At 38.1% G+C, this 72089-nt stretch overlaps 1 protein-coding gene across 1 annotated transcript; it reads right to left on the reverse strand.

Moving 5' to 3' along the window:
• Window positions 1-20789: 20789 nt before the first annotated feature.
• On the reverse strand, window positions 20790-56394 carry LOC143581783 (signal peptide peptidase-like 3). The gene is made up of 15 exons (XM_077064481.1): window positions 56115-56394; window positions 28471-28571; window positions 28191-28352; window positions 28004-28115; window positions 24531-24647; window positions 24237-24394; window positions 23306-23470; window positions 23183-23217; window positions 22933-23089; window positions 22810-22863; window positions 22649-22741; window positions 22288-22430; window positions 21995-22065; window positions 21106-21189; window positions 20790-21022 (listed from the first exon to the last, which is right to left on the reverse strand). Exons 1-15 carry the CDS (start codon window positions 56392-56394, stop codon window positions 20919-20921), a joined length of 1836 nt encoding a protein of 611 aa, XP_076920596.1. The 3' UTR covers window positions 20790-20918.
• Window positions 56395-72089: the final 15695 nt, after the last annotated feature.

The raw sequence follows: 72089 nt of genomic DNA on the forward strand, positions 1-72089 counted from the left end.
ATGGGCAGGAGTGGATACAAAAGATGTGAGATGGACCACTGCTGCTATCTTAAGAAATTTGCTAGTTCTTATATCATTCTACTGTTGTATGTAGATGATATATTGATTGCCGGTTCAGACATGTCAGAGATTTATAAGTTGAAGCGACAAATGTCTGAAGAATTTGAAATGAAATATTTAGGTCCAGCCAAGCAAATTCTTGGCATGAGCATCACTAGAAACAAGAAGGACAGTTCTCTAACTTTATCTTAGGAGAAATACACCGGGAAGATTTTAGAGAAGTTCAACATGAGCGATGAGAACACCGTTACTCGAAGTACACCTATGGGTACTCATATTAAACTTTCTAAGAATCAGTCTCCTAGTACTGATGGAGAAAAGGTAGGGATGGCAAAGATTCCTTATGCATCTGCAGTGGATTGTGCACCAACGTACTCAGATAAGCGCAAGTAAGGTCCTTTCCAGTTGGGATTGTGCACCAACGTACTCGGATAATGAGGCCCTTTTCCACTCATAACAACAAATGTCTTGAGCGCAAAGGGAGGCGTATGATTATAATTAATGAGGAAACCATGAGCACGTAATTTGTGAGCAAGTAAGCAAATAAACACACAAGTCCATATAACGAATTGTAGTTTGCAAATAATGAATAAACGAAATTGTAATGTTGATAGGATATATATATATATATATATATATATATATATATATATATATATATATATATATATATATATATATATATATATATGCTACCCCCAAAATGTGTGAAAGCGTTAAAAAAGGGGTGTGAGAAACTCACCTTTGAGATTAAAGCTAAACTTGGAATGACAACCGAAAGCACGTTAAAAAAAAAGATCGATCGAACCTCATGAACTATAAATAAACAAAATATAATAATTAAAGACTAAATAACGAGAATGTAAAGTTTCAATAACACTAAATCAAATGAATAAAATTATAAGATAAAAACAAGGAAAAGATTAAAAAGGAAGATGAAATACAAAATCAGTTTTGGACAGGAAACTGTTCTATTTTGTTTAAGGTATTTAAAATATCAAACAATTTTATTTTATAGCAAAACTTTCCAGTCTACTAAATTAGAATGTGTTGAACAACTTTCATTTAGAAAGGTTTTACAAATTCGTAACCTAAATATGCCAAAACATCTGTTTAAGTCAGAGGGTACGAATCTGCGCACTGTATTTTAATATTGATTGCGAATTCATACGAATGAATTAAAATGCGTAAAAAACGTTTTTAGAACCGTATTTCAATGAAGTATATCATAGAGTCTGGTATTGAACTTTTTCAGTTTTTTTATGAACAAGATATTCATATTTCTTTAACATCTATATCTAATGTCAAATGAAAAATTGCTAGAAGCAATATTTTAACGATTTCGAAAAGGATTTTGATGAAATAAAATTATGAACTTTTTTGGATATGATTATATAAAATTTATGAGCATATATCATCAAAAATACTTGGGTCCTTTAAATAAACAAATAAAGATTCAAAACAGACAAATAAAGATGTAAGAACGTTTCAAGTGTGACCATTGTGTAATCGATCATCTCCTTGTGTTCTTTGTCTCATCCACCCTAAACACCATGGTGTATGGATTATGTGGATTCATAGACATGATTGTATTATGGTCATGTGACCATTTGATTAACTAGTATGAACAAGAATTAGAATAAATAGAAATAAGATGAAGAAGACTTGATAATTTAAATCCTACCTTTGAAATAGATAAATAATCTCTTGAACTTGTCAAAGAGTTGTGTAAAGAATGAAAGGGGTGGGAGTGAGTTCTTATTTGTACTAAAATGAGGAGGTTACTTTTAAAAATATTTTAGTGAACAAAATTGATTATGAGAGTGCTTTGGAGAAGGAGGTTTGACTAAAACTTAAATGGTGTAAGAAGATATTTTTCATCTTTTAAAAAATAAATAACTTTAGGTAAAAATAAATGTGACGTAAATAAATTATAAGGATGTACTTTGATTATACATCAATAATGTTAATTATGTGATATTTGAATAAAGAAAAATCATGAGTGTTATAATTTTTATTTATATATATGTATATATATATATATATATATTAGTAGTGATTAATATTATTAAATAAATTTAGGAAAGAAAAACTATCACATACGAAATATGTAACATATGAGTATATGTATAATTAACCAAATCACATCGTAAAATTAAAATGGTTCAGGTTTTCTGGTTTAAAAATTAACGAATGTTACAAGGGTTGAATGGGTTGGCCACCCACTCAACTTTAGTGGCCCCTTTTATATTATTTCTAGTAACTTGTGGAGAAAGATATAAATCCTAGTTAGCCTCCCTATATAAACAATGTTGTATCTTGTAAGTTTTTAGCACCTCAATAAAAGAAGAGACCATGTTCGTTGCCCGTGGACGTAGGTTTCACATCGTGACCGAACCACGTAAATCCTGTGTTCATCTTTACTATTCACTGCATATTATATTGTTTGTGGTGTGTTTGTTTTCGTGATAACCCATTGCCGTCAATCATTATTATATAGTGGAGTTGGGATTTGTGTTTGAATTATTATCACACAATTTATTTGTGTGAGATCATTATGTCGTCACAACAAAGAAATCAAAGCCACCATATTATAATTGATATATAGTATTTGTGTGATAACAAGTACTACCGTCACCACCATCATTTTGCAAGCCAGTCAACAACCAATATTTTGAACGTTGATCAGAAGGAAGCAGCCGGATCAGTTTAGATGGTGTAACCAGGTTCTGATTTTTATTTGGTTCTAGTTTGGTTGTTTTGGGTTAATTTATTTTGGGTTCAATATTACTTCTCGTTGTCTCCGTTGCACGTATAATTCGTTTTAGAAATCAATTAGAAATACCGTTAAGTTCTTAAGGCCCGAGTCGTTAAGTTTTTAAGGCCCGAGCTTGTACTTCATCACTTAACTAATCAATTTTTCTTTAATTTGTGCAAGAACAGTCCACACCAATCAATGATGTATGGTATATGGAAAGTGGATGTTCCAGGAACATGACATGTGACAAGAGGTCACTGGTGAATTATGAAGAGAAGATTGAAGGACCTGTTGCATTTGGCAGTGATGAGAATGGAGAGAAGATTGTGGGGAAAGGCATTCTAACAAATGGCAAAGTGTCATTTGATAATGTGTTTTATATAGAAGGATTGCAATATAACCTTTTGAGCATCTCACAAATGTGTGATAAAGGTTATAAGGTTGGTTTGATGATTCCTACTGTTTCATCCTCAAAACTGAATTTGTAATCCCTCCTGATATGATTATGATGATGGCTCCTAGAAATGGAAATATGTATGAATTGAGAATGAAAGATGCTATCTCTTGGGGTGGAACTTGTTTTGTATCCAAGGTCACTGAAAATGAAACAAAATTGTGGCACAAAAAGCTTTGTCATGTTAACTTAAAGAACATGAACAAACTTGTCAAGGGTGAACATGTAATTGGTTTAGTAACAAGGGAGTTCAAGCTAGATGACAAATGCATATCATATCAAAAGGGTAAGCAGCATAAATCATCACACAAAGCAAAACTTGTCAACTCAATTGAACAAGTACTGGAAATGCTTCACATGGATCTGTTTGGTCCTGTAAGTGTTCCTAGTATAGGAAAGAAAAGATATTGCTTGGTGATCATTGATGATTTTTCAAGATATACTTGGGTTTATTTTCTGAATTCCAAGGATGAAGCTGCTGAGTTGATTAAGGATTGAGAACCAACCAGATGTAAGGGTGAAGGTCACGAGAAGTGACAATGGTACTGAGTTCAAGAATTGTGTGATGGCTGATTTCTGTCTTGCAAAAGGAATTCTTCAACAATTCAGTGCACCTCGAAATCCTGAACAAAGTGGGGTTGCAAAAAGAAGGAACATAACACTCATTGAAGCTGCAAGAACCATATTAGTAGATGATTATCTACCTGTCACTTTTTGGGCAGAGGCTATCAATACTGCTTGCTATGTTCAGAACATGGTACTTCTCAACAAAAGTCATAACAAAACTCCCCATGAGATTTTGTTTTAAAAGAAAACCCTATATCAAGTTTCTCATGCCCTTTGGATGCAAGTGCTCATTGTTGAATATCAAAGACTACTTGAACAAGTTTCAATCAAAATCTTTATATTGTTTCTTTGTTGGATACTCCACACACTCAAAAGCCAACAGAGTATATGTGAAAGATCATTTGAGTGTGATTGAATATTCTGATGTTATTTTCAATGAAAACCAATTTAACAAAGTAGATGGACCATCCTAGCTGTTTGATCTTGAGAAGTTAATCAAGTCTTTTAAGATTTATCCTGAAGACTTTGATGAAAATCTGTATAGATCAACTGTCCGAGAAGAAAATTCTGAAAAGAAGATTGATTTGGACAAATTGTGGTCCAAGATTGTTGAGAAAAATGTTGAATACTCCTTTACTAAGACCACTTCTGAAATTGAATCAAAGAATGAGCAAAATGAAAATCCTGAGCAACCACATGTTCAAGAAAGTCCTATCTTGGAAAATGTGCAAATTGACAATCAAAATGAACAATATCATGTTAGCAACAATGAAGAGCAGAATGATGATCAAGATAATCAAGATCAAGATGAAAGACAACCAGAATTTGAATCTCTGTTTCAAAGTATGAGTATTGGAAATGACATTGCTTCAACATCACAACAAAATGGTGATGAAGATGCACAACTGAACAATGAAACATATTATTTGGTCATTGAGGAACCTAATATCAATGATACAAATCTTGATTCAAATATGTCTCTATAACAAGTTATGCAAACTTCCTATGTTGAAAGAAATCATCCACCTGAAAACATTGTTGGAGATATTCATAAATGAGTTACCAGAAGTGCATCTGAATTTGCAAACATCTGTTTGTACTCCTGCTTCCTATCCCAAATTAAACCCAAGAACATTGTTCAAGCTCTAAAGGACAATAGTTGGGTGGAAGACATGCAAGAGGAGTTGGCTCAATTCAGAAATCTGCAAGTGTGGGAACTTGTAGATAAGCCAAGAGGTAAGTATGCTATTCGTACCAAGTGGGTTTTCATAAACAAAAGGGATGAGAGAGGGATTGTAATGAAAAATTAAGCAAGACTAGTTGCACTAGGATGCTTACAAGAAGAAGGTATTGACTTTAAGGAAGTATTTGCACCAGTGGCAAGGCTAAAAGCTATCAGAATCTTTCTGGCTTATGCTGCTTCAGAGAATATAAGAGTGTTTCAACTGGATGTTAATCTGCTTTTCTAAATGGAAAAATTGAAGAGGAGGTGTATGTTACTCAACCTCTAGGTTTTGAGGATCCTAAGTTTCCAAATAGAGTCTATAAGCTGAACAAAGCTCTGTATGGATTAAATCAAGCTCCAAGAGCTTGGTATGATGAGTTATCAAATCACCTACATGTTAATAGCTTGCAAAGTGGAGCAATTGACAAAACCCTCTTCAACAAGAAAAGAGGAAAAATTTTACTCCTACTTAAAGTGTATGTTGATGATATCATCTTTGGATCTACTAATGATCAAATGTGTTTGGAGATTGAGGAAGTAATGAAGTCATAATATGCATGAGCTCTATGGGAGAAATGAATTTTCGTCTTGGATTGCAAGTTCAGCAAAAGAAGGATGGAATATTCATTTGTCAATCAAAGTATGTGCAAGACATCTTGAACAAGTTCAAATGTCAAGATTTAAAAACTGCTTCTACTCCAATGGACACACATGAGAAAACGATAGCTGATGAAAAGGGGGGGCCTGTTGATGAACATGAGTATAGAGCAAAGATTGGTTCACTAATGTACCTGACTACTTCAAGTCCAGACATTATGTTTGCTTTCTGTGTGTGTGCAAGATTCCAATCCAGTCCAAAAGTCTCACATGACTGATGTCAAGAGGATTTTTAGATATTTGAAAGGAAGACCCGATTTAGGGATATGGTACCCAAAGAACCATCCCTTTGATCTAATTTCCTACATTGATAGTGACTATGATGGCTGCAAGATGAGTAGAAAGTCTACATCTGGTGGATGTCATTTTCTGGGAGACAGGCTGGTGTCATGGCAATGCAAGAAGCAAACCACTCGACTACGGTTTGAATTACTTGAGCACTCATATATTTATTGACAATACTGTTGTTTTGTTCAGAGTTAAGAACCCAGTCCAACACTCCAAGGCCAAGCACATTGAAATTAAACATCATTTCATTAGAGATTGTAATAAAAAAGGTCTAATTGAAATAAGAAGAGTTGACACTAGTGACAACTTGGCTGACTTGTTCACCAAGCCACTAGACAGGACTAAATTTCACTTCCTTTTGAAAGCTTTAGAGATGATCAACTCTGATGAGGTATGATTGATGATGTGTGCTTCCTGTGCTAATTGACTATCTTAATAAAGGTCTTGTTGAGTGAATTTTACTTGATGTGTGGACATGGGTCCATGTTTAACTAATATGTGATTTGAATGAACATTTGTGTGACTTAGGTGCTTATGATGCTTAGGTTGTTTAAATTCAGTGAATATATGTGATATCAGGATAAGTGTGTCTGAATGTGTTTTGAAATGATAAATCTGTGTGCTTATCTGATATTTCAGAATATGTGGATAATCTGATATGATGATGTGTTTAGACAGAATAGGGTTTGCATAATTAGTCTTGAATGTACATTAAGTTGAATCTAATTGTGTTAATGCATGTCATTCATATTATGATTGTTCTTGAATATGTTACTTTCTGTTGGTGTGTCAAAATATGTATTTGTGTTAAAATTGCATGCTCTTATGAATACCTTTCAAGAAAATTTTTTCACAAAACATTTTTGACAAAACAGAGCAAATTAATGGTGTTGAGATATGATAAGATCATTCAGTCAAAGTTTTATAGAAGCTTAAAAGGTTGTCAATGAAAATTGATCCAACCTTTAGGAAATGATAGTAGATTGGTTATTTATTCAAATCATATGGATTTAATAGGCTAAAAAGACTATTAATGCAGTCATTAATGTGTATGGTTGCTTTCCATGATGTGTAAAAATTGAGGTGATATAAACATAGTGAAAATGTTAATCTTAATGTGGAGATACATTGTTGAATATGCATGTTTCAAGGTAAATCTCTCCGAATGATAGGCAGAAAAGTGACTACCCATTCATACACGAGCCTATTGGTATTTGGTCACAAAAATTTGAAACATTTTATACATATGACAAAGAAAAAATGTGAGCAAAATTTTTTATCAACCAAAAGTTGAAATGTTCACAAATTTTGAAAGAAAATGCAAACATGGGTTAACTATAGAACTACAGAGGTGGGGCATCACTATAAGTCCTAAACACCTTGAGTGGATGGCTAGTAAGTCCGTATTGCGTGGCATGTAAGTCCAACGTTCAACCTTAATATGTTTGAAAGCTTTGAAAAGAAAAATTATGAAAATTTATATGTTTAGTCATAAAAAATATTTTGACCAAATATCAGGGGGTTAAAGTCAAACTTGGGTGATCTGGGGAAAGCCAAATAAGCTTTGAGAAGATATATGGAACATCATAGCACAATAAGTGTTATCCATTTTTGTATTATGCAAATTAATTGAACCTTAATCATATCACCAATATGTAATGAAATTCATGCTAAGTCTAGACCTGCTATTAACCTGCCTGATTGTCATAATAATGCCAAGAATGAAGTATTGAGAGGTGACTTAATCAATATGATCCCATGTTGAGATCTTTTCAGAAAAGAGTTGGAAAGAAATAACTGAAATTTGATCTCTTTATGCACCATTTGCTCTTAAACTTTGAACTTTAAATGATAAAACTGTTTGAAATATGGTTTAAGTCAAAAAGAGTTGCATTTTAACCTTAAATATGTCTTAATATGTTAATTCTAGCAAGCTTTGATGTTTTTGAACTTTCCAGCAAACTTAGATGTTTTTATTGGATGTTTAACTCATTCGAGCAAGCTTGATGCGTTTCTGTACTTAAACGAATTATTCATGTATTATCGGGTACACTTTGATGATTTTATACTTTCGAGTAAACTTGGATGTTCAGAAAGTTGTTTTTTATCTAGCACACTTGATGATTATGTGATACATATATGAATATGCTTTACATGTCTGTTTCGAGTAAACTTGGATGTTTTATTTGAAATTTGTATTTGTATAGCATATTTCGTAGTTTTGGAGTTAAAAGAAAATGCAAGCGTTTTACAAGTAAACTTTGTTTACCGAGCAAACTTCATGCTTAGAGCACACTTGTCAAATGGTGACTCATTCCAAGTGTTCTCCCAGCATACTTGCTCATTTCAGAAAATCCCCAGCAAACTTTATTTTTCGGTTACACTTTGTGATTAGAGCACACTTGTATATCAAAGGATAACAAGTCCTCTCTAGCACACTTTTCACTCTTGAAGTATTTTCGGGCATACTTTGATTTAAAGAATACTTGATTGAATATTTGTTAACTTTTTGCTTTTATAAGTATAAACTAGCAAGGTTTGTGAAATTCAGATATTCGAGCAAGGTTGACAATTAGAAATATCTCTAAGCTAATATTTTTGGATTCTTTATTGATTGCTAGCAAGGTTGCCTATTTGATAAATTATACTTGATTATTTACCTTGTGATTTATTTCTCGAGCAATCTTGTATATTCAAGTAAGCTTCCTTCATCTTATCCACTTAGTTTTATTTTTAATTACTTTAAATATCTGAACAAACTCTGGGACGAGCAAGCTTTGCAAATGAACTTTACCTAGAAAGCTTTGGAAATGAACTTTATCTAGCAAGCTTTGTAAATAAACTTTAACGAGCAAGCTTTATGCTAAAATATTTAAAAATGAATTTTTGGCAATATTCATAAGCAAAACGAAAATATGCATTTAAAACCCACTTTCAAAAGGGTATATAAGAGGGACTTAGAGAAATTTTTACATTTCACACTTCTCTCTCTTTCCACTATTTCATTATTGCCAGTTCGCTCGTTCCCAGAATCTTAATCGTTTAATTAAATTCCTAACCTAAAATTGTCAGCCAACTAATTCCGACTTGGTAAGCTTCAATTGATAGTTTTCCGACACTAATTGTACGGAATTAGGTCTTTAATTTCATCTTAACTAACATCTCTATTTTCTGTGTAGGTTATCAATTTGTCTAGGAACAAGTTCTAGAAGAAAATTTTTCCTTTCTTTTTCAAATTATGACTTATTTCATGACAAAGTTATGAACTTTATAACTAATCTTTACTTTGAAAGTGTTTTTGTTTGTGTTTGTACAATTATGGAGTACCCTTTCGAAAAGAAGCACAATATGTGTGCATTAATCCAAGTCACAAATGATAAAAGACCGGTTGAACTAATGATCCGGTTGATGCAACGATTAAATCTCCGTTTTTCTCATATGGAAAGCCCAGTCATCTACAAAAATCACCAACTTGATTTATGGAAATCCGCTGAACTCTTTGATGACGAACTCGGTAGGCGTATTGAGGCTACCGTTGCAAGGCAAGATTTAATTATCACTGAGCAACTTATCAGGGCTATCTTGGAATTGAACGATGCTATTGAAGCCCTTATTCATTTCTCAACCAACCGTTTGCTGAGAATATTCCAAGAAACCATGGGATATCAAGGGGATGTCCATGAGGGGAAGTTTAAAAAGGGCATGTTCCCTAATCTATACAGATTTTTGATTCATCATATTGTACAAGGTTTTACACCCAGGAGAGGATCTTGGACCCTGATGAGCAGGGATATTGCAAACGCCACCGTGGCTGTTATCTACAACCAATAAATCAACTTTTCAAGATTAATATTTGAAGGTTTGGTTACCAACTTGAGGAAAGATTCTTGGTTTATCCAAGATTATTGCAAATTATTTTCAACAGGGTGCCCTGAGCTACCAACCTTGGGAACAACTCATGCACTGCAAGATCACGTTTACAGGAGGATTGCAAGGTTGGCAGCAACCAGTAACTTTAACCCGGATGTTGATTTTGATGTACTTCCATGTTTAATTAATCATGATTTGGAAATTATGGTTGTTCCAGAATCACCTAGGGTGACTTCTGAGGAGGATGAGAGTGTGGATGAAGATGATTCGGATGGTGATGATGATGCTGATGGTGAAGTTGATGGTGATGATCATGATAACAATGATGATGGAGGTGAAGGTGATCATTTGAAGGAGATTGTTGAAGGAGATGTGGCTGAGGCTCAGGGGCATAATCCAAACCAACCCATTCCTACACCACCAATCTCACCTCAAAACCTACCCTTAACCCAAGACCAATCACCACCCCAACACCAAGACCATGAACCATTTATCCCATCCCCACCAACATCACCAATCCATACCCAAACATCAATCCAATCCCCAATCCTTACTCAAACACCTACCCAATCACCAACCCAAATCCAAAGCGAAACCCCCTAACCTTAAACCAACCTTTATCCAAACCCAAGACCAGCCTACACATGAACCATATATTCCTGAATATGTCCCAGCCCACCTCATAAACCAGCCCAACACACCATATCAATCCCCAACCCAATCCCAAACAACTGATCAACAAATTTTCCAAATTATCCACACTTACACTCCTACAATCAGTACACTAAACCCACTACCCTCAACAAGTACAAACATTCTTGAAAGCCTAACCCATGTACCCATCCAACCCCAAACCAACATTCCTGACTCATTCTCAACTACACATGTCAGTTCCCCTTCCCCTGATGCCCATTTTGGATTATTTGGCAGATACTTGGACATTTTGGTTGAAAATGTCAATATGAAAAGGGAGAATGAGGAACTAAAGAGAAGAAACATAAAATTGGAATCATTATTGGCACGGGAACAACAAAGGATTCAATCCCTGGACACTGAGGTTGATAAGACCTCGGATGTACCAAAACAGGGGGAGAATCCACCAGTGGTCAACATGATGAATATTGATACTTTAAAAAGATTTAAGTAACATGTATGAGAATGATGAAAGTGATGAGGATGAGGAGGTCAGAGATGATGAGATGGGTTATGAAGCTGATGAATCTGATGGTGGTGAGCAGGAGTATAATGTTGAAAAGAATGATACCAGTGAGGAGATTGTGAAGGAGAAGGTGATTATTGATGAGGAGATGGATGTAACTGAAAATGTTGATAAAACTTTTGAAGATGATGTGGTTGATGATGTGATAGTGGATGAGATTGCTGATGAGGAGGAGTTGAATATTTTATATGGTGATCTAGAAAATGTTGAATCTGTGTTGGAAAAGGAGAAGAAGGTTGAGTGGGAAAAGTTGGAAGCTGAGCAGAGGAGATTGCTGGAATTTCAGTGTGGACCCAGGGGTGAACCTATTCAAGCCCAAAGATCGGTCCCTGCGGGTCCAACTGATGAGGAGGTAATGGGCATGATCACTACAATGGCCAAAGAAGGAGAAAACTATCTAAAGTTGGTCATGTTGCCTAAGGAGAAGATTATTGAAATGTTTGAGAAGTATGGGCATGTGAGAAGGAGAATTCCTAAAAAGAAATACACTTCTAGGCCTTCCACTGTAAGTTTCCCAATTCCAACTACTAGAGCCTCTCATCAACGTGAACAAAGGCCACCAACTAAAGTGGACCTACCCAAGAGGCTATACTATGATGCAAACACTGATTCTTTGAAAGTAATAATGAATAGTGGTGAACTGAGGCATATAGTATTCAAAGATGATTTCTTGGATTTTAAAAAGGAACAATTGGAACAATTGGTAACTCTGAGCCTGTATAACTACCATAATAGACAGAGCTTTGCACGAAGACAACAAAATGAATTATCCAAACATTTAAGAGATCGGTCAAGAAAGAGGTTCCCAATGCTAGAAGAGAAAGTTGGAACTTTCTGATTTTGAAAGTACGAAGAGGCAAAGGAGGATGATCAACATAATGCTTACTGAAGCTTCTTTCAAATAGAAGAAGAAGTACACTAATCCTCTGGCCAGAATGAAGGAGTTCTTGAGCATGAGGCGGCAGATGACCAGGCCAAATCATGAAGTCTAAAAGAATGGATGGATTACTAACATTGCATTTGAACAACATGATCAATCCTTTATTCTTAGAAACACAGATGGACTGGCCCTTGGAATCATACAACATGATCCCAATCTTGAGTTTCTTCATGTGGAGGATCTGGAGGATGTAATCAGATGGACCCTACCCTCCCAGCATCCCCACCACAGGGAGATTTCAATTTTTCAACAAAAGGCCGCGGCAGTAAGATTGGATAGAAGAAGGGAAGCCTCAAGCTCTAGAAGATAAAGATACAACTTATAGATTAAGCTTGATTTGTAATGTCCTTGAGATAGAATTATAAGTTGTAACCTTTTTCAATTTGATATGTAAATCTATCTTTTGAAAATTTGATGTGTATTTTTTATAAGTGTATGTAACCTAATAGGTGTTTAGGTACAGCTTGGGATGTTCCAATCTAGAGGGAGATTGTTGGGATGATAAAAAGACCGAAGGAAGGTTGGAATCTTCTCAACCTCCCTGAAAATGGATAAGTATGGAAACCGAGCAAACTTAGGCCTCTCAGCAAGCTTTTACTTGGTGTAGCAAGGTATTTTGCTTTCCCAACAAGGTTATCTTCTAGAATTCATCTTAAGTGATAAACCAAGCAAGGTTCACTTTGTCTAGAAAGGTTGTTCTTAAAAGTTTTGCAAGGTTTGTTTCATAGCAAACTCTTGACTAAACCAAGCTAAAACCAAGTCTTTTGGTAAATCTTGAAAGGTTTATTCATAAAAAACAGTGGACCCAGAAAGCTTGAAGGAAGTTGATAAATAAATTACTTAAGGACTTCTAACGAGCAAGGTTCAACTCAAAGCAAGCTATAGTGTTACCAGCACACTTGGGTTTGTTTAATAAGTTAAGTTAACAAAAGGTTGAAGGGATTTCTGAAGAACAAGTTTGCTCGTAGGACTTTATCGGGCCAACTTTGATATGGTCAAGAGGATTGAAGTCTGCTAGGTGAATATTTTCTAAGGAAAATATTCCAAGTAAAGCTTGCCCGGAGAACTGTTCCCCAGCACACTTAATGGTTACTAGGTCTGCTCGCTAAAAGACAAAGATGCAAAGCTTGCCCGAAGACCTGTTTACACTTAGCTCTTATTCTAATATGTTTGAATACGATTGTATCAATCATTAGGGTTTCTAAAAAGCGAATGTCATGTGTCAGGGCAGGCCAATAAAAGGAACATTTTAGGCACACCTATGACACAACGACGAACATACGGAATACACCGAAAACAATGGACCAGAGCGAATATAGTGATTTGACGGCAGACTCCCTGCTTACGGAAAGCTGTTATAAATCCTGACATTCCACCTTTAAACCCTAATCGATTTTCATTGTATCCTTCATAATATTAATGGAAATCTTTTGAGTTATTGTGTTTGTTTATAACATTTATGTCCGTTGTGAAACATCTAGAATATTATTGATTCCGCCTTTAATATTCTACTGCTCTTTCACAAAAAATAGTAAGGTCATAACCTTATTGTTGATACTTAGGTGTGGGTTACGACATTGAGTGTGTGATCTATAGAGTTGAGCTATCTATACACTGGGACCGAAGCTATGATACCGGTGGAAATCGGGCTTCCTTCCGCCAGGTATCCTTGGTCGAAAAAGAAAACGGGTTTGAGTTACGCTTGAATTTAGACCTGCTTGAAGAAAGGAAAGAATTGGCAGCAAACAAAGAAGAAAAATAAAAACGCCATCTTGAAAGATACCGTAACAGCATGGTAAAGACAAGCACGTTTAAGGTCAGATAATACGTCTTCCGCATCAGAGAAGCATCCAACGCGAAACCACCAGGAAAGTTGGCTCCAAAATGGGAAGGCCCTTATGCAATTCCTAAGTATTGGGTAAGGCATATTCACTAGAAAGTTAGATGGGTCACCAATCCCAAAGACATGGAACGCAGTGCAGCTGCGAAAGTATTACCTTTGAAAACAAAGATCATGCATTAAACGTGCCAAGGGCCATTTTTGTTTTAAGTTAATAAAATCCTATCTTACTATTTATAATTTCAAGCTTATTGACAACAACCGCGTAACAGAAAAGCAATCATGAAAAGATCAGACAAAATAAACCAAATGGATTATATTATTAACATAAGCGGAAGAGACGATCTGCACCCAGAAGATAGACAAAAAAGGGATCAGCGGAACATCTGAGTCCGCATCCAAAAAGTTCTAAACGGTTATGCTAAGCATACATTAACATAAAAGGGGTCAGCTGAACATCAGAGTCCGCACCTAGTCACCAAAAGAGTACACAAACAGAAAACAAACTACTACTACGACTTCAGTCATAGTCCACCAGTTCTTCCTCCTCCTCTTCATGCTCGCCTTCACCACTGCTGTCATCATCACCACTGCCATCATCACCATCACGGCCGCTTCCAGAATGCCTGCCAAGCTCAGTGAAAGCAGCCTTAAGTCGAACAAACCCGTTAGGTTTATCGGCTAGCTTAGCGACAGTTATGACCATACTGAACGACAAGTTGTCGTACTTCACCTGCAGATCCTTATATATTTGGTCACAATCAATCTCATGTAGCGCGAAGTAGGTCATAGGGTGATTAGAAGTAGCAAGCTCTTGAGCCTCTTGGAATCCAGCCTTGCGTCCGTACTCACGCAGCGGCCAAAAGTTCTGCAACACAATCGGTCAACTCAGGATCATCCTTGACTCGCTAGACAATCTGAAACGATAACAAAATTTTTAGGAATGAACAAAAGAGACACATAAAGTATTTGAACATTAAACAAATACATACCTCGCGGACGAAATCGGTCATGAGCCATTTTTGGTCTGCCTGCAAGGTTTAAATAGTGAGATCACTCATGCGGAGCTGATCCGCTTGACCATCCCTAACAGCTTGGAGAACTGCATTCTTCTTGGCCAAAGCCTCCAACTGCTCATCCTTGGAAGTCACTACCGCCTTCAATCCATCCAACTCAGCATGCACACGAGTCAATTCCTCGTCCTTCTCTTGGATAACACCGTAGCGGGTAGTCTGAGACTGATTAAGGTCAGCAATAAATATGTCCTTCCCTTTCACAATGACTTCATAAGCAGATGCTTTTTCTCGTAGCACATCAAGAGCATTATTAGATACGTCAAGCTCGGACTCCACCCTCTGAAGTTTGTCCCAGACACCTTGCAGTTGAACATTTTCGTGCTGACAAGACTCCTCCCAACGCTTCACATCTTCATTGTGCGTGGCTTGAGCATATGCCAATTCTTGACGAGCTGTAGCCAAGTTCCACTCAGTAGTTCGCGCTTCCCGGCAGTGATCGTCAGCTTCCTTCAATAACCTCTTGCGGTTGACATTCAAAGCTTCCCAATCATCTTTCATAACTAGCCACTCCAGCACAATCTTGTGAGTCATAGACAAGGAATGGGTAGTCCCGCGGATATAATCATCATACAAATTACCCCTGGCATGACCATGTTGATAGTCGACCTCCGCGGGAGGGAAGCAATGAGAGAGAAATTCTTGGCACACTCCAAGATCCTAAAAGTGAGACTGAGGAGTAAGACTCCAAAAAGACACATAGAAATCACCATCACTGCGAAGATGAGGGCCAAAGAAAGGACCCCCACCTCCGCCACCACCATCACCACCACGCCCACCATTTACACCACCACCAGGGTCAAGCCTATTCCCACCAGCACCAACATCACTAACAACGGGATCAACCCGAGTAGAAAAAGGATCTTAAAAAGTTGAGTGCGGAGGAGTAGGCAAACGGCCACTAACAGCTTCACGTTCTTGAACAATCTCTCTCTCCTCTTCTTTGGTTTCCGCCTCTCTCACAGGCTAAAGAGAACCGGTGAGATCAACAGTATCCTGCAATAGTGAACCTACCAAATGCAAATCATGAGAATCAGGATATTGGCGCGGTGAATCCTTAAGACTCTTCACTAGTCGACAGGATCACTTGCACACCATCCACGGCCATAGCAATTAAAGGGGGGGTTAAGAATCGGTTCACCAGCGCCCTCAGCACCAACTAATGGAAACACAAAATTTTCGCGAGTTTCCTCAAGAATGTGGACTTCCCCCTCCAGCAAATCACGGCGAGTCATGATTCTAGGGTCCTCCTTGAAAATATAATTAATGACGCTGCCCATAGCTGCGTATAACAAGAAAAACAAATTCAGCGGAAACTCACAACAAAGCGGAACTTAAACAACACTTACATAAGCTGTCGCGACCATAGATGGGAGTCTTGTGAGGGCGAGACCAAATCCGACTCATCCCATCAGCAACCAAAGCATACTCTTGAATGAAACACAGAGGAGTCTCCCGCGTGGTAAGAGTCTTGTACCAATACTGATCTTGGAAATCGTGTGGAGGCTCATCTTCAATGTGAACAGACGGATCCTGGTAGTTCATTGGTATGGGAATGGCACTGATGTTAATGAAAAAGAACCTTTGCTTCCATTCGTGGAGGCTCCATGGAGCATCTTTGACGAAAGTTAATTCCTTGTCACGAAGAAAGAAACCATACCAACCACCCTTGGTATACATCTTGTAGAACACCAAGAACTTATCAACAGAAGGAGTAATACGCTGACTACGGCAGCAAAACTCGAAGTGACATAAATGCATCATACCCAACGGATGAAATGCAAGTAGTAGTGAACAAAACATCACGAACAAACCTGGTAATGGGAAGATGGAAATTCTCATGGCTAAAAAAAACTCAGAATACAGAGTTAGCTTGCCCGGAGGAGCATCCATGGCAGTGCTACCTCTCGATGGAAATTCCGGCCCCCAGGGCGGAGATATGTGATACGATGAGATAATAGTCTCATAATCAGATCGACGCCACATAATGAAGACATCATGAATAGAGGGCCCACCGGTTTTCTTCTTACCCTTCCCACTGCCGAATTTCTTACCGCTCGACGAAAAAGCCATTAAAGTATAGAAAATAGATGAAAATACGAGAGAAATATGAAACAAAAGGAGAAATAAGAGAAGAATGATAGGGAAGAAGAGCAAACAACCTATGTATACTAATCGCCGGTGGCGGTTAGGGTTAAAATCGAGATTTTCAGAAAAACCGGAGATCCAATAGGAAAGTGACACGTCACGTGGGAAGTTGAAAAATTCAAACTAAGTGGGCGCGTGGACAACACGTGCGCACAGTTGAAAATACGTGACTGAAAAAGGCGCAGTCTGACGTCTGTACAATTAGGCCCACTTGCGGTAAAATCTTATCCATATCAAAAGATCCAGTTACCACTCAGACTTAATTGAATTTTACACAACGGTAGACCAACGAGGAAAACATCGCGGAAAGATCCACCTAGGAGGATACATCGCGGAAAGAGATTTTTTAACCCAAAGGTTTTCAATACAACGCTTAGCAATACTCCAAGAGAAATACTCAGAATGCCAACTCCCACATAGAAAACCTAAGTAAAGACATTTGACGAGGATGAAGTCTGGTCCGAAAGCACCGCGATAACTTACCAAAGGAGACCCGAGGAGTACACGTAATAATTTTGGACTATGCAACACACCAATCAAGGTAGTCAAATTGCACAAAGAAGTTGATATCCAAATAAGGAAAAAGAAGAAAGAAATGCATGGAAATGAACACTTATCGCCTATTTGTACCCAAAGAAATAAATGAGGTAGTTGGACAGCTGGAGATCTTATCCTTGGGTAACCAATAAAAAACGGCCACGAGGCGCGGAATACAGAGACTTCAATACGCCGGCATGCAAAAACAATTATACCCACCTGAAGTAAATGAGCAGCAGTCCAACACGCATGTTGACATCATCACAGCTAGATGTGGACAAGACAGCCAGTAATTACTCCCATAAGTACCCACATGCATAACAGCCAAAAGCAAATAACGAAAACAGATAATAAGTCCAATATTCCACCCCACGGAATGAATAGCGGAAGTAACAATGGACTGAGGAGAATTGTGGGGGTAAGGTACCAAACACACAACACAATTCAAAAGGAAGAACATGCGGAAAGAATATCGTCTGCGAAGGCGCCACAAAACCACCGCGGAAGACACACTCATAATAATAAGAACTAACAAAGCACAACGGAAATACCACCACAGGCAGGACACGTGGTGAGGTACCAACTTCTCAATAACCTGGCAATTGTATGGACGCACGATGGACCAATAGGAATGGGCCAACGCAGTACTTGCACATAAAGAAAGAAAGAAAGAAAGAATATCATTAGCCAGACTGTCCAACCAATCAGGAAAGGCCATCATGCTCAGCCATGAGAAGAGAAGTTTCTATTGAGTGGGACAGCTGGCCCAACCCTTCTCCCCTTTCGGCTATAAATACAAGATGAGGTCTAATGGTAAAGGGATACGATTCCGCACTCTCTAAACTCTCTAAATATATTCCAATCACTTACCATACTGATTCTCACGCCGGGGGTGGTTAAATTGGTTACGAGAAGAACCCCCCCTTTCCCGTTCTCATAACGAGCTCACGGTATTCAGTTTTGCAGGTGAATCGTCCGTTGGAACTCATTATTGTCCGTAATATCTTCTTGGGTGAGATATTAGGTTTAACCATATCGGGTTAGACTTAGGCCCTGTTTGTTTTTGTCTCTTTTCTCTGAATAGAGGAAAACGTCTGATTCGGTCAGACGTAATCAAACGTGGGGCTGTTTGTTTTTTTTCTGGCATTAAGAGGTTCAAAGTCTTTATAGCATCTGAACCAGTAAGAGCTTTTAGTGGGTCTGAAAACCTCTTAACCCAAAAAAAACATACGTTTGTCTCCGGCCTCCATTAACTTCTAACCCGGAGGCTAGGTTCCATCTCCGACGACTAGAGGTTCGTCTCTAGCCTCCACCTCTTAATGATTCAGATTTCAGACATTTGAACCACCTCTTAACATTCAGATGTGGTATTCAGATTCAAACTTAAATCCCTAAAAAAAACAAACGGGGCCTTAGTGTTTCTTCAGTTACGTGCAGCACCTACATACGTTACGATAGGGACAGATCCTTCGGTTTTGTACTTTGCAGAGGAAAGAGAAGATGGATGGTTGATGGCCTAACTATACAAGTTTACTAGCGAAAGTAGAAATGTTAATCTTGAAATTATTTTTGAGAGCTTAGCGAGTTATGATTCTTTTGTATTAGTGATAGATGGAATCGAGTTTCGGCCCATGGAGAAAGTAACTTGTATTCAGTCATTTACATGTATTTAGATTTCTTCATGAGAAAAGATTCAAACTTACCATAAAATTCTAACATGTGGAATGTTACATAGGTGGATCATCATCAAGTGTTAAGAGGATGGTGTGAAGAGAACAAAGAAAAAACCTCTACTTTTTCTTTGGTAGAAAAAATCCCATCAAATATAATGAAGCGGTAAGCTTGATATAAATTAATTAGTTTGCCAAAAATGAAAATAAATGTCAAATGATACCACCAAGAACAACTTTTTCGTATTTAGTTTTTCTCTTTTAATACTTTTGACACATTTTCGCTATTCTTTTATGTTTCGAACTAAGTATCACAATCATTGAAGTCACCACGAAATGCTAATCCAAAAGCAAGAAACACCAAGGCTAACACCGACTTCATTTGTATTGTAGGATTGGCCTAGATATCTCTTATGAATAAGATTGACATATTTCAACGATACCCATCAAAAGTTCAATCAGGTAATTAACAGAGAATATATATGCATATATAACCTGTTATGAAAATTGGTACCTCCTCTGGTGTTTGCAGACACTAAAATATAAAAAGGTTTTTGTGCAACCTATATAACCATCAAAAAGACCTAGGCGGACACGATAAATGTCTGCCTGATTTTTACTTTTGACGAAATTACGTCTTTTGTTTTGCAATGGTAATTAAGATTAATATTTTATTTTGCATGTGATGAGTAGATTTGATAGAATTTGTTAGACTTGCACATCTCCGAGCACATGATTAAGGAAGTTAGTGATTTTTCAGGCGCATGGATCTGTTTAACAAAAAAAAAAAATTGCTGTTTTCGTTTTACAGATACACCCAAAATCAAATAAATTTATATATGGTGCTTCTTGCAGACAAAATCAACGTTCATCAAAGTAGATGGCTCAAATGAACTACCTTTAACTTGGCCCTGAACATACATCATGATTTGACTCTTGCAGCTATCAACTCAACAAGTCGATCTCAGAACCTGCTGACATGGTAAACCTTCAGAAGTTGGTTATATAGGTTATGAACTTTAAACATTTTTTTATCCAAATATTATCTGACCAGAAATTGGTGAACTTTTTTGCTTCAGTCATCTTTCGTATCCGACAAACCTCCTAGCAAGGATTTATTGATGCCATGAAATCAAATCTAAGTCGAACGATTTTTGTGACTCCGTTTTCAGTTTGGGTTAGCGTTTCTGTTCTTAGGAACTGTGTGCAACCGAAACTAAAAGGTCTTGTGAACTTAAATCTATATAATGATTGTTTGCTGTGCTAACATTTGATTGAATTCAGTCACTCACTAAAGTTAGAATCTAAATTCTATTATTTATCTATTTATAGTACAATTAAACAACTTATCTCTTGAATTCCATAACACAACAGTTAAATAAAAGAAATAAAATTCAAATTTTACCGAATAAATCGCCCAATAAGAACATGAAACTTGAAACAACATAAAGGTATATATATATGCAAAGTGCTTGATCCTATATACTGATTAAGAAAAAACAAAATGTAAGCACATTGCACAAAATATAAATGCATGTGAACACGCACGCATGGTAAGTAACAAAGAAGCCAATGCTATCGAGACAATAGGAGCACATACATATGATACTAATCAAGCTTCCTCATCCGCAACCGCAGTTTGCTTTGATTCACCCGCGTTATAATTCCAAAGCTCTTTCAACTCGTCTCTCACAAATCCCAATATGATACAAGTCCCTAGAATAAAGTCAAAGAACGCGCAAAAAATACAAGGGATAAGTAATACATTTTAATACAAAGCCGTTAAGTAAATGAAATACCTAGTGTACAAGGCACAAGATAGAGCAACGCGGGCTGACCATGCCCATTCATCAAGTACAATGCCAAATACGTTAACAACAGCCCTGCAGAAAGAAGAGGGTCGGGTCCGACTTTAATTAGTTCAGTGCAAATTTAACAATACGCATGCACGCGCACACACATGTATGGGCCGGTTTGGGTCAATCTTGGGCTCAAACAGAACCAAAAACTGAAAATTCAGTTTTTGCGTGTTTGAAAACTGTTCATTTAGGTTTATTCAGTTTTCACAATAGGTTCAGTTTGGTTCAGTTTGATTGGGTTTCAGTTTTCCTGTTTTGTCATTTGAGCTTGAAATTTTTGAGCTGAAAAAAATGATCCAAAAGAATGAATTTGGGCTTGAAACTTTGTATCTAATTGTTTTTGTTAATTAATATGATTAGATGATTATTAAACATTCGGGCCTGTAATTTTTGGGCTACACCATTTATTGTTTTTTTTTGGAATTACATAACACTAAAAAAAATAAAAAAATAACTCATTAATTCACTAACAAAAGTTGTTTTTTTGGTTCTTATGGGTACACTTCGGTTTTTTTGTGTTTTCGGTTCAATTAAAACTGAGACCGAACCGTAAATTCGGTTTCTGAAAAAGCAATTAAACCCAATCGTCCGTTTTGAGTTGGGTTTGGCTTTTGCGGTTCGGTTTTTTCAGTTTACAGTACATACAAAACCGAGAACTGCAAATTCGGTTTCTGAAAAAGCATAAAACCAAATTCTCATTTTTTGAGTTATGTAACTTGTGTTCAGTTATTTTGGTTCGGTTTATCGGTTATTTCAGTTTCATGCACACCCCTACATGTGTGTGTGTGTGTGTGTGTGTGGAAGTTTATCAAACAGGAAGAATACGCACCGCACGCATATCCAACTGCCAACCAAAGAAAATACCCATCCTGCCATGTCCTCTTCTTTGCTTTGTCATACCTAGATATAATAAATAGTTAAATGTATTATACAAAACAAGATAAACAACATTGTTTAGATAATAATCAAATTTTCTTTTAATGAAGTGATACAGTATCATTTAACAACACTTTATGATTTCAACCGATTTGACCCGTTACCCTTTTGGTCAAACAGGTCAAATTTACCACCACTAGTATAGATATATTATGACAAAAGTATATTGTGCTTTAAGATACAAACCTAACAGTAAATGAAAGAAGCAGGCCCGGAAATAGAATATCACCAAATCCCAAAACACTGTATCCGCCCCAAGGATCAAATAAACGCGGAAACCTTAAAACCATTGGAATTGATTCTCCACTACTGCTATCACCTTGAGCAACCTGCATAATACTTAAGTTTTAACCACAATATAACATAGAACTTGAATTAGGATACAAGAGTTTGGAATGTAAGGGGGGTCACAAAGGGGATAATGGTCATATTGAAAATTGTATTTAATGAAATGGGTTAATATGAAATTTGAAGTTAGGTAGGGTAAATATGATATCAAGTTTCCAGGAGTATATATGGAATGTCCCGTATATAATTTATCACTTACTGAAATCATGACGCTATCGTGGAAGAATACAGGAGATATGAAGACCCAAAATATGTCATACATGAATGCACAACAAAGAAGCACTGTCGCCACCTGGAACAATATCATGCGAAATAAATAATTATGATAATAATAATAATAGTGATAATAAACAAGTGTACCTTAATGTTGGGTAATTGAGCTAACTGTAACACTGCTATTATCAAACAAATTCCCTGTAGAAAAAAACTAAAATTCAAGAACCAAATAAACTAAATGAATTGATCATTGTCAAATTAGCTTACAAGAATGTCTTGACCGACCCACGCGTACGATTCCTTCCTGGTCCAAACCCAGAATATTGCAAACGCCATACAAAACAGAAACACCAATAGAGACATGATAGTTGTCGTCCCAAAAACAGGCACGTTAACCGTCTTTTGACCGCACCCTCCACATTTACTGTGCAAGAAAAAATAACAAATCAACAAAAAGAAATATATTTGACCATCATTGACTATTGATCACCAACAATAAAACTCAGTTCTATATTACCTTTTTACCAGTGCCATTATACAAGAATGCATTCCCTGATGATAAATATAGTATAAAATAAGTATGTATGAAGAATTTCCATTGTGTTCGTAAAATTAATAAAATTTCAAAAGAATTGGATACCTCAATAGCAGCGAGGCAAAAAAATACAATCAGCACCCAGATAAACCAAGATGACATGAATAAATAAAGCAGCACCAAAAAGGTTGATGCTGAAATAATAAATATCACAGCACTCATCGTACTCATCTCAATAATTTCATTCTCATCATCATCCTTGTGATTGGCCTGTCAAATTAAAGTAATTTCAAGTCATACAAGGTTGTACATGCAAATTATGTATTTATATTTTAATATATGTATGCATGTATTTATGTATTATATGTGTATAGGGGAGGGTTCTAGGTAGAATAAAGACACTTTGCTAAACCAAAATGGATCATTCATTTTCTTGCGAGAACGTGCATAGTCCCTTAGGTGTAATGACCAAAGTGCCCTTCTACTAACAGGAAAATCTAACAGAGTTAGTGGAAAGGACGAAAAGGATTAAAAAATGAAATGTGTGGCCATGATATGGCAAAAAAAAATGACTTGGTACTGATTTAGTTAAAGCGGCAAAACCTCAAGGATGAATCACGAACTTAACTCTTTAAAATGTAAAAAATGATTGAAATGCAATGTTTATCGTCTCAACTGAAATTCAAAAAACAATATGAGCAAATTTTGTTTATACATAAAACCTACACCTTTGTAAGTCAGGCAAATGTAATAAATACAACCTACACACGACTTACACGTGTAGGTAAGCGATTGAAATTTTTTAAATGCTTATGAGAAAAATTAGTTTTATGGTTTATCATATAATAAACATACACTTTTTTTGTATTTCAGAAATACAAATTTTAATAATATATAAACCACTGATCAAAATATTAAACGTTTACATCTGTTCTTTTTGTTCTCGCAATATTTAGGTATTTTGTAATGACCCTCACCATATATTTATATGTGTGTGTGTGTGTGTGTTTGTACTCAGAAGTGATGCATTTAGAACCTTTGGTGAAAGCTCATCATAATTCCCATTTGCCTCCCCAGTTCTGGTGATCTCAGACCAAAGTGAAGCACAAACTACAGTTGCAACCGCCATCAACCATAAAAAGGCCGCCCCCAGGTCAATGATTGGGCTTTCTGGCGCGTAAACTAGAAGTTCCACTATAATTACAAACAATAATAATAATCAATCCTAACAAATACGCAAAAACAAAACAATGAATACACTGTTGAGACATAACAAAATATACCACTATATATACTTTTATTAATAAAAGTATGTTAATTAAATACTTACCTTTGCCTCCTTCTGATAAAGATTTGTTCAAAGCGTCTCCTCCACGTTTTGAGATCATCACCACAGGGATATTTATGTCCAATGCAGTTTTTGCAGAGCAACTCATTTCCACAATATCTGCAAGAAAAACATGAAACGTTATTTATAAAACCATGAAAGAAGTTAGAAAACTAAATAAAATACGATGGTTCATAGGCCTGAATCAAATCGAACGAACACGAACAAGGCAGGTTCACATTCATCCATTTAACTTTTACTGAGCAAACGATCAAGTGTTTTCGTTGGAAATGAATGTGTTTGTTAACAGTATAAACGAACGAACAACACTGAGCAAAAACCAATAAAATTTATATATGAACATCAATCTGTTGGGCCTAAAAATTTAACAAAACTAGACAAAATTGTTCTAGGTGATATTTTAACTTCATAAACTGATAAAAGTAGACTAAATTGTAATGAATCTAAAAAACTGTAATAAAACATACAAGCTAACAAACATCAACGAACGTTTACAAACATTAATAGACGAATGATATGTTAAACTTTTAGCGGGTGAATCAAGAATACGAACACGCGATTTGATCAACACACGATCGACTTTTTTTATTAAGAAATCGACTAACGAGAAAAATTTAATAATATACTAACACATTGAACCTAGGGTATACATAAATCTACAATTCCAATCCTATACTAATTCAAATACACAATTTGAATTCAAAACAAATAGGATTAACTAAAATATGACTAACTTATCTTTTAATAATAAACTAATTATTATCTTAAATATTTTCCGAGATATTAGGAGATTTCAATCTGATTTGGTGTTGGACACGTTTAACACTCCCTCTCAACACCAAACTTCTTATAACCGTGACACACACGAAGCACCTCGACTCGAAACAACCCGCGACTCAACACAGTCACATCTTTCGACTTCAACTCAAGTGTCAAATTCAACACTCCCTCTAGATTCATACTTGTTCCTTTAAGGTCTTTCACAACCCGCAACACTCGTATATCTTTGGACTTGATTCTAGGACTCATCACACGCCTTCACACGAAGTTGCGTCTTGGTCCGTTACTCCTTAATCTACACAAGATCTAGGACACCAATCAACTCACCTCCAAACACATATGTTGCATGCCTTATCTTCGCTGGTCTCCTATGAACCCACTATTCGTACAAACCGAAACCAAAACCATCGAGCCCGCTGTCTTCTATTTTTTTTTACAGCCCCAAACCAAACTACGTGGCCAGTTTTAGCCGCCGGTTCCAGCTCCGAAACTCATCCCTCGTTGTTGTCAACATCGTGAACCACTGTCGCCCAGTACGTTACGATTTGGTCCCAAAACCAAACCCCGAACATATGATGATGTTGTCTCGTTTAAACAGCTTGATAACCCTACCACTCGGATTGTTGGGTCATCGATTCAGCCCACTAAACTACCCCGACACACGAAGATTTAACCATATCGACACACGATCATGGCACAACATCATTGTTCGACACACAGAGATTTAACCATCCGACACACGGTAATGGCACACCATCATTGTCCGACACACGGAGATCTAACCATCCCAACACACGGTGATCGCATATCATCACGGATACCTTCAACTCGCCAAAACTAAGTTGACACACAACCTACATGTACTTCGTTATACTGGCATATCTAAACCACCTTGTAGCTGCTATTAGTCTTCACTAGTTCTCCACTAAACCACTGTGAATCGGTCAGGCCACCCAAATAGTGACGGATAAAAACAAATGTCACCCTTAAGCCATGAATTAGTGAGATTATAAATGCAACAACTTTGCCTTATGCATGCAAAAATTCAATCGTCTGCTATGTGTTCACCGGTTCTTGATCACGTCATCGATCCAAGGATACTTTGCTCCTATGATTGAATTCAGCCTACCCTTCGATCACCGCGATCGAATATGGACACTTTCAAATTTTGATCAAGAACGTACCGTGATCGGAACATGGACACCCCATCGTTCGACCATAACTTCACAGCAATCGGTTCGACAGGAAACTCACCGCGATCGGAACACGGACTCACCTTTGTTCGATCGGTTTCTCTGTTCTAAGCGAACTAAAAACAGTCGGCCCTCGTTTCCTTCGACTTATGGCGGTTCAATCACTAAATCGATAAACAGGTAGCAACTCCTTTACGATCGGAACCTCGGACACACCTTAAACCGGAAACTTACTCACCTCGATCAGAACCGGGACGCACCTTCGTTCGATCTTTGTTGTATGTTCTAAACGAACAAAAGCAGCCGGTCTTCGTTTCCCTCATTCTACTACATACTGCTTTAATTCTTGACCCACCATTCAAAGGTGATGGAACAACTGTTGCTATGAGAGTTTTAATGTGAATCACAATACCAAAAAAAAAGAAAATCAATATCCTTTAATACAACTGTTGTTGCTTCAGTACGAACAAGAATGATCCAACAAAAATAACTTTCGTGGGCCATAAGCAATTCACCATATGCCCAGCCACAGTTTGACAAACAAACTTCTACTTTGTTATTATTATAAAAAAAATATCCGATTAACAAATAAAAATTCTTTTCATCCACCCTTTTGGCTTGTTCATTCCACCCACCAAAACTAATATTACCATGCAACTCACGTTCACCAAAACTTACTAACCTTGCTCTGATACCACTTGTTAAACTTTGAGCAATCGAATCAAGAACACGAACACGAGAATTTGTGTCTTGATCGGTTACTCCTTAATCCACACAAGATATAGACATATTTAACTCTCCTCAAAATAACAACCTTGTTGCATGCCTTGATCATCTTCGACACTCTCCTATGAACACACAGTTCGTAAACATCGATTCAGCCCCGATATTACACCCGTAATTACCGAACGTGATCTCCCATTTATGGTCCCAGTTGGTGTTAATCTTCTGGTTGTGACCCAAATCCTTTCTTACACGCATGCCCTCCACCGGCGGACACACCAGCCGGTGGAGGCTGCCCCGATCTTCAAACCGTTTCCCGGTACGAGCGCCTTAGCTCTGATACCACTTGTTAAACTTTTAGCGGGTGAATCAAGAATACGTACACGCGATTTGATCAACACACGGTCGACTTTTTTTATTAAGAAATCGACTAACGAGAAAAACTTAATAATTTACTAACACATTGAACCTAGGGAATATAAACCTACAATTCCAATCCTATACTAATTCAAATACACAATTTGAATTCAAAACAAATAGGATTAACTAAAATATGACTAACTTATCTTTTAATAATAAACTAATTATTATCTTAAATATTTTCCGAGATATTAGGAGATTTCAATCTGATTTGGTGTTGGACACGTTTAACATGATACAGGTGTTCATGTTTGTTCGTGAAGCTAATTGAACAAACAATGTTGTTTGTGTTCATTCGTTTTTCATATAAGCGAACAGTTGATATTATAAATGTGGCACCTTCACTATCATTTATGACCACCAGTCCTGCTGCAGCTGCCGCCTGCGCCACCTGAGCTTTGACTAAATAGTCACAGTCACCACGGCGGGCCAAGGCGGTAAAGCCAGAAAACTGTCAAAAACAAATTGAAAAAGTACAAGTTAAAAGGTTTGAATATGATGATGTACAAGATGAGTAGAGACCTACCTGTGAGGATAAATTGGAACAGCAATTGAAGGGATTTGTTAATTTGAGAGAGTGTTTGGAAGAAAGGTGGTTGGCGGTTTTGGGAATATTTGCACTGAATGTTGCACTCAGACCCTCTAATGTTTGACCTTCAACACCATCAACCCAAACTTTGATCATCACCTGTTGATTAAATAGGTCATGTTAATTGATTGATAATTTCTATTTTAAATCCTAAAATGACAAAAAGAAAACCCTAATAATAATAATAATAATAATATAGAAGGAAAGAAATACTGACGGAAAGAGATTTGTTATCGCAGAAGGTGTCGGTGGCGATTGCTGTTGGAGAGAGAATGAAGAAGAAGAAGAGAATGCAGCAGCAGCAGCCATAAATGATTACTGTTAATTTTGAATCACATATACAAAGAAGATTACTACTCATCCTATCCTTCCGTTTGCTCGTTGATTTTGTCCGAATGAATTGGAATTGAAGATCCGATTGATTGATTGATTATGTGAGTGATGAAGATCGAGAAGAAGAACAAGTTGGTGTTCTTCCCTCTTTTGTTTCTTTCTCTTGCACCCCTCCGTTGACGTCCGTTAATTCTTTTTCTTTTTCCTTTTTTTCCCTAAGCTAACGTAAAAATTGTCTCTGAGCTTGTTCTATTTCTTACAACCGAAACCTCATTATTTTAAATATTGAATCAAAGGTAAAATCGTTTTTTTTTTTAAACTTGTAATGTAACACATAGGATTATCTAAAGTAAAGAAAATAATTACATAACGTATATGAAAAGGTGTATTACATCTATGCTTGTGTCTATATTATGTGTGTATAAATTGATTTTATTTATATCAGAAAAGATTTTTTAAAATAAACTTAATAAAAAATGTGCGTGCAAAAACGTACCTGAGAACGCTCCTTTTATTGAAACTTTCATTGTCGGTATCATATATGTATAATTGAAAGAATTCAAGAAGAATATTTCTTATACAATAGTAGTTCTGACCACTCAGCCTAAATACTGAAGGAGCGTTACATTTATTGATATATTTATAAATTTACAACTCATAGAAGGAAAGGAGAACATTAAACTATAACGACGGATGTTCTTCAAGAACTATGTTTTTCCGAGATAAACTATGAAAAAGATTTTGATAAGTTTGAAAACATAAAAAATAGCATGTTAACCCATTTAATATTGTAAATATTTTGTTTCATTTGAGCACAGTTTTGCATGATATGTTGTTCATATAACGTTTTGGTCACCACTGAAGGAAAGGTTAATGTTGACACAAATGTTTTAATTTTGATACAAGTTAGAAGCATTGATAGGCCTGGGGTGGCATGTCGTAAGTATTCACAGTCTATTTTTAAATCTTAATAGTCGAGTGGAAAGTAGTCAATTTACCAAATCCCGAACCTTTTGATTTTTTCCAAAAATGTTATTGAAAATAAATCTGAAACCCAAATAATGTTTAAAATTCTAACTTTCATCCGTTTCACATTTCAAGTCAACACTTTGAACCCGTAACAAATTTGACGATAAATCTATTCGCATTCTCAAACTTTTAAAAATATTAAGATTTCTCATTTTCGACCCATAACAAATTTTGCCCCAAATGTGGTTAACATGTATCAAACAATCTATTTACCATTGTTTACTGTAAAACCCATATTTAAGTTTCACAAAACCCGAAACAATCATTGATAAAAAAAATCAAGAAATTAAATATGATAAAATTTGTTATATATGAAAATGATTGGTATATATTTACTAAATTAACAGAAAAAATATATAGTTTACTTAAATAACCGAAAAATATATAGTTTTACTTAATTAACCGAAACTATAAATTGATAGATTTAAAGCATATATTCAAAATTTATAAATTTATATGACAATTTATAGTGGTGGTGGTAGAAGTAGCAATGGTAGTGGTGGCAGTAGCAGCAGCAGCAGTAGTAGTAGATAAATGAATTGATTTTAAATAAAATGGATCAACTTTTAAGCATAGATTATGATTTAATAATTAAAAAAAATTACTTTGTAAATAAAAGCATGTTCGAGTTTTGTTTTTTGTATAATCTTCAACAATACACATAGTGTAACATCTCGTTTCCCGTTTCGGTTAATAAAATAATAACATTAATTATTGTGAGTTGGGATTGTGTTGGGTTAAATAAATATCGGTAATGGACTTGGATCAAAAAGGAAGGAAGATAGACCATGGACTTAAGCCCATGACCCATAATATATAAACCTTAATTACTCATTAATCTTTCCATTTCCACTCCTTCCCTACACCACTAAAAACACACACTTAAGCTCTCTCTCTCATATTTCTCTCTCTCTCTAGAAAAAATAACCAAGAAAACCCGAGCATCGATCCGAGGTAATGATAGTATGATGTTGTATGGATCCAAACCTGCTAGATCTAGTCACGAAATGATGAGCCGACACCCTCAACCGTTAAAGTCATGAGATCCGGATGGAATCGGGTATAAACCGATCAAAAGACGAGTTTAGGGGTCACCCTAGCTCGGATCTTGATCGAACGGGACGAAAAACGGTGTAAAATACGTTTTTCCAGCACGGCGGCGCCGGAAAGGCGGCGTACGAGATTAAGGATGTCAGAGAATGTTTATGACATTCTCTAACCTAACCCTAGGCGCGTATAATGAATTCGCTATGCTATTCGTTATGTAATTCGTTACGGAAAACTAACGAATGAGCTCTCATTCGTTAGGTTCATTCGCCGTGCCAATTCGTTAAGGGAGAATGACAAATTAGCTTCATTAGTTAAGCGGTTCGTTATGAGGAACTAACGAATGAGACCTCATTCGTTAGGCAGTTCGTTATAAAAGACCTTTTCGCTTTGAAGGTTCATTCGTTATAATAGTTCATTCGTTATAAGGGTCAATTCGTTATACAAGTTCATTCTTCATGGAGTTCCATTCGTTATGAAAGAACGTCTTCTTTAAGAAGTAACGAATGAGCCCAATTCGTTAAGGAATTGGATAACGAATTAGAGTTTGAAAGAATGACAGAAAGGTCCCTGGACTTAGGATATAATGGATTAATTACAAAGAAGCCCTCGAACTTTATGAGTTAACAATAAAATATCATTAAAGAATTCTAATGGAAATTGTGTTAAGGCAGTTAATGGAAATAAAAATTTTCTGACCTGGCAGCTAGACCCCAGTCGAGGGCTCTGCCCCTTGAACCCTGCTAGGGGCTGCCGCCCCTAGAAACCCGCTGCCAGGGGCGCTGCCCTCGGACCCCCGTTCGTTGAGGGTATAATTAAACTAGAAACACTATATGGGTAGTGATAGTCAATTGATACGTGTAATTGTTATACAGTTAGTCGCGCACAGCTAAAGAAAGGTATAACCATTAACGTTGAACGTAACCGCATTCAGGTTAGTTTCTAGCCCCACTTCCTTATTATGTTTTCGGGGTTGTGTGCATACTCAATGTGAACGTTAATACGCTTACGCGTATGCTACAATAATTGATGTGATAATATGTATGAATGTTATGAATGAATGCTTGTCGGTGTGTGAACGATCTTCGGATATTGCACGTATCGACAAGGAAAGTAAAATGTAGTATGCCTAGTATGAAATATGTATGTATGAAAGTACGTAATGAAATGAGTTTGTACAAAAGTAAGATTATATAAATAAAGGTATTTATGGTTATATGACGAATGAAAGGTATAGTTAAAAAGGGAACCGACCCTAATAATATCGGCGAATGTAGGGAACCGAACCTAATAATATCGGCGAATGTAGGGAGCATACCCTAATAATATATGCGAAGGTTATAGGGCGGAATGCTCTTTAAAACATATATGTGTGAATGAAAGAATGTATGTACATAAATATTGAAAGAAAGTATGATAGTACGTATGTATGTAGGTATTTAAAAAGATGAATATATGTGTCTTCGGATACATATGTATATATGTGAATGTAATGTATGTCGCCTGATTAACTAGAACTCAACTCAGCGTAGCTGACTTTTAGTATGCACGCAGGTGAATAGACTGAGACAGCTGGCCTGAGGCGGACACATGGCAAGATCTGAGGAGGCTGGCATCTGAAGATTTGTCACGATGTTTTGATATCATCATTTATGTTTTAAAAGACAAGTTATGAATGTATGTAATGAATGTTTGAAGTATTTATCATAATTCCGAAAAAGTTTTAATTAACTTTGATATTTAGAACCGTGTTTATGAGTAAATACAAGGTACAAGTAAGACACCGGGATCGGGGCTTTACACATAGTAAAATATTTAATGATAACATTTGAAATTATATATTCTTTTCAATATTTAACAAACATGGTTTGTTGTAATTTTTGGGTTTCACCAAGTATTTTGGAATATATAGTAAAATAATATGTTAAAATTTATTTTTATAAAAATGTATAAATATAATATAAATAAAATGTAAAAGGAAAGTGAATATAGATATGTATTATGGTCAATTAAAATCTTAGTTGGGGGGGGGGGGGGAGTTGTAAGGTTTAACCATAAACTGATATGTGTCACAATTATTTTACATTATTAGAATAGGTAGATATATAATTATATTATTATCCATTTTTTTGTTTATATACATATACATCTTTATATTGGTTCCCTTATTTTACTCTAATTGGTAATTGGGGAGGGGAAAGCCCCCCCCCCCCCTCCATTTTCATAATTGATCCATCTACAAATGACCCCATCATCAAGAGCATGAGGCCGTTTTGTATAAAGCATTGGGAGATAATTTGAAGCCCTAAAACACCTGGGGGAAAGTGTTAGGGGCGTTTTGGGGGCTTTTGAAATCTGAAAGCACCACACTATGGTCTAAACCACCACCACCATAGTTTTTATCATCACCACATAACCGCCACGCTAGCAAACGTACCCTCATCGCCCAAACACCCTCTCACTGGCTGGCCTTCATCACCACATAACCACCATCTCACATGCAAACAACCTCACGTAGAACAGAGTTGTTTATAAAGGGATAAGGTGTCACACCCGGCCCTGAACGGCGGAAACAGCCGGGCGCGCGCGAGTGGGGATTGATAATTAAGCACGGGCCATTGCAAACATTCAAAGTAAGATTTTCATTGCGCATGAAATGTTTAATACAAATACATTACATTGTTTAAAAATTACATAAAAACATCCAAGTATAAAAACTGTTGAAGATTTCCACGCCATATCCCCTTGCGCGGCGGGAACAACCACGCGCATCGAAGGGATAGAACTAAAATCTTCCAAAAAGCTAGTTTTAGATGTTCAGCGTGAGGTGCTCTAAGTGTGACTCCATGCGCTACCTAGTTATCTCCTGAAAGACACGTAAAACATTTGAATAAGTATAAACTGAGTGAGTTCACAAGTTTTAGTAACTTGATAAATCGTATTGCATCATAGTCTTGGCGAAAATCATATTGAAACACATTTCTGATTTCATGTCTAAACATATGCTTGATAAACCGTATGAAAACATAGATCTGACAACATATTTCTGATAGAACCGTTCCGCGGGTTACGCGCGAACGTTTCTGGAAAACGTGCTCGTCCATGCAAAGTGGCGCTGCCACTACGAGCTAAAATAATGTAATACCGTCCCGCGGGTTACGCGTGGACATTTCTGAAAAATCGTGCTCGTCTATGCAAAGAGGCGTTGCCCCTACGAGCTAATCAATAATACCGTCCCGCGGGTTACGCGCGGACGTTGTGCCGGAAAACAAGGCGCTCGTCCATGCAAAGAGGTGCGATCCCTACGAGCGGGCTCAATCCCATAGTACTGCCCCATGACCATACTAGGCACTCGTCCATGCAAAGAGGTGCGACCCCTACGAGTGAGTTGATCAAACCAGCAGTCCCTATCCTTAGAGTTCCAATGGTAAAGTGATCACTTACTCGAATTCTGGCGCACATACATCGTAAACCATAGATAACCGTTTGCATTGCTCATCATGAAACATAATTTAAACACAATCGTTTGCATAACTTGTAAGTATACCATGATAAATCGTAATTTAAGTACGTGTCCCTCGCCCCGAAAACAGTTTAAAAACAGTGAAAATAGTGAAAATAGGGGCTGTGAGACTCACCTGTGGTTTTTGTTAAGGGATTAATCGAGATTCGGGTTTTCTTGGTGTTGGCCTCGGAATTGAAGGTCTAGAATACGATTAAATAACAAGAAGTATATAAGAAATAGGAGAATATAAGGGTTGGAAAGTAGATCTCAAGGTTATAATCTCGGCTTATCTAGTAACAGGAACGGAATTGAAAATCAAACGGATGCTTGGGCGATGATTAGTGCAATTTGCAACTTTAAGAGAGAAGTTTGAAGTGTGTTTTGGGTGATAATTTAGGTTACATATTTATAAGCAAACTCAAGGGAACACAATCCCTTGCTTTAGGGGATTGTAATCTTTTCATATCTAGGTGTAATGATGATAAAGTATGGAAATTATTATTATTTATTTAAAAGTGGAGGAGTGGATAAAAGATTCTGATTTGATTTGGACAGGACATGCAGGTCTGTGGTTGGTGGGAGTAGGGTGGCTGACAGTTGACTTTTCATGTTACAGTGTGCTTTTTCAGGTGCTTTTGTCAGTTGTACAGTAAAAAGTGGAAATCTCTGAAACACGCTACTGTTTCCTTTTGGGCGGGAATAATCTCCTTACATCTGGAGAATAGACTAAGTGTTCTGCGCGTATAACTTTGTGCGCATAGCTTTCTGCGTGAAGGACATTTCTTTGCTGCGGGTAGGTGCGTAACCTTCTCGCAGTTAGGGACATTGAGTTTCATTTGTAGATTCTCCAGGTGGTCTTGGTATTTCAACATAGTGATCAGTCATGTTGAAGTCAATTCCATCTTGGAGCTTCAGACAAACTAGCTCTCAATGTTCCCGCCATGCGGGGAGGTTAGTTCCCTTTCCGCATGCGCATAAACGTTTTGGGATGCACCCGCCTTAGCATCATGCGGGACGGTCAACCCATTAGACAATATAAAGTTATGGAAACATAAAACCAAAACACTCGCGCATGGCGCATATAACATATGCCCACGCTGGTTCTTAACATGGCGCGCTCGCGCAGGGTGCACATAACAAATACCCGCGCTGATTCTAACATAGCGCGCTCGCGCAGGGCGCACATAACATGCCCGCGCTGACTAACATAGCGCGCTCGCGCAGGGCGCATATAACAAATGCCCGCGCTGATTCTAACATAGCGCGCATAAAATTCACAATCACCTAATTTATAGGATTGGGAAATTACCGGGTGTCACATTCTCCCCCTGTTAAGAGTATTTCGTCCCGAAATTTAGGAGACGTTGCTGGCAGGAGCAATGCTTTGAAAGAGGTATGGGTATTTCTGGCGCATTTGATCTTCTCTTTCCCAAGTGAATTCAGGCCCACGCCTTGAGTTCCATTGAACTTTTACTAACTTGATTCGACTTCTGCGCAACTTTTGTTCTTTCCAATCGGTTACGGCTATAGGTTCTTCTACGAAGTGCAGTTGTTTGTCGATGTGAATCTCTTCCAACGGTAAAATCAACGTTTCGTCAGATAAACACTTTTTGAGGTTGGACACATGAAACGTATCATGAACTCCACTGAGTTCGGCGGGTAAACGGAGTTTATAAGCAACCGGACCGATCCTTTCCAGGATCTCAAATGGTCCAATGTAGCGCGGATTCAACTTTCCTCGCTTGCCGAAACGGGGGACTCCTTTCCATGGAGAGACTTTCAAAAGTACTCTATCCCCTACTTGAAACTCCAACGGTTTCCTTCGCACATCTGCGTAGCTCTTCTGTCTGTCGCGCGCTGTCTTAAGGCGATCCCGTATCTGAAAAATCTTGTCTGTTGTTTCTTGGATCAATTCTGGACCAGTCATTTGCTTGTCACCCACTTCAGCCCAGCACAGTGGGGATCTACACTTGCGCCCATACAAAGCTTCAAACGGCGCAGCCTTGAGGCTTGTGTGATAACTGTTGTTGTATGAAAATTCAACCAATGGGAGATGAGTATCCCAGCTACCTCCGAAATCGATCGCGCACGCGCGCAGCATATCTTCCAATGTCTGGATTGTTTGCTCGCTTTGTCCATCCGTTTGGGGATGATAAGCTGTACTCATGTCAAGACGAGTACCTAAAGTCTCTTGTAACGATCTCCAAAATCTTGAGGTGAATCGACTATCTCTATCAGAAATGATGGACACCGGGACTCCATGTTTTGAAACTACTTCTCGAATATACAATCGGGCTAACTTTTCCATCTTATCGGTTTCCTTGATCGGCAGGAAGTGTGCTGACTTAGTTAGCCGATCTACAATAACCCAGATCGTGTCGTAACCCCCAGGTGTCCTTGGCAGTTTGGTAATGAAGTCCATAGAGATTTGTTCCCACTTCCACATGGGAATTTCTGGCTGTTGAAGCAACCCTGATGGTTTCTGGTATTCAGCCTTTACCTTCGAACACGTCAGGCACTTACTGACATACATCACGATGGCGCCCTTCAGATTGGGCCACCAATACAGCGCTTTAACATCTTGGTACATCTTGTCTGCGCCAGGATGTACAGAATATCGCGTTTTGTGAGCTTCGTTTAATACTTGCTCGCGTAATCCTCCCTTGAGAGGGACCCATATGCGGTTAGCGAAATATAGATTGCCGTTCTCTTTAAGTTCCAAACTCTTAATCATACCCCCAAGGGATTCGTTTTTAACAAACTCTGGTTTCAAGGCTTCTTGCTGAGCGTCTCGGATGCGGGTGGTGAGATCTGCGCGAATGGTCAATCTTAGAGCCTTAACTCGTAGCGTCCTTGCTCGCTCTTTCCTACTTAGAGCGTCTGCTACCACATTCGCCTTTCCAGGATGATACTTTATTTCACAATCATAATCATTCAATAACTCAACCCATCTTCGTTGCCTCATGTTTAAATCCTTCTGATCAAATATGTGTTGAAGGCTCTTGTGATCCGTAAAAATCAAACACTTTGTACCATAAAGATAATGGCGCCAAATTTTTAGCGCGAAAACAACTGCTCCAAGTTCCAGATCGTGCGTGGTATAGTTCCTTTCATTGACCTTGAGCTGACGAGAGGCGTACGCTATGACTTTGTTTCTCTGCATAAGGACACATCCGAGTCCTTGATGTGATGCGTCGCAGTAGACGACGATGTCATCCGTCCCCTCAGGCAGAGACAAAATTGGCGCACTACATAACTTCTGTTTCAACATTTGAAACGCCGCTTCCTGATTTTCGCCCCAAACAAACTTCTTGTCTTTCTGAGTTAGCGCGGTCAGAGGTAGAGCTATCTTGGAGAAGTTCTCAATGAAGCGTCGATAGTAGCCAGCTAGTCCTAGGAATTGCCTCACCTCAGTTGGGGTTTTTGGCGCTTCCCAGTTTTCGATGGCCTTGACTTTTGGAAGGATCAACGTGTATTCCTTTCTCGTTTACAACGTGACCGAGAAAGTGAACTTCTCTAAGCCAAAACTCACACTTGGAAAACTTCGCATACAACTTTTCTTTCCTCAACAATTCCAAAAATCAATCTCAGGTGTTGCTCATGCTCGGCCTTGGTCCGAGAGTAAATCAGAATATCATCTATAAACACAATCACAAACTTGTCCAAGTATGGTTTGCACACGCGGTTCATCAGATCCATGAATACAGCCGGCGCATTAGTTAGCCCGAAAGGCATCACTAAGAACTCATAATGGCCGTATCTAGTTCGGAAGGCTGTTTTCGGCACATCTTCCTCATGGACCCTAAGTTGGTGGTATCCTGACCGTAGATCTATCATCGAATAATAACTGGATCCCTGCAACTGGTCAAATAAGTCGTCAATCCTCGGTAAGGGGTACCGATTCTTGATTGTCAGCTTGTTCAGCTCCCTGTAGTCAATACACATTCTGAACGAACCATCCTTCTTCTTAACAAACAGTACTGGAGCTCCCCAAGGTGAAAAGCTTGGGCGTATGAAACCCTTATCCAATAGTTCCTGTAACTGATTGGATAGCTCTTGCATCTCAGATGGAGCTAGTCGATAAGGCGCTCGAGCTACTGGCGCAGCTCCTGGGACTAAATCAATTCGAAACTCGACTTGTCGCGGCGGCGGTAATCCGGGCAAATCTTCAGGAAAAACTTCTGGAAATTCGCGCACTACTGGTAAGTCTTCAATTCTTCGCTCATCTCCTTTCTTCTCTACTACATGCGCCAGGAAGGCGTAGCACCCTTTCCTTAGGCACTTGCACGCCTTTAGGCACGAAATCAGTTTTGTCGCAACTCCCCTTCTTTCCCCTTGAATTACCAAGGTTTCTCCGTTCAACAGTGGGACCCGAACCTGCTTCTCATGGCAAATAACTTCCGCGTGGTTCTCGACTAACCAATCCATACCTATTACAATGTCAAAACTTCCCAAGTCTATTGGCAACAAGTTAATATTGAACCCGTGACCTCTCATGACTAATACACATTGCTCAGTCCTTTCGTTCGCGCACAACTGTCTACCATTGGCCAGTTCTATAGTATAAGGTATGTCTAGCCTACTGGTCGCTAGGCCTAGGGAGTTTTTAAACTCCGTGGATATGAAACTTAGGTCAGCGCCAGTATCAAATAAGACAGATGCAAAATGGTCGTTAAGTAGAAACGTACCAATTACTACATTCGGCTCTTCTTTTGCTTCGCCCGCGCCGATCACAAAAGCTCTCCCGCGAGCTTGGTTTCCCTTTTGCGGGCAATCCCGACTAAAATGCCCTGGCTTCCCGCATGCGTAGCAGTTGTCGCTCGCTCCAGCTTCTCTGATACGGCAATTCATCGTCTTGTGCCCTGGTCTGCCACATTTGGCGCATTCGATTCTTGCGCATTCACCCTCGTGGTGATACTTGCATTTGCTGCACCATGGGCGAGGCCCGCTGTATCCTTTTAGCGGTGGCTCCGCGGCCTGAATCACGTAAGTCCTTGCGCTTTCTTGCTTCTTGAACGGTGGCTGCTTGGAGTCGGACCCTCGGTGGTGAGAGTTCCATTTCCTCTTGGAGTCAGAGATTCGCTGCTCGTTTCCGCGCGTAGTCAACATACCTGCACGGACCGTATCCCTTGTAAGGGTGATGGCCCGCGCTACCGCCTCATCAAAGGTTGGAGGTGCTGCGGCGTTGAGCGGAACCCTAACAACAGGAGGTAACCCAAAGATATACCTCTCGATCTTCTTTTCCTCCGTGTTTGCCATGTCTGGCACCAACTGGCAAAGCTCGTTGAACCGGTTGTTGTAGGCGTCGATATCCGTTCCTATCATGGCGTGGTTCTAGAATTCCTGCTGCAGACTCTGAATTTCTGCGCGAGAGCAGAACTTTCTCATCATCATTTCCTTCAGCTCCTCCCAGGTCTTGTGAAGAGCAACTTCTCGCCCCAAGGTCTTCACTTGAAGCTTCCACCAAGACGAAGCTGCCTCTTGGAACATGCAGGTCGCGTAAAGGACCTTCTGGTTCTCACTACATCCGCTAATGGAGAGAACTGTCTCCATCTTGTCAATCCAGTTGTAGAGCCCAATGGCCCCTTCGGTACCCTTGAATGGCCAAGGCCTACAGGCCATAAATGTCTTATAAGAGCACCCTTTGTCCAAGGCTCCTGATTCCGGTTCTGGGGCCTCGTTCTCCTGACGACCCTGACTAGATTCGGCCTTGCTGGCCTCATGTGTTGCGATCGCTTGCGCGATTATTTCCGCGAGTTCCTCGGGTGTCATGGTAATTCCCTTGGCTCTAGTTGGAGGCATTCTCGCTTTAAAAGAGTGAAAATATATCAAACTTAGCGCATGTACTCTGAGCACATAATGTTCTTATCTTTATTCACTAGACACTGTGTGACCCGTGTTCCTAAGTGTGTGTATAGTTTCTTTTGAAAATATTTTCTTTGAAAAATATTTCATGCGATTCCCCAACGGTTATAGTCTAGGTTAAAACTTCTTTTCCTAGTTCGCTATAACCAGTGCTCTGATACCAATCTGTCACACTCGGCCCTGAACGGCGGAAACAGCCGGGCGCGCGCGAGTGGGGATTGATAATTAAGCACGGGCCATTGCAAACATTCAAAGTAAGATTTTCATTGCGCATGAAATGTTTAATACAAATACATTACATTGTTTAAAAATTACATAAAAACATCCAAGTATAAAAACTGTTGAAGATTTCCACGCCATATCCCCTTGCGCGGCGGGAACAACCACGCGCATCGAAGGGATAGAACTAAAATCTTCCAAAAAGCTAGTTTTAGATGTTCAGCGTGAGGTGCTCTAAGTGTGACTCCATGCGCTACCTAGTTATCTCCTGAAAGACACGTAAAACATTTGAATAAGTATAAACTGAGTGAGTTCACAAGTTTTAGTAACTTGATAAATCGTATTGCATCATAGTCTTGGCGAAAATCATATTGAAACACATTTCTGATTTCATGTCTAAACATATGCTTGATAAACCGTATGAAAACATAGATCTGACAACATATTTCTGATAGAACCGTTCCGCGGGTTACGCGCGAACGTTTCTGGAAAACGTGCTCGTCCATGCAAAGTGGCGCTGCCACTACGAGCTAAAATAATGTAATACCGTCCCGCGGGTTACGCGTGGACATTTCTGAAAAACCGTGCTCGTCTATGCAAAAAGGCGTTGCCCCTACGAGCTAATCAATAATACCGTCCCGCGGGTTACGCGCGGACGTTGTGCCGGAAAACAAGGCGCTCGTCCATGCAAAGAGGTGCGACCCCTACGAGCGGGCTCAATCCCATAGTACTGCCCCATGACCATACTAGGCACTCGTCCATGCAAAGAGGTGCGACCCCTACGAGTGGGTTGATCAAACCAGCAGTCCCTATCCTTAGAGTTCCAATGGTAAAGTGATCACTTACTCGAATTCTGGCGCACATACATCGTAAACCATAGATAACCGTTTGCATTGCTCATCATGAAACATAATTTAAACACAATCGTTTGCATAACTTGTAAGTATACCATGATAAATCGTAATTTAAGTACGTGTCCCTCGCCCCGAAAACAGTTTAAAAACAGTGAAAATAGTGAAAATAGGGGCTGTGAGACTCACCTGTGGTTTTTGTTAAGGGATTAATCGAGATTCGGGTTTTCTTGGTGTTGGCCTCGGAATTGAAGGTCTAGAATACGATTAAATAACAAGAAGTATATAAGAAATAGGAGAATATAAGGGTTGGAAAGTAGATCTCAAGGTTATAATCTCGGCTTATCTAGTAACAGGAACGGAATTGAAAATCAAACGGATGCTTGGGCGATGATTAGTGCAATTTGCAACTTTAAGAGAGAAGTTTGAAGTGTGTTTTGGGTGATAATTTAGGTTACATATTTATAGGCAAACTCAAGGGAACACAATCCCTTGCTTTAGAGGATTGTAATCTTTTCATATCTAGGTGTAATGATGATAAAGTATGGAAATTATTATTATTTATTTAAAAGTGGAGGAGTGGATAAAAGATTCTGATTTGATTTGGACAGGACATGCAGGTCTGTGGTTGGTGGGAGTAGGGTGGCTGACAGTTGACTTTTCATGTTACAGTGTGCTTTTTCAGGTGCTTTTGTCAGTTGTACAGTAAAAAGTGGAAATTTCGGAAACACGCTACTGTTTCCTTTTGGGCGGGAATAATCTCCTTACATCTGGAGAATAGACTAAGTGTTCTGCGCGTATAACTTTGTGCGCATAGCTTTCTGCGTGAAGGACATTTCTTTGCTGCGGGTAGGTGCGTAACCTTCTCGCAGTTAGGGACATTGAGTTTCATTTGTAGATTCTTCAGGTGGTCTTGGTATTTCAACATAGTGATCAGTCATGTTGAAGTCAATTCCATCTTGGAGCTTCAGACAAACTAGCTCTCAATGTTCCCGCCATGCGGGGAGGTTAGTTCCCTTTCCGCATGCGCATAAACGTTTTGGGATGCACCCGCTTTAGCATCATGCGGGACGGTCAACCCATTAGACAATATAAAGTTATGGAAACATAAAACCAAAACACTCGCGCATGGCGCATATAACATATGCCCACGCTGGTTCTTAACATGGCGCGCTCGCGCAGGGTGCACATAACAAATACCCGCGCTGATTCTAACATAGCGCGCTCGCGCAGGGCGCACATAACATGCCCGCGCTGACTAACATAGCGCGCTCGCGCAGGGCGCATATAACAAATGCCCGCGCTGATTCTAACATAGCGCGCATAAAATTCACAATCACCTAATTTATAGGATTGGGAAATTACCGGGTGTCACATAAGGTGGGTGGCTATAATCATTGTGAATCAAACAAATGGAGAATATGACACACCAACAGTGTCTTTAATGGCATAGGTCTCCTATTTGAGTATTGCTGCTATGAATTTCTGTTTGAGAGGGTTTACCTGAAATCGTCAATTTGGATTTGGGAAAATACAATCTCAACCTCTTGTATGTTGTTCGCATTCAAATTTATTTAGCGATTAGATTTTTCTTGTCAGATTTGTTGTTGGTGGTGTTGATTTAGGTGCACCTAGAAACCGGTATCTTAACCGTCACCAGAGACTACATTAAAAGTCATTGCCGCCACCGAATCCCGATGATCTGGTCTTGGAGGCACCGACAAGAAAAACAGGTTCACAACAAAAAATACAGGGTTGGCTCAACGATTTTTAGGATACCTAAATCGAAATGAGATTATGTGTGATTTTCATAACAATTTTGAGTTAAAAAACAAAACCGCTTAGAACTAGTCTTGAACTCGTGACTACTAAGCAATACATAATTATGAGTTTACTATGCCAATCATAATACACACACACACACACATATATATATATATTTGGAGGCCTTAATTAAGTATGTACCTAAAGCACTTACTTGGTTTCGCTGGCCCACGGGCCGGCCCTGATAAACCATAACCGTCGCTGGAAAAACCGTCACCCGCAACACCTATAGCCGGAACTTGTCTAATGTTTTTTGTGTATAGTCGTAGCAAATAAAACATAGATAAAGAGACGATGTGCGTGGGTGTGAGCGGAGTTGTTCACCATTATCGGCACCGGTGACGGGCCGACAACCATTCGTGTGTTTAGTTGATTGGAAAAGAAGGTAAAATACTAGAATTGCCAAATTCATCCAAATAGGTATAATGATGGAATTGTCCCTAACTTAACAATAAAAACTAACTAAGTTAGAAAATTGAGCGTGACTGGCAAGAAGTGGAAAACGTTAATGGCCAAGTTGCAAAAAAAATATATACTTTTTGACGAAAGTCGCATAATTGACCAAACCTCAAGGACAATTTTGCACTTTAATCTAGTCCAAAAAAACATATATTCTTGCTACCTGACTCTCAAATGGCAAATGGAGTACGTGTGAAAAAAAAAGTTACAAATTATATCAAGATGCAACTAAAAACTATATATAGTACTAAAATTCTAAATATCATATATATACATCCAAACCAGATTCAATCCATTAAACCATTTTTTCAGTACTAAATACGTGTCATACAAAATTAGGTCGTTATGTAATTAGTCACATACACTACATAACTAATTTGTTACAATTCATGTAATTCCCCCTTTTGATGGTTGGTTAATTTGTATGCGTTTTAGTTCGTTTATTTATTAGTTTTAATCGTTTATCGTAGGAACTTCGATACTTCATTCGTGTATGTTGTATTTCAGGTCATATACGTTAAAGCTGCTAATTTGGACCTGTTGAGGCACGGGATGAAGACCCGGGACGTCCAGCACGGAAAACAAGAAGACAAAATATGTTTGTTGGTGACAAGACCCATCGCGATATGCGTGGGCATGCTTGAAGACCCATCGTGTATCGCGATGGGTAGTTAATTAATGTTGACCAATGGTCCATCGCGATACGCGATGGACCAGTGAAGACCCAATCGTGTATTGATGTGCGAAAATATATATATAAATAAAACACAAGTCGCAAGTAAGCTTTAAAAACCAAACAATCAATCCTAGTTCACACAAACGGCAAGTGTACCGGTCGCGTATAGCAAAGATTAGGAAAGTCTGGATATCGAACTCGAAGACACGTGAAAACGTTTATAAATACAAAACTCTAACCAAGACTCACCAAAATATTTAATTAATTTATTTTAGAATTTATTTAACTGCTTAACTTAACTGAATGAAAACTTTTGACAAAACTTTGAAAACTTTGGTTTAAATTCAATATATAAAGACGTCTACCTAGGAATGAATCACGTTGACAGAAATAACAAGACAATGGATTGAAAATATTCACGACATCGGTTATAAAAGATGACACAACTAAAACTTGTTTAAGAAAGTCAAATTACCTCTCAGTCTCTCTAAAAAACTCCAACTTATTTTAATTGATTTTAAAGAATAAACCGGAAAAACAATTATTAACGTGTTCAAATGACGAATCTCCTCTCGGTCTCATCGACACACTATCTTAATGGAGACAAATACTATGTCACCAAGGATAGAGGAACAATTTAACTTAACCCAAATTAAACCAACTAATTGCACATAAACACTCAAACTTGACAAGACAAAAACCCGCTCTCGCGCGGTCTTAATTCTAACAAGTAAAAGCAACGAGACAATATTACTTCTTATAACCTCTCGGTCTCAAAGAAGGTGTATTTTAACTGATTTTAGATGATTATATTACCCACTTATCCCTACGGTTGTACACCCCGCAAATAAACCCTAACACCAAGTCAAGAGTCTAACAAGCAATCAATTAATCAAAACTAATTCAATTAACTAATGCAAGAGAATTATAAGTAATAAAACATAAAACACAGCCATCACACACAATCTAATTCATGGTTTAGTTAAACTCTACATCAATAATTCAAGTCTTGAACATTAACAATCCATTATACAAGTCTAAACTACTCAACAATCATCTATCCTAGGTAGAACAAGCAAGTTTAGCTACTCATAGATTTTGGACAGCCATGCATACTTAAGAAAAACATCATAAACATCATCATAAACATAATCAAACTCATTCAAGATTCAAACACAATCAATCACAAGTCAAACTATCAATTACTTGCAAAACAATCCAAAGCAAAAGACTAATTTAACAAAGTTAGGGTTCTTGAACAATAACCAAAGTTTAAGATCAATTACTTAGGGTTTATGGCTGAGATTTATGATGTATAAGACTCCTAGCAGCTGCACAAGATCTCCCTTGATGTTCCTCTTCCTCTCCAGCCGCCACAAACACCTCCTTAGCCGCCTTCTTCTTCTCTTTTTTTCTTTCCATTTTGGCTGCTGAGTTGCGATCGGAACAGGATGAAGTGGTTAGGGTTTTTGTATTTTCGGGTTTCCTTGGTGAATAATGGCTGAAAACTCTTTTAATTATCTTCATATAATATTACTTAAGGCTTCTAACTTGTGGGCTTGGGTTGGGCCTTGAGTTATATCTTCAAAACTTGACCAACAAGTACTCTAGAATCTTCCAAATTGACTCTTTTTCACCATCTTTCATAAACTATCAAATAACATTTAAACTTTGTAAATTATTGCACTTATCCCCCAATACTTTCATAAAATAAACAAATAAGCATAAAAACAATGATAAAATCATAAGGAAAGTAAGTGTGTTTCACTACGCATCAAACATCCCCACACTTAAGACTTTTTCGTCCCTGAAAAAGATTTGACTGCAGTTGGATCAGAATCGGAAAATCAAAGTTAAATCAAACATATAGGTTATATTTTAAAGCTCAGAAAAACGCAAAAACCGCGATCATCGATATTGTTGTCCACCTAAACCCATGCCTTAATCTTTACCGGGACAAATAAGATCCGACAATAATATTACTTAGTGGTTTACACAATTAAGACTCGCTTATTTTCTGCTTTTACCGGACCAGACCACCCCAACTTGACTTAAACCTCAAAGTTAGCAGATTTAAACTTTGTTTCTCAATATTTATGAATAGTTAAGACGATCAAGGGTATTGTTTATCCACCTAAGCTTAAGCATCAAAGTCTACCAAGCAGCCATTAGATATGATTAAGGTTCAATTAATTTATAGCTAGTGCTCCCCACAACATGACATACCCCCGTTATCAAGCAATACCCCAAATCCTTCACCATATGCAAAATTTCATCTGTAGGGCTTACATGTAGCGTGTCCCTTGTGGTCCGTTTCTTAATGGTAATGAGACGCGAGCAAGGGGACCCCACATGGCTAACAGCGTGGATGATCATGTCTGTAGTGTATTTGTACTTTTGTACTTTTTGTTATCATGTTTATAGACTTATAAGGGTTTGCTCTTTGGCTTTATTTTAGATATACACAACCCCACTTAAGAATTGTGAATACCCAGATAAATAGATTGCATACAGACCCATGGCCTCCGGACCTAAAGCATCCCATCAATACAGGATTTAAGGTTATAAAACCATACGCCAATGAGGTGTAAAACACTAAACTAGCATTTTAATATTTATATCACAGGCTACACGGCATACTCTAACGTTAAACCTATCCAAGCATCATATGATAACGTATTCAAATTTTTAAAACTCATGATACTTCCACTTTTTCATACCAAAATTTGAGGCTTGAGTATGGCCCGACCTTTCATTGCTTATTTTCCACGGACAAAACGCTTTACCCACAAAAGATTTCCGTTTAACCGTTTTATCGAATTTGCCCTTTCATTTTCAAGGATGAGCCTACCGACACATCCCAAGTTAAGTGCGTTTTCTTTGATTTATCTCATATTATTAGTAGTTTGAAAAACCTATTTCCGATAAATATCATCATCTCCCACTTTAATGCAACAGAAGCTAAAAACAAGGGACATAATAACTTTTTTTTAACTTAAACAAACGAAAACAAAAAACAAGTGAAAACTTTTTCTTTTTTTTTCTTTTTTTATTTTTATTATTATTATTATTATTATTATATTTTTTTCTACAACTAAGTAAAATAAATTCCCATCCCCACACTTAGAACGAAATCGTCCTCGATGAGAACAAGGAAAAGAAATAAAATAAAAATAAAACGTAAAGCATAAAATTAAAACTTGAAAAAATCAGAAATTAAAATAGAGAACGGGTTACTCCCCTGGTTTAGATGCAAATTCTTCATCAGCTGTGTATGATTCGAACGAACGACCGTATAGCATTTCATTCGCGGCCACAACCTCGGGTGAACCCGTTCAGAAACGCCATCAGAGCTACCATGCGCATAATAATACCTGTAACAACTCAAACTCGCTCGCATGTAGCGGCGTACAAAACAGAAAACAAAAACATAAGAAATAAACATATTTTTGTGTTTTTGAATTTTTTAATTTTTTTTTTATTTTTATTAAATATTTATTTTTTTTTTGTATTTTTATGTTTTTATAAATATAAATAAAAATAAAACAAATAAAAATAGATAATAAGGGGAATCATAATACAAACTCTACAACTCGGGCTGTCTCCCGAGTGATGCATCCATCACGACTATTCCTCGGTGAATGAGTCAAGGTAGAACATCTCGACTGTCTGATCAGTTATCGGCTCTCCTATGTAGTGCTTCAATCTATGGCCGTTCACCTTAAACTTCCCGCTTCGATCTTGTATCTCAATCGTGCCATACAGGAAAACCTCAGTGACTGTGAACGGTCCCGACCATCGGGATTTCAACTTTCCCGGGAATAACCTCAATCGTGAGTTATACACTAAAACCTTATCCCCACACTTGAACTGCTTATTACCCTTCAATTTCATGTCATGCAGTTCCTTCGTATGCTCCTTATACCGAAATGATTGTGCATATGCGTGATCCCGGAGCTCCTCCAATTCATGTAATTGATGGAAACGATTACCCTCTACGGCGGGTAAATCAAGATTAACCATTTGAAGGGCCCATGAAGCGCGGTGTTCCAATTCAACAGGAAGATGACAGGCCTTCCCATAAATCATCCGAAATGGTGTGGAACCAGTCGGAATCTTGTAGGCTGTACGGAAGGCCCACAGAGCGTCATCTAATTTGTCGGACCAATCCCGACTATTTGAACCAACCTTTTTATCGAGAATACGTTTGATTCCCCGATTACTCACTTCCACTTGCCCACTAGTCTGTGGGTGGTAGGCGGTCGCAAGCCGATGGGTGACCCCATAACGCTTCAACGCCTTATCCATCTGCGAGTTGCAAAAGTGAGTACCTCGATCACTGATCAAGGCTTTCGGGACTCCAAAACGAGCAAATAGACTTTTCAGAAAACGGACTACCACTCGGGCATCATTGGTGGGTAGAGCTTTGGCCTCAACCCACTTAGACACGTAATCGACGGCCACGAGTATGTATTTGTTTCCACGCGAAGATGGAAACGATCCCATGAAATCAATACCCTAAATATCAAAAACCTCACAAACTTGAATGGCATTCTGGGGCATTTCGTTTCGTGAAGAAATGTTGCCGACACGCTGGCAACGATCGCAACTCTTAACGAACAGGTGAGCATCCTTAAAGATAGACGGCCAGTAAAAACCAGAATCAAAGACTTTCTTTGCCGTAGAATTCACACTGTGGTGACCTCCAGTCGGTCCCACATGACAATGGCTCAAAATTTGCCATCCTTCCTTGACATCTACACACCTTCTAATAAGCTGATCAGCACCAATGCGGAAAAGATATGGATCGTCCCAAAGGTAAAATTTGATGTCAGCAAAGAATTTCTTCTTTTGCTGGTAAGGCATCATTGGGAGGTATCCGTCTGCGAGATAGTTCGCGAAATCAGCAAACCATGGAAAACCTTCTTCTTGTGTAGTAACGAACATCAGACTCTCCGTCGGAAAACGATCGTCGATCCTAACTCCCGAATCTCCTGAATCAACTCCCTCTAGTCGTGAAAGATGATCAGCCGCCACATTCTCGGCCCCCTTTTTATCACGGATCTCTATATCGAACTCTTGAAGCAACAGGATCCATCGGATAAGACGAGGCTTAGCATCCTGCTTGCTGAAAAGATATCTAATAGCATCATGATCCATATAAACAATCATTTTGGACAAAACCAGATAGGACCTAAATTTGTCGAAAGCGAACACCACAGCTAAAAGATCTTTTTTGGTGGTGGTATAGCTTTCCTGTGCGCCATTTAAGGTCCGGCTCGCATAGTAGATCGGATGGAAATGCTTATCCTTCCGTTGTCCAAGAACCGCTCCGACTGCGAAGTCGCTCGCGTCACACATCAACTCGAATGGTAACGACCAGTCGGGAGCAACCATGATCGGGGCGTTAACTAGTTTGTCTTTTAGAAGATCAAACGCCTCGATACACTGCTCAGAAAAAATAAATGGAGCATCCTTCTCCAAAAGTTTGGTCATGGGTCTCGCGATTTTAAAAAAATCTTTGATGAACTGGCGGTAGAATCCGGTATGACCTAGAAAGCTACGAATTGATCTCACAGAAGTAGGCGGGGGAAGATTAGAAATGGTCTCGGCCTTTGCCTGGTCAACCTCTATCCCCACACTTGAGATTCGATGACCTAGAACAATGCCCTCGCGAACCATGAAATGACATTTCTCCCAGTTAAGGACTAGGTTGGTGTCAACGCAGCGGGACGTCATCCTCTCGAGATTTGATAAACAATGATCGAAGGAACTCCCAAATACGGAAAAATCGTCCATGAACACTTCCATGAAGTCCTCGATCATATCATGGAAAATGGCCACCATACACCTCTGGAATGTGGCCGGAGTGTTACAAAGTCCGAACGGCATACGTTTGTAAGCAAACGTTCCGTAAGGGCAGGTGAAAGTGGTTTTCTCCTGGTCGTCGGGAGCTATCGGAACCTGGAAGGACCCGGAGAAACCATCTAGGAAGCAGTAGTACTGCTGACCTGCTAAACGCTCTAACATCTGATCAATGAACGGGAGAGGAAAGTGGTCTTTCCTGGTGGCATCATTCAGTCGGCGATAGTCGATGCAGACTCGCCATCCTGTCACAGTCCTCGTGGGAATAAGCTCGTTCCTCTCGTTGGTGACGACAGTCATGCCACCCTTTTTAGGAACCACTTGGACTGGACTCACCCAAGCACTATCAGAAATGGGGAAAATGATCCCCGCATCAAGGAGTTTATTGATCTCCTTCTTTACGACCTCTTGCATTTTCGGATTGAGCCGCCGTTGCGGCTGGACGACAGTTTTGAAATTTTCCTCCATGAGGATTTTATGAGTGCAGAACGAAGGGTTGATACCCTTGATGTCGATAATCTTCCAAGCAATAGCCTCCTTGTGCTCTCGTAGCACCCTCAACAACTTCTCCTTCTCGACCTCGGTCAACGCAGATGCAATGATAACCGGAAGCTTCCTCTCTTTATCTAAAAAAGCATACTCAAGGTGGGAAGGTAAATCCTTAAGCTGTAAGGAAAAAGGAGGACTCTCGACTGAAGGTCGGTCCATCGGATCGTCTCGTACGATCTCATCAGACATGCCAGATTCAGGGGTATGCGACTCGGTGTCGTCATTTAAGGACTGATTGGTTACGGCAACCATTTCAATCTCCGGAATCTCCCTATCGAGAATCTGGCTGTCGGAGGCAGATCCTGCACAAATTTCACTGAAAAACTCCCCGACATGCTCCATGATGGTATCAATGAAGTATAAGGAGTCATCAGCAGACTTGGGGTGTTTCAGTGACTGTCGAACGTCAAAGGTGACGTTCTCATCCCCAACTCTTAAGATTAATTTACCCTCGAAGACATCGATTAATGCCTGTGCAGTGGCAAGGAATGGTCGGCCCAAGATGAGTGGGACACTATCGTCATCGTTCATGTCCAGGATGACAAAGTCCACTGGGAAGATGAACTTGTCGACACGAACAAGCATGTTCTCGACCACCCCTCGGGGGTATTTCACAGAACGATTAGCAAGCTGGATACTCATACGGGTAGGCCTTGGTTCGCCTAGTTCCAACTTGCGATACATGGAATACGGCATGAGATTAATACTGGCACCAAGATCTGCCAGCGCATGGACGACCGTATTATCACTCAAGATGCAGGGAATTGTGAAACTCCCAGGATCGGACATCTTTTCTGGTAACTTTCTCTGCAAGACTGCAGAGCAACCAGCACTTAGAGGAATGGAAGAGACTTCGGCTAACTTCTCTTTGTTCGAAAGAATATCCTTAAGAAACTTTGCGTATTTGGGCATTTGCGTAAGTGCCTCAAGGAAAGGAATATTAAGATGAAGTTGCTTCAAAAGATCAAGAAATTTGGAGTTTTGCTCCTCGTCTCTATCCCTGCGGACTCTCCCGGGAAATGGGAGTCTAGGTTTGTAGACTCTCGGTGGTGTGCTGGGTAATGGTTGGTTCTCGGCCTGTGCTGAACTTACGGGGCTGTGCCTCTGAGGCACCTTGGCCGGTGGAGATTCCAACTGAATCTCCTCGTCTACCTGCTCCTCCACATCTACCGCAGGCTCGTTAACGACTCCTCTCATCGCCTTTTGAATCACGGGCTCGCTACGTGCCCCCGCACCGCTCCTTGTCATCACAGCCTTCGCGAACGCCTTCGGATTTTGTTCAGTGTTACTTGGAAGTGTACCTGGCGACCTTTCATTTAGACGACTTGCTATCTCTCCCATCTGACGCTCAAGATTTTGAATTGACGCTCCTTGATTTCTCATGAATGACTCGTGCTCCCGGAATTTCTCTTGAGTTTCTTTGTGACGGGAGTCCTCTCGAGTCATGAGTTGCGACAACATCTGTGTCTGCTGTGCCATCATCTCCTCTAACGTGGGCTTCTTCTCCCCACTACTCGGTCCCTCACCGGAATCCTGGAATAGGCTCTGACGTTGCTGGAATCCGGACTGATTTCCGTTTCTCTAGTTTGAGTTTTGGTTACCTCTCCACCCCGAATTATAAGAATTGAAAGAATGTTGATTTCGGTTTGGATTATTAACGAAGTCGACTGCCTCCTCCTGGAAACCTACGGGGCATTGAACGGTATCGTGTCCCCCTCTACAGATCTCGCATAACTTACTTTTCACCTGCAAGTCCTTCACGATCTTTGTTAACGCTTCAACTTGTGCCGCAAGTGCGGTACTCGCGTCGACCGAATGCATGCCGCGTGATAGGGAATCGACGGTTTTGGTACTCTTAACTGGTGGTCGCTGGTATCCACTCATGGCTAAACCGTTAAACAAGGCAATGCACTCATCCGTATCTTTCGTTGTCAGTAGGTTACCTCCTGCAGCTGTGTCGAGCATACTCTGAGTCCCGTACGTCACTCCGTTGTAGAACATCTCAACAACCGCCCAGTCTTGTAGGCCGTGGTTCGGACATAAGGCAAGTAGATTTTTGAACCTTTCCCACGCCTCGTAGAAGCTCTCGGTGTCCTCCATCTGGAAAGAATGAATTTGGTTACGCAAACGAGCGGCCTTAGCCGGAGGATCGTATTTTTCAAGAAATTGGGTCTGCATGGCAGCCCAAGTAGCATTGGATCCCTGTGGGAGGGACTCAAGCCACAGACTCGCATGATCAACGAGTGAGAACGGAAAGATTCGGAGTTTGATGGCGTCTTCGGATACGCCGGCAAGATGAAACGTGTCGCAGATACGTGTAATACGAGTGAGATGAGAATGCGGGTTCTCATGGAGCAACCCGTGAAACTGAGCAGAATGAGCAATCGTGTTCAGAACGTTAGATGGAATCTGCCAAGTCGTTTGAACTCCTATAGCTGGTGGAGCAATGCTGGATCTCGCGCCAGCATCGACCGGACGGGCCCGGTCTGCAACTGTCCTCCTCGGTAGTGGATTCGCGTCGCCCATAATCCTATCCCTAATGACGGGTTCAGAAAAAATAGGAGAAGAGAACGTATTACCGAAGGATGTAGATGAACTGGAAGACGGTTTTGTACGACATCTCTCAAGAAGCTCTCTCTCTGGTTCGGGAAATCCTTCAACTTCTGGTGGTCCTAGAGATCGAGTACGTCGCATACAACTATTAAAATAAATAAAAGAAATTATAAATAGCTAAACTATTTTAAACTAACAAACAAAACAAATAAGAAAGACAAGTAGTAAACAAGGCAAATCCTAACTCGAGCCGTTCTTAATACGCCTCAAACCGTGTCCCTGGCAACGGCGCCAAAAACTTGATGTGCGAAAATATATATATAAATAAAACACAAGTCGCAACTAAGCTTTAAAAACCAAACAATCTATCCTAGTTCACACAAACGGCAAGTGTACCGGTCGCGTATAGCAAAGATTAGGAAATTCCGGATATCGAACTCGAAGACACGTGAAAACGTTTATAAATACGAAACTCTAACCAAGACTCACCAAAATATTTAATTAATTTATTTTAGAATTTATTTAACTACTTAACTTAATTGAATGAAAACTTTTGACAAAACTTTGAAAACTTTAGTTTAAATTCAATATATAAAGACGTCTACCTAGGAATGAATCATGTTGACAGAAATAACAAGACAATGGATTGAAAATATTCACGACACCAGCTATAAAAGATGACACAACTAAAACTTGTTTAAGAAAGTCAAATTACCTCTCAGTCTCTCTAACAAACTCCAACTTATTTTAATTGATTTTAAAGAATAAACCGGAAAAACAATTATTAACGTGTTCAAAGGACGACTCTCCTCTCGGTCTCATCGACACACATAGAGGAACAATTTAGACTTAACCCAAATTAAACCAACTAATTGCACATAAACACTCAAACTTGACAAGACAAAAACCCGCTCTCGCGCGGTCTTAATTCTAACAAGTAAAAGCAACGAGACAATATTACTTCTTATCACCTCTCGGTCTCAAAGAAGGTGTATTTTAACTGATTTTAGATGATTTATATTACCCACTTATCCCTACGGTTGTACACCCCGCAAATAAACCCTAACACCAAGTCAAGAGTCTAACAAGCAATCAATTAATCAAAACTAATTCAATTAACTAATGCAAGAGGATTATAAGTAATAAAACATAAAACACAGCCATCACACACAATCTAATTCATGGTTTAGTTAAACTTTACATCAATAATTCAAGTCTTGAACATTAACAATCCATTATACAAGTCTAAACTACTCAACAATCATCTATCCTAGGTAGAACAAGCAAGTTTAGCTACTCATAGATTTTGGACAGCCATGCATACTTAAGAAAAACATCATAAACATCATCATAAACATAATCAAACTCAAGATTCAAACACAATCAATCACAAGTCAAACTATCAATTACTTGCAAAACAATCCAAAGCAAAAGACTAACTTAACAAAGTTAGGGTTCTTGAACAATAACCAAAGTTTAAGATCAATTACTTAGGGTTTATGGCTGAGATTTATGATGTATAAGACTCCTAGCAGCTGCACAAGATCCCCCTTGATGTTCCTCTTCCTCTCCAGCTGCCACAAACTCCTCCTCAGCCGCCTTCTTCTTCTCTTTTTTTCTTTCCCTTTTGGCTGCTGAGTTGCGATCGGAACAGGATGAAGTGGTTAGGGTTTTTGTATTTTCGGGTTTCCTTGGTGAATAATGGCTGAAAACTCTTTTAATTATCTTCATATAATATTACTTAAGGCTTCTAACTTGTGGGCTTGGGTTGGGCCTTGAGTTATATCTTCAAAACTTGACCAACAAGTACTCTAGAATCTTCCAAATTGACTCTTTTTTCACCATCTTTCATAAACTATCAAATAACATTTAAACTTTGTAAATTATTGCACTTAGCCCCCAATACTTTCATAAAATAAACAAATAAGCATAAAAACAATGATAAATCATAAGGAAAGTAAGTGTGTTTCACTACACATCATGTATCGCGATGGGGTGTGCAGACGGGAGGCTAGGATTTTAAAGTTATTTTCATCAAACTCGACCCTAACTTCAGACACATCGAGGCAGGCGATTTCTAGAGCTCTAGGAGGACAATTCCACCGTATCGAGACCACCTACATGCTCTATATCATCCATATTGAAGATTCCATGATGCCGAGACGTGGCTAAACTCTTATAATCTCACCTAGGAACGTAAAGTTTGTAACGATTTCAGTTTTCTCTTTTGACTAAGAACGTTTATGTATAATTCTTTATGGTTAATCTATGATTATTGATGTTTAGTATTTCTGTGTGTTCAATCGATTTAGGTTTACGTAGATCTAAACGATTAGTTACCAGTTGCTATCATAATTAATCATAGGGTTGTTTGATTAGAATGAATACGATAAAGCATATAATTTCCCTTAACTGAGTCATACTGGCAGGGACCGTTTGATAACCAGTGTCGTGTGTAAAGCGATTATTGATGCCTAAGGTTTTATCTAGTTGATAAGTCTACAGTTAAGCGTTAATGATTAATCTGTTAGGTTGCATGAGATTACTGTATGTTACCTACTTGAAGTCCTGGGTGTGATTTGCTTTTATTTAATTGATTGAAACTTGTTTACTTGTTTGTCTGCTTAATTCTAAATTCAATCTATTTGCTTGTGTGATCAGCACTAAAATCTGCTACTTCATAATATTGAACTTGTTACACGATTTGCATTGACCACATACTCCAGGTGGATACGATACCTTACTTATCCTAGCTACTTAGGTTAATTAAGTTTTTGCATGACTCAAACGACGGTCATCACCTTTCAATTAAGTAAGGTCACTATGTTGATCATATGCCTCACCACCATCATCATCAAACCAAGACTTATCTCCATCACAACACCCATGAAAGAAACATGCAATTACGTTAGCCAACAATAAAAATGCAACACATTAGTGGTAAGCAAACAACATACTTTACTAGACATTTGTTCTTATCCCAAACTAGTTGTTGACCAGTCGAAATACGACGGGGTCTAGTGTATTTTTGGTGTATTTCTTTGTGTATTATGGTTTGCAACACTAATTAAATATCCCATAAATACTTAGGACACATGAGAATGTTTCTTTGATGACATTTTTAAATATCACATCATCTATTTGCTTAACCGAATTCTTAATAAACCCCATAGTAGACAAATTAGCAGCCTTCCTATAATAACCACTTTTCTTCAAATGTTCTTCGCCTTTATTCGCCTTTTGTGTGAGCTTAGAATATTCCCCATATGAAAGTGTTATTCCTTCGCGATCAAACCTTTTATGATTACCAACATTATAATTCTTAGCTGACGTGACCGCTTCCATAACCCGTGCAGCTTCGCCCATCTTTTTAGCTACAATTAACTGCATTACCACCACTCATATACTCATTTTCGTGTGCTTAATCTATTACTGAGCAGTTTATTCTGTAACAACTCGGGTTCGAACTTTTACTTTTATCCGACTCGGTTCAATGATCAGATTATCTTATTAAATATATTGCATTTATCAAGTATAAATTTGTTTAATTATTAATGTATTATTATTAACTTATTATTTAACATAATTATAATTAATTTTATTTTTTTTACACTTTTAGGCCTAAGTATATTATTATATCTCATATGTATCCAACCTTAGATTATAGGGACCAGATTTTAACGTTATAATATAATCCACACCATCATTTGGATATCCGTTTACCAAACCCGTATCCATTTCTTTTTCTTGGAGCCGAATTCGTGAATTATGTAACTTGGACCTCAATTTTCGTTTGATGGTTGAGATTAATCTTGTAAATCCCTTATTATCGTTAATATCGGCCTTAACCGACACTCCTAGCATGTTAATTGTATCAATATTTATCCGTTTTACCTTTTTAAACGAAACGACACTCGTGGATCTTGTAAAACACGAAATACTCAATGTTATTTCAATTAATTACTCGTATACGTTCCTTATTTAGTAGCCGACCTTTACCCTATATTTAATTGGATTAGTTTAACATTTTGATCATCGTTCATAAACCTTTAACCGCCAACACTGTTCTGTTCCGTTAACCCTTCTCCGGCCATCTTTCGAGGTAATTAATTACATGGTTTAGATCGCGTTTTGATTCTGAACAAAAGCCCCAATGTTAATTTGATTAAGTATAACGGGATTGATCAAATTGATTCATTAGGGTTTATGTTCATATTGGTCGTTTCAGTTTGTGTATTTAATTAATGGAAACTGGGTTTTAAATGCACGTCTATGTAGCCCAGCTGGTTAATATATATGAGTTATGGGGCGGAGGTCGCGAGTTCGACCACCTGCACCTGATTTTTTTGGTTAAAATTTGTTATCTGTTGGGTCATAAATTGGTTAGACTGACGCAATATCAAAAGTCCACGACGTGATAAAGACTAAGGTGAAATAAGCGAAGACGAGTTGAAGAATTGCATTTTGGTTGTGATGGTGTAATACCGAAATTCCTATGGATTTCGGTTTGTCTAGTAATACTGAAGTCCCTATGGATTTTGGTAAGGCTAGTTTGGGCTTGGCCTTTGAGCCTTTTATGTAACCCTATATATAGTTAATGTTTTATCATTTTAGGGTTAGACACTGTTAACCAGTAGTAGCCCCTATCAAGAAAGCAAAATCATGTACCAGGCGATTTTTATAATCGTGTGCATTTGGGGTATTGTCGTGTTTATTATATTCATATTGTTCTTCTATCTCGTTCTTGAATCACCACTGTGTTAGGATTCCGCACTAACATCGTGTTCGAGTTAATTTCATATTGTAGTGATCCAGATTTGAGACTTACAAGTGGTATCAGAGCCTATTGACCTATTCTAGGCTCGGTTGTGATATCAACGATTCAAGATTTGGATCTTCTTGTTTGTGGAGCATTGCAGAATTCTGGAAATTGAAGAACATCTGTTCTTCGTGTTCTTAGGGGTTGTTGAGATAACTTGGGATAGAATTTGGATTGATTTAGAATTTAAATTCAAACCCCAAAAATTTCTATTCTGTTACCAAAATCAACTGGTCAAACGAGTTTTCTGGTGTTCTCGGCTGTATTTCACCGTTTTCGGCCAAGTTTGATCGTTCTCGGCTGGTCAAACGAGTGTTCTCTGCCAAGACCAAGTGTTCTCTGCCAAGAAAGAAGGGTTCTCTGTCAAAAAGAAGAGTTCTTGGTCAGCAAGAAGGGTTCTCGGTCAACATCAAGTGTTCTTGGTCAACATCAGTTTTCGGCCAGAAGGTGTTCTCTATTGGTGTACTCTTGTTCTCGGTCAACGTGAGTTTTCGGTCAACACTTGTGTTCTCGGTCAAACTTTTAAGTTCTTGGTAAAAAAAATTACTCCAAATGCACACGATTATATTAACAAATCGTCTGGTACATGAGTTTGCTCTCTTGATGGTGGCTACTACTGATTAACAGTGTCTAACCCTAAAATGATAAAACATTAACTATATATAGGGTTACATAAAAGGCTCAAAGGCCAAGCCCAACCAAGCCTAACCGAAATCCATAGGGATTTCGGTATTACTAGACAAACCAAAATCCATAGGAATTTCGGTATTACACCATCACAACCAAAACACAATTCTTCAACTCGTCTTCGTTTATTTCATTTTAGTCTTGATCACATCGTGGACTTTTGATACGCATCAGTCTAACCAATTTATGACCCAACAATCTCCCCCTTAGACTGATGCCTTCAAAACCTTCAGAATCTTTACTTGAACATGATCAGCAAATTCAGCATCTGCATCCAACACTCTACCATCTCCCCCTTATTGATAGCATCACCCAATTTGAATCTCCAATACTTCATATGCTTCTGTTGCAAGAAATCAGTTTTGAAAGAACAATCAACTATGATATAAAAATCAACCAAAATATTTTGAAAACAATTAAATAAAACAAAATAAGACTGACATAATTTTTTTAATTTTTATTTTTCTCATTTTCATGATTTTCTTGAAAAGACTTGAGATGAGATCATACCAGCTATGCCAACTATAACACAATAACCGACATCAGATTTCATGAGATGAAGACAATAGCTAAACCAATCTTTAAAACGGTTTCTTAACACATTTGTTTCGACAAGAGTAATAAAGAAGAAAAAAAATATAATAAAACCAAAAACAATAAATAAAACAAATTTAATCACCCGGTCTTCTTGTAATTTGGCAAAAATTTGGGATCAAATTTCAGTTCTTGATAAAACTGCCGCCTTTTTGAAAAGATCTGGACATGGAATCTTATTGATATAGGTGCTTTCACAAAGATTCATGTTCAGCGTTATTATGACATAAAGAAACAGGTTGATAGCATATATAACAAACTTAGCATGATTTTCATTGCGTCAGTGATACGGATTAGGTTCAATTAGGCATAAATCTCAGATGGACATCACTCATAGACCTGCGATGCCTCCTATCTCTTCTCAAAGCGTATTTGGCTTTACCCAGATCACCCCAATTTGACTCCAACCCCCTAGTGCTTGATCAAAAGATTTTATTTACATAAATAAACTGTTAAGCTTCAAGGTTGAACGTTGGACTTAAATGCCTTTCATTCAAAGTGTTTAGGACTTATTATGAGTATGTATATAATTTATGTTGTTAAAAACTTGGTATTTCAAAAGCTTAAAGGGTCAAACTAAAACTACAAGAGTGGGGCATTCGAATAAGTCCTAAACACTCTGAATGAAAGGCATTTAAGTCCAATGTTCAACCTTGAAGCTTAACAGTTTATTTATGTGAAGAAAATCTTTTGATCAAGCATTAGGGGGTTGGAGTCAAATTGGGGTGATCTGGGTAAATCCAAATACGCTTTAAGAAGAGATAGGAGGCATCACAGGTCCATGAGTGATGTCCATCTGAGATTTATGCCTAACTGAACCTAATCCGTATCACTAACGCAATGAAAATCATGCTAAGTTTGTTATACATTCTATCAACCTATTTCTTTATGTCATAATAATGCTGAACATGAATCTTTGTGAAAACACCTTAATCAATATAATTCCATGTTCGGATCTTTTCGTAAAGGCGACATTTTTATCAAAAACTGAAATTTGATCCTAAATTTTTGCCAAATTACAAGAAGACCGGGTGATTAAATTTGTTTTATTTGTTGTTTTTGGTTTTATTTTATTTTTTTCTTCTTAATTACTCTTGTCGAAACAAATGTGTTAAGAAATCGTTTTAAAGATTGTTTTAGCTGTGTCTTCAGCTCATGAAATCTGATGTCGGTTATTGTGTTATAGTTGGCTTAGCTGGTATGATCTCATCTCAAGTCTTTTCAAGAAAATCATAAAAATCAGAAAAATAAAATTACGAAAATTATGTCAGTCTTATTTTGTTTTATTTAATTGTTCTCAAAATATTTTGGTTGATCTTTCTATCACAGTTGATTGTTCTTTCAAGTCTGATTTCTTGCAACGGAAGCATATGAAGTATCTAAGATTCAAATTGGGTGATGCTGTCAATAAGGGGGAGATGGTAGAGTATTGGATGCAGATGCTGAATTTGCTGATCATGTTCAAGTAAAGATTCTGAAGGTTTTGAAGGCATCAGTCTAAGGGGGAGATTGTTGGGTCATAAATTGGTTAGACTGACGCGTATCAAAAGTCCACGACGTGATCAAGACTAAAGTGAAATAAACGAAGACGAGTTGAAGAATTGCATTTTGGTTGTGATGGTAGTTTGGGCTTGGTTGGGCTTGGCCTTTGAGCCTTTTATGTAAATCTATATATAGTTAATGTTTTATCATTTTAGGGTTAGACACAGTTAATCAGTAGTAGCCACCATCAAGAGAGCAAACTCATGTACCGGACGATTTGTTAATATAATCGTGTGCATTTGGAGTATTATCGTGTTTATTATATTCATATTGTTCTTCTATCTCGTTCTTGAATCACCACTATGTTAGGATTCCGCACTAACATCGTGTTCGAGTTGATATCACATTTTAGTGATCCAGATTCGGGACTTACATTATCTTTTCTTTTAAAACAATTAACCATTTTATTGATAATACAAATAACTAATTAAGATTATTTTAATAAAAACCAGCTTGTAATACTCGTTTTCTCATTTTTTTCGTACATAAAGGTGTGTGTGTGTGTGTATATATATATATAAAGTATGTTATCATTTAGAAACTAATGTTTTAATAAACCAAGTAACTTTATTTATAAAACTACAAATAATATTTATGTAAGTTATGTTTTCATAAATCAAAAATAATAATTTTATTATAAATCCTTACATAAATATAATATTATTATATTATTATAATATAAAATTTTATTGTTTAACTAGTTGTCGTAATTAAATCTTGTACTAAGTATCCGTTTGCTCTTGTTTCTCATTAGGCTTTTACATTCGTGTGTGATTTTCCCGCATCCTATTTATCTTAATCACTTTTGTTCGTCTATCGAGGTGAGTACCACATTCCCCGTATTTTTACTCGTTTTCCACGTTTTTGGGAAAAATGTGTAAATTATATTTCTCATACATACTTATACAAAAAACTGTAACTACTGTCTTATGTACTAATGAATTTTATACCATACTTGTTATGTGCTAATTTGCTTTATGTGAACCACATTCGGAGAGGTCCAACATAATCTCAGAATAGTATGATTATACGCCAGTCGTTATAGCTTTGTGCTTCTCGACATCTCATTATACTTGCTTATATGGTTAATTTGTTATTCTCATATGACTTGTTGCAATTACTTATTTTTTTATATATACTATATGTACATTTAAACTGGTGTGTTGCTCACTCAACCTTGTGTTGACAAAACTATTTTATTTTCAACGCATATGCAGGTCATTGTGTGATGTGTAGTAGTTGAAGTTGGAAGATCACTTAAGGAATGATATTAGAGAAAACTTAGTGAGACAATTATTTTATGGTTATGTTGGTTTGGATTTAATTTTTTTTGGTATATTGTAACAAATGTTTTTATTTGAAATTATTAAATAGATATCGAAATCTATAATGTTGCATAATAGTACATTGAGAGCTGTGGGCAATAAGTTCAAGCCTCGGCGTTTCCGCCGTAGGTTGGGGTGTGACAGATTGAAATCAGAGACGAAGGTTAGGATAGGTCGTTAGTGGTGCCATAGTAACATGCTTAGGAACCCCATACATGCCTATCTGTTTACCTTTATGTGCTCAAATTAAATTGTTTACATCTTTCTAATATAAATTTATTATTTATTTTATTGTTATGCACACACACAAACTCCGAGGCTATGCCTCAGCGTTCAAAGAAAACTTTTCAAAATTAGATTGTTTTTATTTTCGGGAAATTCCTTAAGAATTCCCACATGTTGTTTTCACTCGTTCACCTTAGGGCTTGGTTCTGTTGCATGTCCCTGTAATAAATGATAGGGGGAGAGATACCGTGAATTGAGCATTGGCAAAACGGTTCTGGGAGCCAAAGGTAAGACGCTATGTCTTACCTGGGGGATAACATGACCACAATACTCGACCCTATGGACCCGAGCGAGACCCAAAAATGCCATATGACGGACACACTTGGCTGTCAACCGTAACCACATTTGTGGTTGCATACCTATAATATTGTTAAACCGAATTCATGGTGATTCGTGGCAAAAATTCGGTAACTTTCCGATTTTGGTTTTACGTTATTATAAATGGTTAGTTGGGAATCCCTACTATCCATTTCTCAACTTGTTTTCGTATTTTTGTTGGAGTAATCAACGTGGTGATTAACAAGATACTTCGACTACCCAATTTTTATTTCGATAGTTCGTTATTTATTTTGGTCGGTTAAAACGCCATGTAATGCTCATTGGGCCGACAAACTTCGTTGCATTGTTAATTCGTTAATTAGTTGGGACAATCAAAATGCCTGTAACGCTCATGGGTTGTCCAACTCAGTTTTTTTTATTCGTTAGTTCGTTGGGCCATTCAAATTACCATGGAAAGCTCACGGGAGGCCAACATCCACAATTTATATTTCATTAGTTTATTGTAAAGTTAACTTAACTAAATAAATTTTAAACTGACTTATCTTCTCATGTAGTCATCATACATTAATCCTATTGACTAAATCAACTAATAACTATTTACGCAATGTACCCCCCTTATCTTATAATTGTCTACTTTTAATCCTTATGATGCGAATCTCCTTATTTCTTAAGGCAACGTAATTATAAGTTATCTACATAATTAAACATTTTATTATTCTAATGTTTTCCCCAACTTATCCTTCTTCTTATAAATCATCTTTTCTGTCCCCTATAGAATGTCATCTCTAAGAAACCACTGTCATCCTCGACATCAATTGTCTGGTTCTCACCACCACCGTATAGCTGCTTGTATAGCCAAAGAGTTAACTGCTGTGATCCTAGGATAGTAACCCAAATTTGGAACCTCCATGCAACCGATCCAACCTTTTCCGCTAGCCACACTCCTGGTAAAGGCAAATCATCTACCACCACTCATCCTCACCACAAGAAACGTAAGAACCCGACTGCAACCAATCCTACTCAACCGCGAGCCTCTTCAACTTGTCTGAAAAAGAGACCTTACAAAGGAGCGCACCCCATCTGCAATACTTGCAACCGTCACCACCCGAGCAGCTCCGATTGTCGTCTTTTCACCAATTGTAACCGTTATGGCCACCTTGTTGATTACTGCCACCGAGTCTGTAGTGCGCCAATTTCCCCACAGCGATTTGAGACATCCGTTTTTCAGGACAGTACCATGCCATCCACTCAACCCGGTGTTCCTAGTACTCGTGCTTGCTACCATTGTGGAAACCCAAATCATCTCCGTAATGTGTGCCCTCAACTTACCCAAGCTCATCAATACCAAGCTATGACTACACCCTACTACTTGACCCATGATCTCCAAGTTCAATCCAACCACCTCATGTCCTTCAAGCTCCTCCTATCAATTCAGGTTAACTTCAATTAACCCAACTTTATCAGACCCCGCACCCGCAAGCTCAAGTGTACCAAGCCTACTTCGCTCAAGCCCCTGCTATGCAAGCTTAACCTATTCAAGCTATTTCAAGCTGTTAGTGCATGGTTTTACGTCTCGAGTCTTTGTATTTATCGTTTATTTAATGTAAAAGATATTTATATCTAAGCTAGTTCGTTGGAACAAGCTAGTTCGTTAAAGATGTTTAACGAACTAGCCCTTAAGTTAAGTCCCTCCTGATTCATTAATGATGTTTGACGAATCAGGGGGTGTTTCGTTAAGTTTATAATTGTTAATGTAATGAAACGAAGCCGGTGTCTAGTTCGTTATGGAATGTTAACGAACTAGACCCGTCTTCTATATATAGTGGTGTGTCCACTGTTAATTTATGTTTTGAGAATTATATTATCGAACCTCTGTCCAGATCTATTCTCTCTCTCAAGCTTCATTAACGTATTTAATCTTATACATACAAATATATACAACTAATACTAATACTAATATATAACATATAATCAATAGCATCATGAACTATATCCGCATAACTGGTTAAGTAATCCTAGATCTGAGATCGTTTCTAGGGTTTCATAAGTAGTATCAGAGCTTTCGGTTGCTTGATTGCTCTTGATTTGGTAATTAATTCGTTATAAAGGACTGTTTAATTGTTAGTTTGGTATAAGTTTGTATTTCAGTTTGAGTTTGATCAAATTCAGTGTGAATTTGATTAAGATATGGATTGATTGGACTGGATTTGTGATTGGTAAGGTATTGGGAAGGAGTTGTTAGTAGGAATTGGAATTTGTGGTTTTGGATTGTTTTGAGTTGGATCTGTTTTGGCCGGAAACAGAGGATTTGTTTTGGTCAAATCGATTATGGTTTAAGGTATATTGGATTACGAGATGGTTTGATCGGATTCGTGGTGTGTTTTTGAGTATTTTGATAGGTTATTTGAACGATTTGGTTTAGTATTGATGTTGTATAACAGATTTGAGACTGGGAGTTAGTGGTTTTGAATCTGGGAATTTTCCAGATTTCTGGAAATTCTGGTTGAAGATTTGAAGATCTTCATCCATGGTTAATTTATTTATTAAAGTCTTGAATAATTCGTTAACCTATTTCTTTAATTCATGTCACAATTCGTTATCCTTTCTCATTCGTGTCTTCCAGTTCGTGAGACACGTGTTCTATTTCGTTAACTTTAATTCTAACAACTTTTTCCACGTGACAATAGTTGTCAGAGTTTGTTACAACCGTTGTAACAACCTGATTCGCTATAGTTGTTTTGTTATCAACTGTAGTTAATTCGTCATTTAATTCGTTAAGTGATTCGTTAAGGTTTACTCAGTGATTCGTTACTATGAAATCAGATTCGTTAATCTGATTCGTTGAATCATTTCATCAAACTAATGCATTGACCAGTTTGTTAAAACCTTCCAGATTCGTTAACATTTCAGATTCGTTAATTCTATTCCTAATTCGTTAACTGGACAACTTTTTCGTTAACTACTGTTTACAGTTCGTTAAAATTACTGTTCACAGTTCGTTAACTAAATTTTCAAATTTAATCCTTGAATTTGATTATCTTGTCATTTTTTAACATGGCTGGTATGTATGCTTTGGCTTCCCAAAATATGTTAATGCAATAAATGTTGCAACTGGACACCGAGATTGGTTCACATTCAAAATGTCCACGTTTAATGAAATTTAACGATTTTGCTAAGTGGGAACCTCTTTTCCGTGCTCATCTAGGATCGGTGCACCCTGATTGTTCTTATTACCTGGATGAGGTATATACCGTTCCTATGATTGGAGATGAGACTATCGGCTTCACACCTAAAGCTATCTCTCAATACTCTCAAGAAGAAAAGAAAGCGTTAGAGATTGAGACAAAAGTCTACTCTACTCTTACAATGGCTTTACCTGAAAACATCTTTCACCAAGTTGGTAGCATAAAGATTTGTGCTTCGTTATTCCAACACATTCGTATGAGGAGTATGGGTAACACAGTTGAAATCAAGAAGGTAATGCTCAAGTTTCAATTTAGAAACTTTAACCTTCTAAAGGGTGAGACTGTCGAGGAGATGACAACAAGGTTTAATCATTTGATAGCTGAGATGGATAAAATGAAGTTGGAAACTTCTGAAGTTGATAAGATTGATACTATCAAGAGTGCACTACCGAGTTCTTATTCTACGTTTAAATGGTTCTGAAAGAAAGTAATTATTTCAGTAATGAAGACTTGACTGCAACTGAGTTCTTGCAAAAGATCGATGCTCATGAATATGATCTCAAGTGTCAAAAGTCTTCCAAGGATAGCCAAGATCCTGCTTTTTATGGTGGAAGTATGCCTTTGAGTTCAACTATCTCTCCAATCACCGCATTTCTTACACAACATGCAAGTGATAATGCTACAACTATTTATAGTGATCCACGAGCATGTTTCTACACTGCTGGAAATTATGGTTCACCAAATGTTTCTAGTGCTTCTGGAGGGTCTGGAAATTAATCAACTACAAATCAATTCTCACCACCACCGACTATCAACATGAAGGAAGCTGAACAAAACTTTGCTTTCTTGACAGCCTTCATGTCTTCCTATGAGAATTTGGTGAGTAGCAAGATTGCCACTAGTGATTTGACTGATGAAGACTATGATCAGATTGATCCGGATGACTTAGAGATTATGGACTTGAAATGGAATATGGCGATGATTGTTCATAAGGTTAAAAGGTTTACGCAAAGGACCGGTAAAGATCTTCCCGCTTTAAACAAGAAGTTGGGATTTGATAAACTGAAAGTCAAATGTTATAATTGCCAGGAATTTGGGCATTTTGCAAAAAAATGTGATAAGCCGAAAAAGGAGTATACTGGTCCTCGTGGTCAAAACCAAAGTTCTTCTACACCACAAGGTAATGATACTGAAAAGAAACCATCTACTTCTGGGTCACAAGCAATGTTAGTTGATGGGACTGATTGGTCAGAACGACTATTGTATAATGACAATCAAGCCAATTTGGTTATGTTAAAGACAAATGATGTTTTCCAGATGCAAGCGGAAGTGAGCTATCGTCTGATAATGACACTGAATCGGATTTTGATGATTCTTGTGTTAATATTCCAACCACATTTGCTTGCATGGCTAAGATCAATGAGTTTAGTCCTTCTATCTCTGCTAATTCGTCTGCTAAGGTAACTTATGGTGTATGTGAAACTAACAAACCTAAGTTAGAGTCATTAAAGAATCATAATGATAGTTTAGTGAGAGAAATTGCCTCACTAAAGGATACTTATTGACAATCTCTTGAATCTCAAATGAGATCTCGAGAGAAGATTGAAACTTTGTCGACAAGTAACCATGATCTCAAGGCTGAGTTATCTGTTAAAAAAAATTAATGATCAAAAGTTTCAAGAAATTTTGAAACATCGTTCGAAGATAACCGAGCTTGAGAATGAGGTTCTTGAGTTAAAGAACAAATTGGGCAAATTTAGAAACTCTTCCTTTTTGCTAAATGAAATAATTGAAGTATCTGGTAAGCAAAAAGATTTGAAAAAGGGTATAGGTTTTGTTGAAATTCCACCACCTTTTCATAATGACTATAAAGCAAATCCTTTTGCTAGAAAAGAAGAGGATGTGATTGTGAAAGAACCTGTGACTTCAGAAAAATCTAAACCAGTTAAACCTGAAACTATTAAAGCCCAACCTGCAACTCAAAAACCTCATGTAGAAAGCAACAAAGTCTTTGTTGAAAATATTGATAAAGTGATTATTGAGGATGTGTTTGAACCTAAGGTTATATACAAAAATGAGAACATTCCAAGTTCTAATCACATTCTTTGTGAGCCTCATGAATTTGAGGAGGCTGTCTATGGTTTACACACAACTCATGTGAAAAAGAAAACCAAGTTAAGGTTAAACCCGTGAAGGCTAAGAAATCAGAAAAACCGAAAATTTCTGATGAGGACTTGATGCGTTTCATCAATCCTACTGGTTCTAAGCCATCATCTGCTCGTGTTTTTAAGTTAAAGGGAATGAACATGTGCTCACTGAAAAAGACATTATGATTAGTATTATCAAACCTGAACTGATCGAAAGCGTTTTTTACAATGAAGCTGACAAGATACAAGATCTTTAACGTCAATATGTTTGTGCCAAAACATCAAACTCATCAGACTCATTGATTAAAGCAAAACAATTGTTAAAACATGCTAAAAAGGTTCATTTTGTGAAATCAACTGGAACTGATACATTGCAAAGTTTTTCCAACTGTTATAACCTTGACTTTTATATGAAAAAGAAGTCTGTATCATCTGATGATTTGGCCAAGAGTTTCACTAAAAACGTGAGTCATCAACCTTCTGTTGCATCTGTTTTTGCTAAATCTCAAACTTATCGTGTGGACATGCGGAGTTGCTTTCTTTTTGGTCAACAAGGTCATGTTATGAGAAACTGTGGATATAATAGATCTCAGAATCTTCATCAGTTTGTCAAGGACCATTCGAAACTAGTTCCTTTGATTAAGAAGATTTTGAAACGACCTGTGTCGTGTAATGATGATACTCGCATCATGTTTTCAAACACGTAAGGTAATTCATGTGAACGAAATACATGGTCAAGTGAAACCAAAGTTTGTTCCAACTGAGCCTATGTGAAAGAACGTAAACTCAAATGTCGTTCAAGCTGCTTATCTAAGTTGAAAGTTTAAGAAGCCGGTAACTTATTCTCAAGTTGCTGAACAACAGTTGAATTCTGTTCAAGTTAATGTTCCAAGAGAAACTCAAAAGGTGCCCAAGACTGAGGCCGTTTTGAACTAATCACTTTTACTTTGTGTGTAGGGTACATCCAAGACCGTGTCTGGTGAAAACTGGATAATGGATAGTAGATGTTCTCGTCATATCACTAGAAATCTCGACCTCTTAACAAATGTGAGAAATATTCAAGGGGGTTATGTGGCGTTTGCTGGGAATTCTGGAGGCATGATAACACAAGAGGGTGAAGTTTCAAATGGTCACATTACGTTTGAAAAAGTCAATTACTGTGACAAGGTGGACCATAATTTATTGAGTGTGTCGCAAATCTGTGACAAGAAGTACACTATGGTAATTACTGATAAAGAGTGTCTGATTTTGAAACCGCGGTATGTGATTCCCGAGGACATGGTTGTCATGCAATCTCCTCGATCTAATGATATATATGTCTTAAATATGAGTTCTAAAGTATCAACATCTGTCGAAACATGTTTTGTCTCAAAAGCAACTGAGAAGGACGCTATTCTATGGCATCATAGAATGGGTCATATACATGTTCGTAAGATGAATTATTTAATGCCGAATGACTTAGTTGAGGGTGTTTCTTTGAAGAACTTTAAATTATCTGACCATTGTGTTGCGTGCAAGAAAGGCAAGCAAAAGAAAAAGTCACATCCATCTAAGTTATTAAATTCCATTGATACTCCTCTTGAAAGACTTCATATGGATCTTTTTGGTCCTGTGAATCAGGCTAGTATCTCTGGAGACTGGTATTGTCTTGTAGTTAACGATGATTATTAAAAATACTCATGGGTTTTATTTATGAGCTCAAAAGATCAAACACATGTTCTGGTACAAAACCTAATCACTAAGATCGAATCACTATACAAGCAAAAAGTGAGGAGAATTCGAAGTGATAATGGTACTGAATTTAAGAACACTGTATTGGATTTCTTCTGCATTCAACAGGGAATTCACCGAGAATATAGTGCACCTTATGTACCACAACAGAACGGTGTTACCGAAAGGAAGAATAGAACTTTGATTGAAGCTGCTAGAACTATGCTTGCTGATTCTAAGCTTCCCGTCCAATTCTGGAATGAGGCGGTGAATACAGCTTGTTATACGCTTAATCGGGTTCTAACTGTTAAACGACTCAAGAAGACAAGTTAAGAGCTTTAAAATAATCGAAAGCCTAACTTAAAGTACTTGAAACCATTTTGGTGTCCTTGTACAATGTTGAAGAAGGATGTGAGTAAGTTTGAAAAAAAAGCCATCGAGGGATATTTCTTGAGGTATGCTTCTCCAAAGAAAAGGGTATTTAATTTCACTTCTGGTTGTGTTGAGGAATGGTATCATGTGGACTGTCAAAAGTACACCACACCTCCTCAAGGAAAGGTCCCAACTGGATGTTTGATTATGATGGCTTATTTAATTCATTTACTCCATCAATTGAGCACCTAGATGAAGACCTGGTTCGAGCATACTTTGAAGATTATTTGGCCATTCCAAGATTTTCAAGTTCTAATGATGTTGAAGCTCCAACTTCTGCTCCAACTGAAGATACATGTGATGCTTCTCCTGCTGCATTTGATAATGTATCTACTTCTTCTGATGATAATCAAGATGAGGATCAGGTTATTGAACTTGACAGTGATGTTTCACCTCCTGTGCTTGGATAACATTACACTAACTTATTTGAAAATGTTGTTGTTCCTGAGAATCCCACTCTTCGGCTTCATAATTATTATCCACAGGAAAACATCATTGGAGAACTTGATGTGGGCGTTCAAACACGTCATCAAGTTGCTCCGTCATGTGAGAATAACGTATTGTGTGCTTATGCAGATTTACTTTCTTCTGGAATTGTAAATGTTGCTAAATTCACTTGCTTTCTATAGGTTCCCTGGATGGATCGCACGAGATATCTCGATCTACTCAGGTGCGGAATCCCTGCGTAGATCGTTACGAGTATAGAACACGAATCACACGAACACACGAAACGAACACACGTTATATAATAACTCAAACACGTGATACGATATCACTATTACAGACACACGTTACAGCTCTCGTAACAACTCGAACAAACTAACACCAAAACCAAAACTCATTCGAACTTAACACTAAGCCGTAAGCTAGGTATATAAATACACGACAACTTCGCCTGGCATGTTCAGGCGAAGTTGTCCATAACTTCGCTTGACTAACAAGTTCGCCTGTTAAGCGAACTTGTCAGTAACTTCGCTTAAACATACAAAACATAATTAAACATTACAGACTCGATTACAGACACTAGACTATGAACTACTGACATTATGCACCAACAGACCCCCCCTTGGCAGTAGCTTCATGTCTTGATCTTCAAGCACGTGTCTTGTAACCTTCAATCTCTTTGTCTTCATGCATGTACTCCTTCTCTCACACATACCGTGACTACTCGCTGATATTTCCTCGCTTCGTCTTTCCAAGCAGGAATATAAAATATCTTCTTTTCATTTAACACCTGCAGATCAGCTTTCGATAAATTAACAAGATGCATCGGATCATACACCCTCAGCACTTCTTGTTCGTCCTCGTCTTCCATCACTGCCTCTGCTGTCTCACAATCCACAAACCACCACTTTAGGTCTTTAAGCACATCCTTGGGCATAAGCTTCATCGGTACTTCTTTCAAACACCGGATCGGTTTATACTTCATGACCATCCAAGGTTTTCCATCAGCTCTCAAACCTCTATCCTTGTCTTCAACAAGTTTTCCCTTCTGCGGTTTCAACAGCTCAAACTTCTTCTCTTTTATACTCTCTCTCCATACAATTTTCCCAATAACTCTAGCCATATTATCGTCACTCCGATTGATTAACCCCAATCTGGCTAAGTCTTTCACTTCACATTCCGGCAGTGTATTCAACGACCTTAACATTCTTTTAAAATACTGAACGCCGTCATACCGTTTAATCACAAAGAGCTTCAACTGCTCATCATAGATCCAGTAAATAATCCCTTTCTTTGCTTCAGCATAGCCTTTAATATTGTAACTCTTCTTAAACATTGTAGGGACCGCCGGTTTCTTCGTTTTGACGAACCACTGAGCATAGCCTTCCTTCCACCTAGGCTGCTCTTCCCATTCAGTCTCATCGATTGCTGTCTCATTACCCATATCTGCTTTCTCCACACCTGGAATGTCATGCTCCACATTCTCTTCTACTATTTCACCTTCTTCAACATCTTCTTCAATCACAATCTGTGCGCCAATCTTCTCAATCTCCTCAATTGGCAGCACATCATCATCAAACAACACATCATCACTAAACATATCATCATCTAA

Source organism: Bidens hawaiensis, unplaced genomic scaffold (assembly GCF_021521415.1).
Source record: "Bidens hawaiensis isolate Kalapana, Puna unplaced genomic scaffold, B.hawaiensis_p1.1 tig00031177_1, whole genome shotgun sequence".
Taxonomy (NCBI): Eukaryota; Viridiplantae; Streptophyta; class Magnoliopsida; order Asterales; family Asteraceae; genus Bidens; species Bidens hawaiensis.

What these genes read in the sequence shown, in the direction of transcription:
- LOC143581783 (XM_077064481.1), bottom strand. Translation starts at nt 56,394, where the DNA reads ATGGGCGAAGCTGCACGGGTTATGGAAGCGGTCACGTCAGCTAAGAAT. An exon ending in GGTCATAAATGATAGTGAAG is followed by an intron (nt 24,648 to 28,003) that starts GTGCCACATTTA and finishes TTTTTCTTGCAG; the next exon opens with ATATTGTGGAAATGAGTTGC. An exon ending in GGGTCGGTCAAGACATTCTT is followed by an intron (nt 22,864 to 22,932) that starts GTAAGCTAATTT and finishes TTTTTTCTACAG; the next exon opens with GGAATTTGTTTGATAATAGC.